Consider the following 72089-nt stretch of genomic DNA (forward strand, 5'->3'; position numbering starts at 1 on the left):
AGGAAAGGGAATATAAGTACGTGAGGTGGATTCTTCTTCATCTCCAGTTCTATGTGTTTCATATTCTTCAACCACTATAGTTTAATGGAATTGTAATTCAACACAAATGTAATGCACTAATCCATGTGACTGTTTGTTTCAAAGTAACCGTTCACAAATGTAAATAGTTTATTCTAGTTGCCTGCCAAATTTTTATTCAATCAATCATCTTCATTTTTACCATTGGCTACCTGTGAAATTTTATTAAAATAGCTAAATGTTTACATTGAAGATTGCTCCCACTGTAGGAAGCCTCTCGACTTAATTATAAAATAAACCACTATCATGCTTATGTTTATTTTTTAATAACATATCAAAATATCTTTATGAAAGCAAAAGAACTATGAAAAGGACATAGTTATTCTTCAAACAAAATGTATTTTTATTAAAAATTGAAAAATTGAAAATACAACAGATTTTGCTGAAATTTTTACTATTTATTTTTTATGATCTATATCTTCTATAATCAAGAACAATATTAATTTTAAGAAAAAATTACTGTGTTTTTGGAAATCTGAAGAATTTATTTTTTGACTTTTGGTACATTCTGTCAGGAGCATAGCCAACGCCCTATAAAAAGGCCTTAAAATTAAGCAATTATACTAAATTTTGTTTCCACAACTTAAAGAATTTATTTTTGATATTAATGATAGCTAAAACTAGGACAAACTTGCACGCTATTTATGGGATATTTTCATGTTAGGTGTTTTGTGAACCTATGATTGACTTCAGAGGAGGTTGACAAGAGTTGTACCAAAATCAAGACAAAGGAGCTACTAAAATAGGTTTCGAAAATTTAATCCTGTGAATTATCATATTTGTAGGAGGTTGGACATTAACACTTGTATGTTGAGAAATCTGTCTCAACCTCGTAAGCTTTTTCTAGAAAATTCCAAAATTTGTTTACGGTAGTTTTCCACATGTTTATGTATTGGGAATAGGTGTATGAGTTGTTAGAAATGTGCATTGTCCATAATAGAATATAGGAGAGACATTTTTAGAGCATTGGTGACTCATTAGATGACATTTATCACTAGTATATTTGGGGGTCATTTTCGACCAAAATTTTTGATGGCAGGCCAATTTGGCTTGTCAAATTCATTTTTAAAAAAAAATGATCTTGATAGCGTCAAAATTTTGATGACAGTTAAGTTTAGTGTCAATATTTTGACGCTTTTAGGCATATAAACAAAAAAAAGAAAATTGAAACTTCATTTATTCATGTGGAAAAGTGTGGGTGTTAGGGAGGCTTCATGAAGATTTTTATAGCGGCATTGAAGGTAAGGGTTTTCAAACCTAAATTTGGGTAGCTTATCTTCTTTTAAATTAAGTTCATTTTTTCTTCATCACATTATCTAGGAGGAGCATTTGTCATATTTTCTTAAGTGTATTCGTCACATTTTTTCTTTGTCTACTACTAAACAAAGCATCCCAAGCAATGAGAAGACATAGCAAACATCGAAAGGATAGTGTCATCGAAAAATTGTTTGCACGAATAAGGAGAAAATTTAGAAAAATGTTGGAGACCCTAAATCTTTCCATCCTGAACATTTAAGGTATTTTATTTCTTATGTTACTAGTTAGAATGATTTTGCATTGTTATATGTAAATATTTGTGTGTGTGGTTGATTTTAGAAAGACTTGTAATCTATCTTAAATTATAAAGAATGCACATTGGTTTACACAAACAAGCACTGCATTGCAATTTCCTCCAAATGTCAGTAGGACAAATTTGACAATTAGGGTATGGATACTTTGATTTTTTTCTGATATTAGTTGTATACTATTGAATTTTGATATTGGGCATATGATAAATGTATTGTTGCCTCTTAATATGAGGTGATCCATTAGACTATACCTATATAACCTTTATGATGTACTCACACCTGAACTAAACTTATGTTGTCAGAAACTCAAATGAGGTTTTTCACTTTTGAAATAATCATTTATTTACTACTATTAGTACATTAACCCGAAAAAAGTAGTCCCAGTAAGATGACCTTATACTATATTAGTGAGGTCTGGTGTCTATTGGAATATATCTTATATATTGGATCCCAATATAGTTTTTGAAGTATAAGATAGTAGCCAAAAGAAAGGGGGTTTGACCTTGAAGTACAAAAAGGCTCAAGAATAGTCAGATCTTAATATAGTTAGTGATATATCAATATAGTTGGATGCAATCCTATAAGTTAATATTTTATCATTAAAATATTTTCCAAGACATTTACAAGGAATCCAATAAGGAAATAGAATTCTTAAAGTTACTTATCTTTTCAAAAAAAATTTACATTTATAGACATAATTATCATAAGATAGTTGATTGTAAGATTTCAATAGACCCACTATGGTTCAAAGGATGACTTTTAAGGTTACCATCAAAGGAATGCATTTTAGACTCTCAATACAATTTTTAGGTTTTGATTAAGAATTTAAATAATTCATAGTTAAATTACATGTGTTATAGAATAGGAGGATGCAAATGAAAAAATTAAAAAAAAAAGTTACTTGGAACAACTCTTTGTTCAGCGGTTGGATAGCAATTATTTATTCAAAAAAGCATACTTTCATTAGTTAAAAACCATTTGAACTGGAGTATTCTATGTTTATTTGAATTCTTATAGTCTCAAAATATTCAGAAGTAATAGAAAATGTATACATTAGTGTAAAATGTATGTAGCCCACTATATGGGAACTAATGCCTCTATCAAGGCTTACTCAATAAAACTCAATTCCTTGGTATATATCCTCCTTGACTCCTTCAAATGAGTCTTCATATTCCTTGAAAGTAAAACTAATTGAACTAAGTCATCTATGTCTACAGATCAATCTACCCACAAATCATTAGCAAGCATAATAGTCTTCATTTTGTTTGCCCAAATATCATAGTTTTGTCTATTAATGGATAATGGTTGCTACTAGATCTTTCATTCATCTCCAATTATGCATCTTACATAAAATTCAATGCCAAGAAAAATATTCCCAAAATAAAAAAGATTGAGGATTAAATTACTATTATACCATTGAAAAAATTTAGCGGATGTGAGGTATCATTGCACTAGTGAATCCAATCATAGCTGCTATGGGGCTAAGGCTCTGAATTCTAGACAACAAGACATGAGCCATAATGGGTTCATGAACAAGAAGTGACATGTTGAGAAAAAATTACATTTTGGAAGGACGTCATTGAGTTGTCTCCTAGATAATAGTAAATGATATGGGATATCAATCTAAAAGTCACATCACATAAAGGATTGACCAATAATTCCCTATCTTTAGAGAAAGAAGAAAAAGATTGAGCAGTAATCATGGAATGATCAAGCCACTTGAAAATCCTACCAAAACTAGCTTCGAAATTGGACCAACTATTCAAAATCCCACCAGATTGGTGGCGATCAGCATTGGGTGCTAAGGAAGTTTTTTCCTTCTACACTATAGTAGTCCATTCATCTTTTTTCATGGTCTTAGCAAGTTTAATAGGTGCCTCCTAGGGAGGAGGCTTGGTGTGAGGCATAGCTAATGTGTTTTCCTTAATGTTATGCTTGACTAATTAAGACATGATATTAGGTGTTGGTCACATTCAAATAAAGCACCTTCTCGGTAAAGGTCTGAGTGCCAACTTGAATATCAATTGTTTCTTTGAGGTTGCATGAAAGGTCGGACTCAATACAAACTCTCTTTTGAGGATGACTATTCAAAATCTTGTCCTTCTCAAGGCACACAACATTACCAAGGGTTTGTGCAATGCCTTGAATAAAAAACTAACAAGGAAAGGAAAGACTTGGGAACTCAATCCAAAGAGGGACTTTGAGACTTTTCCATCTGAGACCGTAAAATCTTGAGACCATAGCTAGAAAACAAGAAATGAAGAACTAACTCTCCATTGTCCATGAGTGAAAACTATGTCAACCTAGGAAGGGTTACCAAATAGAAATAAATAAATAAGCCCTTAGTGCGGCTTCAGAGATCATCAAGTTAGGGTCCATGAGGAGTCCTGCCTTGGCAACCCATTCTTTTAGCATGCTTTCAGGTAGAGTCCTACCCAAAAAATAACCTATCAAGGTATGTTTCTCCAGCCAGTTACATGCATTATCAAAATCCCAAATATTAAAAAAAATATAAGGGGGCTTACTGCGTGAAACACTTTCAAAACAAACTTGTGAGGGCATTTGTTTAGAGGAGGTATTATGAGCATCTATTGCAAGAACTCCAACACCAGTAATAACTATGGTGTCAAAGTTTGCCAAAGCCATTATAAAACCCCTTATGATCCTATGATAAATGTGGTATGATTGGTGAAAAACATAGAGAGAGACTCTAAACGAGAGTCGTACAATATTCAAAACCCAAACAAAATAATTTACAATCTTCGTTTCTCAAGAACAACTTAAAATATACATGTCTTTATTTTTCTAATAATTGTTTCAATTTTTAGCTTTGAAACCAAATATAACTATAAAAAATAGATAACTCAATAAAATTAAATATATTAATAATTATTATAATATAATATATTTTATATTATAGAATGAAATATATATATATATATAAATTAATTTTGTATTAAATATATTATTGCATAATAATTAATAATATAAATAAAAATAATTTTCTAAAAACTAAACACATAATTTATTGTTAAAAATATTTCAATATATTATTTTTAAAATGATGATATGTTCTAAAACTTTATTATATTTTTTCAAATATTATACAACTATCTTATATATACTTATATATATATATATAAAATGCCGAGAGTCATCCTTCTCGAGGCACCTATTTTAATTTAAATCATAATGGTTTTTTTGTGTTGGATACGATTTGAATTAAAATAGGTGCCTCGAGAAGGATGACTCTCAGCATTATATATATATATATATATATATATATATAAGCTAGTAGCAGTCACCATGAATATGGAAGATATGATAATAATTTTAATATATATATATATATATATATATATATATATATATATATATATATATATATATATATATATATATATATATATATATATATATATATAAGTATATATATCTAAGTTTAACCCTAACCCTACCTCTAACTCTAACTCTATCTCTAACTTTAATTCTCCCCCTAACCTTAACCCTTTATAATCCTAAATCTAATGCTAATTCTAACCCTAACCCTAATTCTAGCCCTAACCCTAAGCCTTCCTATAACTCTAATCCTAACTCTAATTCTAACTCTAATGCTAATTCTAACCCTAAATCTAACCCTAATTTAAACCCATATTCTAACTCTAACCCTAACTCTAACTCCAACTCTATCTCTAACCCTAACCCTACCCCTACCCCTAATTCTAACCCTAACTCTAACTCTAACTCTAACCCTCACTATAATTATAACTCTAACTCTAATTGTAAACCTAACACTAACTCTAACTCTAACCCTAATCCTACTCATAATCCTAATCCTGACACTATATAAAATGCTAATACTAACCCTAACACTATATGTAACTCTAAATCTAATCGTAACCCTAATTCTAATCATAAACCCAATCCTAATTCTAACCCTAACTCTAACTCTAAACCTAAATCTAACCCTAAAGCTAATCCTAACTCCAACCCTCACCCTAAATCTAACCCTAACCCCAACTCTATCTCCACCTTTAACTCTAGCTTGATCCCTAACTCTAACTCTAATTCTAACCCTAACTGTAACCCTAACCCTAGCCTCAATTCTAGCCTGAATTATAACCCTAACACTAACACTAACAATAACAGTAAAACTAACACTAATTATAACCATAACCCTAATGCTAACCCTAACTCTAACCATAACCCTTATGCTAACCATAATCCTAGCCCTAATTCTAACCCTACCTCTACCTCCAACTCTTGTTCTAATTCTAATTCTATCTCTAAATCTAGCTCAAATCCTACCTCTAAATCTAACCCTAACCCTAACCCTAACTTTATTTTTAACCCTAATTCTTGTCCTAACCCTAATTATTACCCTTACCCTAACTCTAGCTCTAACTCAATATGTAACCCTGATTCTAACCCTAACCCTAATTCTAACTCTAACTCTAATTGTAACTCTAATTCTACCCCTAATCTTAACCCGAACCTATATAACCCTAACGCTAACCCTAATTCTAACCCTAACCCCAATTCTAGCTCTAACCCTAACCTAATTGTAACCCTAACTATAACTCTATTCCTAACTCTAATCATAACTATAACTCTAACTCTAATTCTTACCCTAACCCTAATCCTAATCCTAACACTAATTCTAACCCTAGCTCTAACTCTAATGCTAATTCTAATGCTAACCCTGATTCTTACCCTAAATCTAACTCTAACTCTAACTCTAACTCTAACCCTAACTCCAACTCTAACTTTATCCCCGATTCTAACCCTAACTCTAACTTTGACACTTTTTGTAACCCTAACCCCAATATTAACCCTCACCCTAACTTTGACTATAAACCTACCCCTAATCCTAACCCTAACACTATATATAACTCTAACTCTAACGCTAACCCTAATTCTAATCCTAATCCTGGCCCTAACTCTTATCCTAACGCTAAATCTAATAAGGTAACTTTAACCCTAACCCTAATCTAACCCTGATCACAATTTTATCTCTAACTTTAACTCTAACTCTAACTTGAACCCTAACTCTAACTCTAATTCTAACTCTAACTCTTATACTAATAGTAACACTAACACTACCTCTAATTTTAACTCTTACTCTAATTGTAACCCTAACCCTAATGGTAATCCTAACCATAACTCTAACACTAACCCTAACCCTAACTCTAATGCTAACCCTAAGCATAACCCTAACTCTAACACTAATTATAATCACAACCTTAATTATAACCCTAAATATAACCCTAACTCTTACTCTAATTCTAACTCCAACCCTTATTCTAACTCTACACACACACACACACACACACACACACACACACACACACACACACACACACACACATAAAATGCTGAGAGTCACCCTTCTCGAGGCACCTATTTTAATTTAAACCGTAATGGTTCTTTTGTGTTGGATATGATTTGAATTAAAATAGGTGCCTCGAGAAGGATGACTCTCGACATTATATATATATATATTTGTATAAGCTAGTAGCAGTCATCGCGAATATGGAAGATATATATATATATTCTAATTTTTTATTTTTGATAAAATTACTATTGATTTATTTGTTTATATATATATATATATATATATATATATATATATATATATATATATATATATATATATATATATATATATATATATATATATATATATATATATATATATATATATATATATATATATATATATATATATATATATATATATATATATATATATACATACATACATACATACACACACACACACACACACACACACACACACACACACACACACACACACATATATAAGTATATATAAGTATATATATCTAAGTCTAACCCTAACCCTAACTCTAACTCTAACTCTATCTCAAACTTTAATTCACCCCCTAACCCTAACCTTAACCCTCTATAATCCTAAATCGAATGCTAATTCTAACCCTAACCCTAACTCTATCCCTAACCATAAGCCTTACTATAACTCTAATCCTAACTCTAATTCTAACTCTAATGCTAATTCTAACCCTAAATCTAACCCTAATTTAAACCCATATTCTAACTCTAACCCTAACTCTAACTCCAACTTTTTCTCTAACCCTAACCCTACCCCTACCCCTAATTCTAACCCTAACTCTAACTCTAACTCTAAGCCTCACTATAATTATAACTCTAACTTTAATTGTAACCCTAACACTAACCCTAACTCTAACCGTAACTCTAACCCTAATCCTACTCATAATCCTAATCCTAACACTATATATAATGCTAATACTAATACTAACACTATATGTAACTCTAACTCTAATCGTAACCCTAATTCTAATTGTAAATCCAATCCCAATTCTAACCCTAACTCTAACTCTAAACCTAAATCTAACCCTAAAGCTAACCTTAACTCCAGCCCTAACCCTAAATCTAACCCTAACCCCAACTCTATCTCCAACTTTAACTCTAGCTTGATCCCTAACTCTAACTCTAATTCTAACCCTAACCCTAACCCTAACCCTAGCCTCAATTCTAGCCCCAATTATAACCCTAACACTAACGCTAAAACTAACACTAATTATAACCCTAACCCTAATGCTAACCCTAACTCTAACCATAAACCTTATGCTAACCATAATCCTAGCCCTACTTCTAACCCTACCTCTAACTCCAACTCTTGTTCTAATTCTAATTCTATCTCTAAATCTAGCTCAAATTCTAGCTCTAAATCTAACCCTAACCCTAACCCTAACTTTATTTGTAACCCTAATTCTAGCCCTAACCCTAATTATTACCCTTACCCTAACTCTAGCTCTAACTCAATCTGTAACCCTAATTATATTTGTAACCCTAATTCTAACCCTAACCCTAATGCTAACTCTAACTCTAATTGTAACTCTAATTCTACACCTAATCTTAACCCGAACCTATACAACCCTAACTCTAACCCTAATTATAACCCTAACCCCAATTCTAGCTCTAACCATAACCTAATTGTAACCCTAACTATAACTTTGTTCCTAACTCTAACCCTAACTATAACTCTGTTCCTAACTGTAACCCTAACAATAACTCTAACTCTAATTCTTACCCTAACCGTAACCCTAACCCTAACCCTAACCCTAATTCTAACCCTAGCTCTAACTCTAATGCTAATTCTAATCCTAACCTTGATTCTTACCCTAAATCTAACTCTAACTCTAACTCTAACCCTAACTCCAACTCTAACTTTATCCCTGATTCTAACCCTACCCCTAATTCTAACTTTGACTCTTTTTGTAACCGTAACCCCAATATTAACCCCTACTCTAACTTTGACTATAAACCTACCCCTAATCCTAACCCTAACACTATATATAACTCTAATTCTAACACTAACCCTAATTCTAATCCTAATCCTAGCCCTAACTCTTACCCTAACCATAAATCTAATAAGGTAACTTTAACCCTAACCCTAATCTAACCCTGATCACAATTCTATCTCTAACTTTAACTCTAACTCTAACTTGAACCCTAACTCTAACTCTAATTCTAACTCTAACTCTTATACTAACACTAACACTAACACTACCTCTAATTTTAACTCTTACTCTAATTGTAACCCCAATCCTAATGCTAATCCTAACCATAACCCTAAAACTAACCCTAACCCTAACCCTTATGCTAACCCTAACCATAACCCTAACACAAACAATAACCCTAACTCTAACACTTATTCTAATCCTAACCTTAATTCTAACCTTAAATAAAACCCTAACTCTAACTCTAACTCCAACCCTTATTCTAACTCTATCGCTATCCCTAAACCTAACTCTTATTCTAACCCTAACACTAACCCTAACTATATTTATAACCCTAATTCTAACCCTCGCCCTAATTCTTACCCTTACCCTAACGTTAACTCTATCTCTAATCCTAATTATATTTCTAACCCTAATTCTAACCCTAACCCTAACCCCAACTCTAACTCTAATTTTAAACCTAACTTTAACCCTAACTCTCTTTGTGCCTACTCTCTAGATACACCTCATAAGCTCTTTTTCTCTCTCTCTACATAAAACATGCCTCTATAAGAAACATAATATGAGCTCCTTCCTGTCTAATAGATGCTCTCTCTCTCTCTCTCTCTCTCTCTCTCTCTCTCTCTCTCTCTCTATTTGGGTGCGTGTATATAAATATTATCACTTATAAAATATATATATATATTTCTAGATACTTGTACATATAGGGTTAGGCTAAGGTATATAATTTACTAAATGATTAGTATAATCATATATAGAGTAAGACTTATAGTTAGGATCCAAGGTTTACAATTTCATTTATATGACACTTAGAGTTATGGTTAGGGTTGATAAGTGGTTAAATATTACACTAAAATAAGGGACAGGGTTAAGGGAAGTATGAGATTTAGGTGTAGTGTTGGAGTATTTGGAGTACAACTATGGTCAAATTTGGGATATATGTTATACAAATGACTCAAATAGTGGAAAAATTAATTCATGAAAGGGAAGTTATAAGTCCCAACCCAACAATTCAAATGATTTTAAAAGTATGAAAGAATATATAAGAGTCAATTTTATGAAAATTATTTCTCCATGATGATCCCTAACTCTAACCCTAACCCCAACTCCAACTCTATCTCCAACTTTAACTCTAACCCTAATTCTAACCCTAACCCTAACCCTAACCCTAGCCTCAATTCTAGCCCCAATTATAACCCTAACACTAACCCTAAAACTAACACTAATTATAATCCTAACCCTAATGCTAACCATAACTATAACCATAACCCTTATGCTAACCATAATCCTAGCTCTAATTCTAATCCTACCTCTAACTCCAACTCTTGTTCTAATTCTAATTCTATATCTAAATCTAGCTCAAATCCTACCTCTAAATCTAACCCTAACCCTAACCCTAACTTTATTTGTAACCCTAATTCTAGCCCTAACACTAATTATTACCCTTACCCTAACTCTAGCTCTAACTCAATCTGTAACCCTAATTATATTTGTAACCCTAATTCTAACCCTAACCCTAATTCTAACTCTAACTCTAATTGTAACTCTAATTCTACCCCTAATCTTAACCCGAACCTATATAACTGTAACTCTAACCCTAACCCAAATTCTAGCTCTAACCCAAACCTAATTGTAACCCTAACTATAACTCTGTTCCTAACTCTAACCCTAACTATAACTCTAACTCTAATTCTTACCCTAACCCTAACCCTAACCCTAATTCTAACCCTAGCTCTAACTCTAATGCTAATTCTAATCCTAACCCTGATTCTTACCCTAAATCTAACTCTAACTCTAACTCTAATCCTAACTCCAACTATTACTTTATCCATGATTCTAACCCTACCCCTAATTCTAACCCTAACTCTAACTTTGACACTTTTTGTAACCCTAACCCCAATATTAACCCTTACCCTAACTTTGACTATAAACCTACCCTTAATCCTAACCCTAACACTATATATAACTCTAACTCTAACACTTACCCTAATTCTAATCCTAATCCTAGCCCTAACTCTTACCCTAACCCTAAATCTAATAAGGTAACTTTAACCCTAACCCTAATCTAACCCTGATCACAATTGTATCTCCAACTTTAACTCTAACTCTAACTTGAATCCTAACTCTAACTCCAATTCTAACTTTAACTCTTATACTAACACTAACACTAACACTACCTCTAATTTTAACTCTTACTCTAATTGTAACCCTAACCCTAATGGTAATCCTAACCATAACTCTAACACTAACCCTAACCCTAACTCTAATGCTAACCCTAACCATAACCCTAACACTAACCATAACCCTAACTCTAACACTAATTCTAATCATAACCTTAATTATAACCCTAAATATAACCCTAACTCTAACTCCAATTCTAACTCCACCCCTTATTCTAACTCTAATTCTAACTCTATCTCTAACCCTAACCTTAACTCTTATTCTAACCGTAACACTAACCCTAACTATATTTGTAACCCTAATTCTAACCCTCACCTTAATTCTTACCCTTACCCTAACCCTAACTCTATCTCTAATCCTAACTATATTTCTAACCCTAATTCTAACCCTAACCCTAATCCCAACTCTAACTCTAATTTTAAACCTAACCCTAACCCTAACTCTCTTTGTGCCTACTGTCTAGATACACCTCTCTCTCTCTCTCTCTCTCTCTCTCTCTCCATAAAACATGCCTCTATAAGAAATATAATATGAGCTCCTTCTTGTCTACATATATGCTCTCTCTCTCTCTCTCTCTCTCTCTCTCTCTCTCTCTTTGGGTGTGTGTATATACATATTATCACTTATAAAAAAAAAAAATTATTTCTAGATACTTGTACATATAGGGTTAGGCTAAGGTATATAATTTACTAAATGATTAGTACAATCATATATAGAGTAAGAGTTATAGTTAGGATCCAAGGTTTACAATTTCATTTATATGACACTCAGTGTTATGGTTAGGGTTAATAAATGGTTAAATGTTACACTAAAATAAGGTACAAGGTTAAGGGAAGTATGACATTTAGGTGTAGTGCTGGAGTATTTGGAGTACAACTATGGTCAAATTTGGGATATATGTTATACAAATGACTTAAATAGTGGAAAAATTAATTCATGAAAGGGAAGTTATAAGTCCCAACACAACAATTCAGATGATGTTAAAAGTGTGAAAGAATATACGAGTCAATTTTATGAAAATTATTTCTCCATGATGATGTGAGAATATTATATATTGTTGAATTTTTAATAATGCTAATGCAATTTTTATTGCAATGATTAAGAATTGTAATCAATAAATCTCCCTATCCTTAAGGAATCTATTTAGAATTATGATTTTCTTTCTTAATTAATATATTTAGTAGCCACATCTATAATCTAATTAAATAATGACAATATAAACTAAATATATGATTCATTTATTTTAAATTAATCACTAACTTTAATAAAATACAAATTTTATTGATAAGGTGACCTTCTTGTCCGCATCAATGATTAAATTTAATTATGAAACATTAAAAATATAAATATTTTGAAACATGCAAATATAAAACTATTATGAAACATACAAATCTAAACATGGAAACCAAAAGTATTTTGAAATATGCAAATCTAAAACTAATGTAAAACATGCAAATGTAAAACTAAATTGAAACATCCACATTAAAAATATGCAAAAGAAATGTATTATCAAATATCTAAATCAAAAAGTTTTTGAATCCTAAATCTAAATCAAACATACAAGGCTAAACTATATGAAACTTTAATCTAATCCTATTAAAAAACTCTAATTGCTCCAATAATCTCCATCTCTTCCTCCCTGCAAAAACACAAAATGAAAATGAAATGAGGAGCTTTTGTTTTATAATTTATGAGAGAACCCTCATATCTCCCAATAGATGTCTTTTGACATTCCATGAATTTGTTTCAAATTCTCCCACTCCTCACAAAAAAAAAGCATGAATGTGCATGCAAAAATATATTTAACAAAAAGAAAATGTTTTATATTTAAAATTTTAATTAAGTTATTTCAGCCCTATTTTCTTGCGTTCTATTTTTTTGGCCTTATTTTTTCAAGTTCTATTATTTCAACATCCATTTGGCTTAATATTATTTTGGCTAGCTATTATTTTGAATATTTTATTTTATTTTATAATTCAATAATGTTAAAATATATACTAAATATATGATTTATCTACTTTCAATAAATCATTAACTTTAATAAACTATAAATTGTATTGATACGGTGGCATTCTCATCCAAATTAATGATAAAATTATGCTTTGAAACATGAAAATATAAATACTTAGAAACATGCAAATGTAAAACTATTGGGAAACATTGAAATCTAAAATATGCAAACCAAAACTATTTTGAAATATGAAAATCTAAAACTAATATGAGACATGCAAATATAAAAGTAATTTGAAACATGCACTTTTAAAATATGTAAATGAAAAGTATTATAAAATATATAAATCAAATAGATTTTCAATACAAATCTAAATCTAAATCAAACATGCAAGACTAAACTATTAAATGCAAGCCTAAATAGTTATGAACAGAATTCTAAATCTAAATCAAATTAATTAAAATTGACATCTAAATCAAAGTTGAATATTATAACTAATTTTGAATTTCAATTTAAATCTACATCTAAATCTAAATGAAAATGTAAATAAAAAATAGAAATTTCACCTTCAAAAATGTTACTCCAAAACTTCAATCTACTCCTATTCAAAAACTCCAATCTAATCCTCCAATAACCTCCACCTCTTCCTTCCTGCAAAAGCATAAAATAAAAATGAAATGGTGAGCCTTTGGTTTATAACTTCTGAGAGGCTCCTCATATCCCCCAACAAACGTCTCTTCACATTCCACAAATTTGTTTCAAATTCCCCCACTCCCCACAAAAAACAAGTATGAATGTGCATGCATAATTATATTTAACAAAAACAAAATCATATTGAAATTATTTCGTCCCTATTTTTTCAAGCCCTACTTTTTCGGGCCCTATTTTTTCAGGTCCTACTTTCTCGGGCCCTATTATTTCGGGCCTATTATTTGGTTTGTAACTCTCACCAAATCTTTTTGATTGCCAAATGACATTCCATATTTTAATTTCGTTTGTAACTCTCACCAAATCTTTTTGATTACCAAATGGCATTCCATATTTTAATTTCATTTGTAACTCTCACCAAATATTTTTTCCTTACACAGATTATTCCTTAGAATATTCTTTGTGCTGGGAAGTGTTTCTCCCATTGTATATGCAATATAATATACTCTCTCTCTGTCTCTCTGTCTCTCTGTCTCTCTCTCTCTCTCTCTCTCTCTCTCTCTCTATATATATATATATATATATATATATATATATAGTTTTACATTTACATGTTTCTAAGTATTTATATATTTTGATTTAATCCCAAAGTTATTTTAATCAAAGTTGGGATTTATGAACATAAAAATAGGTGCCTCAAGAACAATTACTCTTGGCGTAATATATATAGAAGTATATATAAGCTAGTGGTAGTCGTGGCACAATAGGAAAAATATTTACTTTTTATTTTTTATTTTGATAAGGTTACTATAAAATTGTTAATTAATTTTTAATTAGAGTTGTATGAAGTTACTACAAAATTATGCTTCAAATTTTTTTTTAAAATTAATATAAGGAGTTTAATTTAGATTAAAAATATATATTTTATTTTTGGGATATTGTAATGTAAAATGTTATAGTCATACGTGGATATATGATTAAGGACAAAGTTACCATTATAGTTAATGATAACCTTAGGGATAGAATTAGGGTTAGGGTTAGCATTAGGGTTAGGGTTGGAGTTAGGGTTAGGGTTTGAGCTATGGTTAAGGTTATGGATAGAGTTATGGTTATGGTTATTGTTAGAGTTATGGTTAAAGTTCAGATTAGAGTTATGTTTATGGTTAAGGTTAGGGTTAGAGTTATGGTCATGGTTAAGGTTAGCATTAGAGTTATGGTTATGGTTATGATTAGTGTTAGTGTTAGGGTTATAGTAAGGCTAAGGTTAGGGTTAGGGTTAAGGTTTGAGTCAAGGTTAAGGTTAGAGTTAGGTTTACGGTTAGAGTCAGCATTAAAATTAAGGTTAGGGTTAGGGTTGTAAGGAAACTTGGCAACAAAGAATATAACCATTTCCACATAACCCATAATAAATCTGAAATAAACACGGAATTAAAATCCACATGCAAGAGAATAGATAACATACCCACAAAATTGTGACACAAGATATACCCTGGGAAACCCTCATTGAGGGAAAAAACTCAGCCTCCAAAAGCATCCATCATCATGTATTATTCAGCAAAAAATACCATTGCCATACAACCATGGAAGCCTTCATGGCCATAGCCACAACCGAGCAAACTACGTGAACAAGCATGAATCCACACATCCCATGCCATGCTTCCAACTTTCACAAATGCTCCCTTGGCTAACCTATCAAGCCTTGTCCTGCTCAACTCTTGCCTTTTGTCTTCTCCTTGTCACTCTTTCTTTTCTCAACAACAACTACCCTTGTGGCTGCTTATATAGTAGCAAGTCCCACAAAACCACTAAGTGGTATTACATAAACCATGTGCTAAAACCATGTGCTACCTAACCCAATGACCCCACATTTAATATTGGGCATTTAATTCTTTTTCCCCAATATTAAATAATTACATGAAATATTATCACAATGTTACAATACAACTCATCAAAAATATTCCATTGGAATCTTTACATGTTGCACGTCCATCTAGGCACAACATTACATAATAAAATAAAATAATAAAATAGAAATATTATGCAATGTGTGCAACACCAATTATCTCAACAAGGGTTAGAGTCTGATAATGGTAGAGTCAAATCTAGGGTTAGAGTTATGCTCATGGTTAAGTTTAGTGTTAGAGTTATGCTTATAGTTAAGGTTAGGGTTAGGGTTAGGGTTAGAGTTAGAATTAGGGTTAGAGTTAGGGGTAGAGTTATGTTTATGGTTAAGGTTAGGGTTAGAGTAATGCTCATGGTTAAGGTTAGGGTTAGAGTTATCATTATGGTTATGGTTAGGGTTATAGTGGGGATAGGGTTAGGGTTAGGGCTTGAGTCATATTTTTTAGAATTTAATATAAGGAGTTTAATTTAGATTAAAAAATTATTTTTTTGTGATATTGTAATGTAAAATGTTATAGTCATACGTAGATATATGGTTAGGAACAAAGTTACCACTACAGTTAATGTTAACCTTAGGGATAGAATTAGGGTTAGGTTTAGCATTAGGGTTAGGGTTGGATTTAGGGTTAGGGTTTGAGCTATGGTTAAGGTCAAGGATAGAGTTATGATTATGGCTATTGTTAGAGTTATGGTTAAGGTTCCGATTAGAGTTATGTTTATGGTTAAGGTTAGGGTTAGAGTTATGGTCATGGTTAAGGTTAGGGTTAGAGTTATGGTTATGGTTATGATTAGGGTTAGGGTTATAGTAAGGATAGGGTTAGGGTTAGGGTTATGGTTTGAATCAAGGTTAAGGTTAGAGTTAGGGTTAGGTTTTGAGTTAGGATCAAAATTAAGGTTAGGGTTAGGGTTAGAGTTCAATTATGGTAGAGTCAAATCTAGAGTTAGAGTTATGCTTATGGTTAAGGCTAGGGTTAGAGTTATGCTTATAGTTAGGGTTAGGGATATGCTTAGAGTCCAATTATGGTAGAGGTAGAATTAGGGTTAGAGTTAGGGGTAGAGTTATGTTTATGGTTAAGGTTAGGGTTAGAGTAATGCTCATGGTTAAGGTTGGGGTTAGAGTTATCATTATGGTTATGGTTAGGGTTATAGTGGGGATAGGGTTTGAGTCAAGGTTAACGTTAGAGTTATGGTTAAGGTTAAGGTTTGAGATAGGATTAAAGTTAGAGTTAGGGTTATGGTTAGAGTCCAATTATGGTAGAGTTAGATTTAGGGTTAGAGTTAGGGGTAGAGTTGTGTTTATGGTTAAGGTTAGTGTTAGTGTTAGGGTTAGGGTTAGAGTTAGAGTTAAGGTCAGGGTTAAGGTTAGAATTAGGGTTAGGGATAGTGTAAAGGTTAGGGTTGGGGTTAGAGTTAGAGTTAGGATTAAAATTAGGGTGAGGGATAGGGTTTGAATTAGAGTTAGGATTAGATTTAGGGTTATTGTTAGGGTTAAGTTTACAATTAGAGCTATTGTTGGGGTGAGGGCTAGACTTAGGGTTAGGGTTAGAGTTAGGTTTAGAATTAGAGTTAGAATTAGGATTAGGGTTAGGGTTAGAATTAGGGTTATAGATATAGTTAGGATTAGAGTTAGACTTAGGGTTAGGGTAAGGGTAAGAATTAGGGCGAGGATTAGAATTAGGGTTGCAAATACAGTTAGGGTTAGGGATATAAAAACACTTAGGGTTAGAGTTAGAGATAGAGTTAGGGTTAGGGTTATATTTAGGGTTAGAAATAATGTTAGGGTTAGAATTAGGGTTAGAGTTAAGGTTAGGGTTAGTGTTAGGGTTATGGTTATCATTAGGGCAAGCATTAGGGTTAGGGTTACAATTAGAGTTAGAGTTAAAATTAGAGGTAGTGATAGTGTTAGTGTTAGTATAAGAGTTAGAGTTAGAGTTAGATCTAGGGTTAGAATTGGGGAAAAGATTAGGGTTAGGGTTAGAATTAGAGTTCTACTCCTAGTTCAAGTTAGAGTTAAAGTTAGAGATAGAGTTGCAGTTAGGGTTAGGGTTAGAGTTACCTAGTTAGATTTAGGGTTAGGGTTATAGTTAGGGTTGGGATTAGGATTTAATTAGGGTTAGGGTTGGAGCTAGAGTTATATATATTGTTAAGGTTAGGATTAGGGGTGGGTTTGGAGTTAGAGTCAGGGTTAGGGTTAATGTTAGGGTTAGGGATACAATTAGAGTTAGAGTTAGAGGTATAGTTAGGGCTAGAATTAGGGATAGGGTTAGCATTAGAGATAAAGTTACAATTAGAGTCAGGGTAAGAGATAGAGATAGATTTAGGGTTAGAATTAGAGTTAGGATTAGAATGAGCATTAGAGTTACAGTTAGGGTTAGAATTAGTGTTAGGGTTAGGGTTAGGGTTAGGGTTAGGGTTAGGGTGAGAATTAGAGTTATTTGTAGAGTTAGAGTTAGGATTAGAGTTATAGTTAGGGTTAAAATTATGTTAGGGTTAGGGCTAGAATTGGGATTAGGGTTAGAATTAGGATTAGAGTTAGGGATATATAGGTTAGGGTTAGGGGTAGAATTAGAGCTACAATTATAGTTAGAGTTAAGATTAGGGTTAGGGTTAGAATTCGGGTTACAAATATAATTAGGGTTAGAGATTGAGTTAGATTTAGGGCGAGGGTAAGGGTAAGAATTAGTGTTAGGGCTAGAATTAAAGTTACAAATAAAGCTAGGGTTAGAATTAGGGTTAGGGTTTGGGTTAGATTTAGAGTCAGGGTTTGACCTAGAGTTAGAGTTAGAATTAGAGTTAGAAGAAGGGTTAGAGATAGAGTTAGGGTCAAAATTAGGGTTAGGGTTAGCACAAGGGTTATAGTTAGAGTTAAGGTTAGCATTAGGGTTAGGGTTATAATTAATGTTAGTGTTAGCATTAGTGTTAGTGTTAGAATTAGGGCTAGAATTGAGGCTAGGGTTAGGGTTAGGGTTAGGGTTAGGGGTAGAATTAGAGTTAGAGTTAGGGATCAAGTTAGAGTTACAATTAAAATTGGAGATAGAGTTGGAGTTAGGGTTAGATTTAGGGTTAGAGTTAGGGTTAGATTTAGGGTTAGAATTAGCGTTGGGGTTAGGATTAGAAGTAGTGTTAGGGTTAGAGTTAAATATAGTGTTAGGGTTAGGATTAGCATTATATATAGTGTTAGGGTTAGGATGAGGGGTAGGGTTAGGGTTGGGGTTAGGGTTAGTATTAGGGTTAGGGTTACAATTAGAGTTAGAGTTATAATTATAGTTAGGGTTAGAGTTAGAGTTAGTGTTAGGGTTAGAATTAGGGGTAGGGTTAGGGTTAGAGATAGAGTTGGAGTTAGAGTTAGGGTTAGAGTTTGAATATGGGTTAAAATTAGGGTTAGCTTTAGGGTTAGAATTAGCATTAGAGTTAGAGTAATAGTTAGGATTAGGGTTATAGTAAGGCTTAGGGTTAGGGTTAGAATTAGGTATAGAGTTAGGGTTATAAAGAGTTAAGGTTAGGGTCAAGGGTAGAATTAGAGTTAGAGTTAGGGTTAGGGTTAGGGTTAAGGTTAGGGTTAGGGTTAGGGTTAGGGTTAGATTTAGAGTCAGAGTTAGAGTTAGAGTTAGGATTTGTGTTATTATTACAGTTAAGGTTATTTCTAGGTTATTAATCATATTATAGTTGATGTTAGTGCTATTATTATAGTTTATTTTAGTGTTAGGGTAATTGTCAGGTTAAATTATTATGTGGGTTAGTTCTATTATAGTGCCCATGATTAGTGCTATTGTGAAACAAGTTATTAATCTTTTTAATAATGTAATCCCTCACTCTCCCATCCTCTCTCTCTCTCTCTATCTCTCTCCCTCCCTCTCTCTCTCTCTCTCTCTCTCTCTCTCTCTCTCTCTCTCTCTCTCTCTAGATACTTAAACATATAGGGTTAGGCTAAGGTATATAATTTACTAAATGATTAGTACAATCATATATAGAGTAAGCTTTATAGTTAGGATCCAAAGTTTACAATTTTATTTATATGACAGTCAGTGTTATGGTTAGGGTTAAAGTAGTTAAATGTTATGCTAAAATAAGGGATAGGGTTAAGGGAAGTATGAGATTTAGGTGTAGTTTTGGAGTATTTGGAGTAAAACTATGGTCAAATTTGGGATATATGTTATACAAATGACTCAAATAGGGGAAAAATTAATTCATGAAAGGGAAGTTATAAGTCCCAACACAACAATTTAGATGATGTTAAAAGTGTGAAAGAATATATAAGAGTCAATTTGATTAAAATTATTTCTCCATGACGATCCCTAACTCTAACCCTAACCCCAACCCCAACTCTATCTCCAACTTTAACTCTAACTTGATCCCTAACTCTAACTCTAATTCTAACCCTAACCCTAACCCTAACCCTAGACTGAATTCTAGTCCCAATTATAACCCTATCACTAACACTAACACTAACACTAAAACTTACACTAATTATAACCCTAACCCTAATGCTAACCCTAACTCCAACCAGAACCCTTATGCTAACAATAATCCTAGCCCTAGTTCTAACCCTACCTCTAACTCCAACTCTTGTTCTAATTCTAATTCTATCTCTAAATCTAGCTCAAATCCTACCTCTAAATCTAACCCTAACTTTATTTGTATCCATAATTCTAGCCCTAACCCTAATTATTACCCTTACCCTAACTCTAGCTCTAACTTAATCTGTAACCCTAATTATATTTGTAGCCCTAATTCTAACCCTAACCCTAATTCTAACTCTAAAGCTAATTGTAACTCTAATTCTACCCCTAATCTTAACCCGAACCTATATAACCCTAACTCTAACCCTAATTCTAACCCTAACCCCAATTCTAGCTCTAACCCTAACTATAACCCTAACACTAACCATAACCCTAACTGTAACACTAATTCTAATCCTAACATTAATTCTAACCCTAACTCTAACTTGAACCCTTATTCTAAGTCTAATTCTAACTCTATCTCTAACCCTAACCCTAACTCTTATTCTCACCCTAACCCTAACCCTAACTATACTTGTAACCCTAATTCTAACCCTTGCCCTAATTCTTACCCTTACCCTAACCCTAACTCTATCTCTAATCCTAACTATATTTCTAACCCTAATTCTAACCCTAACCCTAATCCCAACTCTAACTCTAATTTTAAACCTAACCCTAACCCTAACTCTCTTTGTGCCTACTCTCTAGATAGACCTCATAATTTCTTTTTCTCTCTCTCTCTCTACATCAAACATGCCTCTATAAGAAACATAATATGAGCTCCTTCTTGTCTACACGTATGCTCTCTCTCTCTCTCTCTCTCTCTCTCTCTCTCTCTCTCTCTCTTTGTGGGTGTGTGTATATACATATTATCACTTATAAAAAAAAAAATATTTCTAGATACTTATACATATAGGGTTAGGCTAAGGTATATAATTTACTAAATGATTAGTACAATCATATATATAGTAAGAGTTATAGTTAGGATCCAAGGTTTACAATTTTATTTATATGACACTCAGTGTTATGGTTAGGGTTAATAAGTGGTTAAATGTTATGCTAAAATAAGGGATATGGTTAAGGGAAGTATGAGATTTAGGTGTAGTGTTGGAGTATTTGGAGTACAACTATTGTAAAATTTGGGATATATGTTATACAAATGACTCAAATAGGGGAAAAATTCATTCATGAAAGGGAAGTTATAAGTCCCAACACAACAATTTAGATGATGTTTAAAGTGTGAAAGAATATATAAGAGTCAATTTTATGAAAATTATTTCTCCATGATGATGTGAGAACATTATATATTGTTGAATTTTTAATAATGCTAATGCAATTTTTATTGCACTGATTAAGAATTGTAATCAATAAATCTCCCTATCATTAAGGAATCTATTTAGAATTATGATTTTCTTTCTTAATTAATATATTTAGTAGCCACATATATAATCTAATTAAATAATGACAATATAAACTAAATATATGATTTGTTTATTTTAAATTAATCACTAACTTTAACAAAATACAAGTTTTATTGATAAGGTGACCTTCTTGTCCGCATCAACGATCAAATTTAATTATGAAATATTAAAAATATAAATATTTTGAAACATGCAAATATAAAACTATTATGAAACATACAAATCTAAACATGGAAACCAAAAGTATTTTGAAATATGCAAATCTAAAACTAATGTAAAACATGCAAATGTAAAACTAAATTGAAACATGCACATTAAAAATCTAAAAAAGAAGTATTATCAAATATCTAAATCAAAAAGTTTTTGAATCCTAAATCTAAATCAAACATACAAGGCTAAACTATATGAAACTTTAATCTACTCCTATTAAAAAACTCTAATTGCTCCAATAATCTCCATCTCTTCCTCCCTGCAAAAACACAAAATGAAAATGAAATGAGCAGCATTTGTTTTATAATTTATGAGAGAACCCTCATATCCCCCAATAGATGTCTTTTGACATTCCTTGAATTTGTTTCAAATTCCCCCACTCCTCACAAAAAATAAGCATGAATGTGCATGCAAAAATATATTTAACAAAAAAAAAATGTTTTATATTTAAAATTTTAATTAAGTTATTTCAGCCCTATTTTCTTGTGTTCTATTTTTTTGGCCTTATTTTTTTAGGTTCTATTATTTCGGCATCCATTTGGCTTAAATATTATTTTGGCTAGCTATTATTTTGAAAATTTTATTTTATTTTATAATTCAATAATGTTAAAATATATATTAAATATATGATTTATCTACTTTAAATAAATTATTAACTTTAATAAACTATAAATTGTATTGATATGGTGGCATTCTCATCCAGATTAATGATAAAATTATGCTTTGAAACATGAAAATATAAATACTTAGAAACATGCAAATGTAAAACTATTGTGAAACATTCAAATCTAAAACTAATATGAAACATGCAAATATAAAAGTAATTTGAAACATGCACTTTTAAAATATGTAAATGAAAAGTAATATAAAACATATAAATCAAATAGATTTTGAATATAAATCTAAATCTAAATCAAACATGCAAAACTAAACTATTAAATGCAAGCCTAAATAGTTATGAACAGAATTCTAAATCTAAATGAAATTAATTAAAATTGAAATCTAAATCAAAGTAGAATATTATAACTAATTTTGAATTTCAATTTACATCTACATCTAAATCTAAATTAAAATGTAAATAAAAAATAGAAATCTCACGTGCAAAAATGTTACTCCAATCTAATCCTCCAATAACCTCCACTTCTTCCTTCCTGCAAAAACATAAAATGAAAATGAAATGATGAGCCTTGGTTTTATAACTTCTGAGAGGCTCCTCATATCCCCCAACAGATGTCTCTTCACATTCCACGAATTTGTTTCAAATTCCCCCACTCCCCACAAAAAAAAAAAATGAATGTGCATGCAAAATTATATTTAACAAAAAAGAAATCATATTGAAATTATTTTGCCCCTATTTTTTCGGGCCCTACTTTTTCGAGCCCTATTTTTTTGGGTCCTACTTTTTTGGGCCATACTTTTTTGGGCCCTACTATTTCGGGCCTATTATTTTAGCCTATTATTTCGGCCTCCATTTGGCTTCCTATTATTTCAGCCAGCTATTATTTCATTTGTAACTCTCACCAAATCTTTTTTCCTTACATGGATTATTCCTTGGAATATTTTTTGTGCTGGGAATTGTTTCTCCCATTGTATATGCCTCTCTGCATAATTAAGACATTTATTTTTAAAATAACATTTCTTTCATTCTAACTATACACATCACTTTCATTCCTCATTTACATCACTACTGCACCTACATTAAATTACCAATAGTCTCGTGCTTCACAAGACTGGTGGCTAATCTCCCTAACAAAATGTACTAAAGAAAACAATTGTCAAATTTATTTTTTTTGTCTGATTTACAAAAAAATAATGATTTTTTTTTTTTGGTCACAAAAGGTGTTAATTATGAAGATCAAATGCTGAAAATTTCAAAAAAATGTAGTTTTTTTTTCAATTTGATCATCTAGTCATTGGACCCCTGGTTTACTGATGAAGTTGAATGACTCACAAAGGGCCCACAGAGATCAACTCTTGCTAAGTGTAAGGCTCGAAGACATCATAAGGGATGAAGTCATAATCATGCCAGGTTGTCCAATTTGGTAGCATGGATGCTCCTTAGTCCTTGACTCTTAGCCAAAGGAGTTCCAAACTTGCATGGGTCCATATAAGATATCTAAAACTTGTTCGAAGATGACCTCCCAAAAAAAATATTCTTCTACATTTTGTAGGGAGGATTCAAAAGCACTATTTCAGAGTATTAATGACATGGTTTTTGCTAATCCTCCTTCACTGCGGTGTCCACGATGTGATGCATCGAACAACTGCAACCAAACTAATGATGTATTGTCCTTCATGAAGTTGGTGAGGATTCTCTACTTTGTAATGTGCTGATTTCTTCTAGGCTCGCTCTTCAATTAAATCCACCAAGGAGGAGTTATGTTTGGGACGGTTGGTCTCATTTCTCTCCTTTAAATCCGTTAGGGAGGACTTATTTGTGAAACGGCTGGTCCAAACAAACGGTGATTACACAATATAAAACAGATTAGGATTTCTAAACAAGATAGAAGATGATGATAACCCTTATGTCCACGGATGATAATAAACAAAAGTAAAGGTTAATAAAATTAATGATTTTTGAACCTTTGTGATGTTAATGAGGATTCCCTTTACGATGTGCTGATTTCCTCTAGACTTCCTCTTCAATACAATCCGCCAAGGAGGAGTTATGTTTGGTATGGTTGGTCCGAATTTGATGAGAATGGCAAAGGAAAAGATAATAGTAGTAGTAATAACATTGGCAATGTTAGTGGCAATGGCAGGTGTGGCAGAAGCTGACGCAGCTCCTGTTCGTTGTTCAATTCCCACTAATCCCGAATAGCCATGTGATGATTCCTACGATGATGATGAGGATTGCGTCGAAGTTAAAGGGAGATGCGACAAATTTGGATCTTGTAATGGCGTAGACGAATATTGCTGTAATTAAAACTCTTTATTTGCTACGCTCTGACTTCGCTCCAAACGAAAACCACTTGAACTTCTCAAAATAAGTAATCTGTTATAATTAGTTTTCTATATGGTAGGAATTATGAGATTGTGAAAAATATATGTTTTGTTAAATTATAAAATCTTTGTGTGTTATGAGTTATTTGAACTGGTCTATTAGTTCTTAAATTATTGAAGTTAGAAAGCAATAGAGTTTTGATAGTAGATTGTATGGCATCTTATGTCTATATCTTTTTTAGGAGCATGTATGGCTATATAAATTTAGACACTATTGAATTACAAGAGGAGGTGGGCAGTTTATTATATGTAGTGTATTGATAAGTAGGATATATATGTCACAATAAGTCAAATTGTGATATTGCTAGTAGGATTCAATTGTGTAGTTTTTTTTAACTCAAATTCATTGACCCATATTTCTTGAGTAGTTATTCACATAATCAATCTTTCATTAAAACTAATGCTAAGCAGTGCTTCACATAACTCATCTATCATTGGAACTAATGGCGAGCTCATCAATTGATAAGTAGGAGATATTCTTGAAGCAAGTCAAATTGTGATATTTCTATAAGATTTTTTATTACAATGAGCTTAGACAATAGAAAGATAGTTTTATTTTACTTTATCCATTTTCTTAAATTGATCATATATAAGAGAGATGATCACTTTATTATTTAGGGCATATATCATTCTCTTAGCTTTTATTATGTAGTATCTTATTTTCTTACATAATTAAATATATAAAAGGAAGATGGTTATCTTCTATATTGTAGCATCTAACTTTTACAGACTCAACAAAAGTTATTCTAATAAAACTAACGAGACCATTATTCAAATAAAGGATAAAATTTAGATTCTCATAAAGATAAATATGTTAACATGAGAGGTGGATTAGAGAAATTAACTAGTATTAAGTAAATTAATTGTACTCATATTTGTTGTCTAATAGAACTCACTAAGGATCTCACATGTTTTCATTTTTCGTAGATTGTTCATGCTCGCAGCATTTCTTCAACCTCTCCATCTGCAACATTTAAGGTAAGTCATCCATTGCCATAGCCTTGAAATTTTCTAAAAATGACATATCTATGCGTGCTTTGTACATGCATGTTGTTCATAGTTAAGTTCATTTGTAAATACAATTGACAACATAAGTATTATAACATCTTTTGTAATTGTGAACACTTTCTCTACAACAACCTTCTATTTGCTTAAACCTGATATTTCTAAGACTTCCTTAGGCTTAATAGTCAATATGTCACCAAAGAGATCATGCCAAATAAAATAGAACCCATAAAATCCTATCATAATAGAGACATATAAGTCATCTAAATTAGCTTCCCAACCACATATATTATCAATTGATCAAGCTCTAGAAAATCATGATTGCTTCCGCATTAATTCATTCAACTACATTGTTGGTGACTACTTGTTTGACACAATACACATCTTGCTTCATGGCCAATACACAACTGACGAGCTTCGCAATGGACTCATAAGCTATTTCTTGGAATCCCTACACAATGGTTGTGCTATTCCTCTAAGATGCTTACAACATGAACTACACCCATCAATACTATATGACTTGCACATCGTACATGATCCAACACCTACTTACATAGGATTCAAATTTCAACAGCAAGAACAAATGTAGCTAGTGAAACAGGACTTTGGGGTGACACATTTTGCATTCATTGGCTAGGACGATGGTTGAAACTCTGTATATGCCTTTGGTCATCAACACATAGGAAACCATATCTACATTTTAATACAGATGCATCTCATCCTCTACTATTGATACTTTTCCATGACACTAATCCAATAGCAGGGCATTATGAGCCTATTTTTTCAAGAAAAGTATACATAATGCCCAACAAAACCCCCTACTAGACATCCCCATTATACATTGCACTCTAGAGAACACTTGGAACATTATTAGTCAAGATTTTACCAACATTAACCTTTCCCTACTTAGCACATTCAATGCTCCATGTGGTGAGAACATGTTTGCTACTATAGCCTTCCTAGCCAACAATCAGTTCGACGCGATAGCTTTATAGTTATTCACAACTCAATCATTGGCTAATGCTATGAAAATTCAAGATATTGTTTCCATGTCATGCTTCTGATCATTGCAACACCCTCATACAACAAATTTTCCTCTTGAACAAATATAAGTATTGATATATAAGATTGGGATTCCATATTCTGCAAGTGGCCTTGAAGAATTTGAATGTTGTTTACTGTGGTTATCCCACATATTTGAGCTAACCATATATGTATGGTCAACATCTCAACAACCACAACCTCATATATGCTGCAATTGCCAAGAACCGAAGAGATATATTAACTTAATCTGTTTCCTCAATAATTTAGGCCATTGTCATTACAAGCCATTAAGCAAGGTAGTTACTAATGCTTTTGCATGACAAGGTAATTGAAACAATGTTGTATCAAGCATGCCCAAAGTACAAATTCCAAAAGTGCGTACAATAGAGTCTACTACTTCTCATTCATTATGTTTGCTAAAAACAACAATCCACAACAAGGACACCAATAAAACACAAGTGGCACAAGACAAAGCTATTACACCCAACAAATTTGTAAATTAGGAACACTCCCCTATACAAGAGAAAAGGAAAATTGCCTTTCGTAGGTGAGGCAGCTTCACGACCTTGCTAGAGTTGCACATGCAAGTACCAAAGATAATGTAGTTGAAAAATCCACTAAACTATACTTGCATAGCCTTTATGATGTACCCACACAATCATGCACTCTCTGTGAAATGTTGTGCTTCCATGAGGACCTATACAAGGTCGACGATGCATTAGTACATGAATTATCATTCATATCTATTTCAACTAACATGAAAAAAATTTCATTAGGCCAAGCTATCTGCAACTGATGTATAGATTCTATGACACTCGGTAAAGTCCCTATCTTTGCAGCGCCATAAAACATGCAACACAATACATGAATCAATTATGTTCATGGCTTGACCACATTAGAAGAAAGACTAGTCTCACTCCAAATTGCTTTTGCACAAATTTGACAACTAGGATACAAAAGGGCACAATATGGATTAAATGGTACAATCATCAATGTGCCAGTGGATTTTGATAAAGTCCAAAAAGCATTGCCTAGACAAATATACAAAGCTAGAACAATAGTAGTTTGGCTAAAGTGCAAGTTAGAATACGAAAGTGCTTATGCACAAGGCAATGTTCGGCTAGCATGTGTTATACATGCCTTAGCAGAGCTATAAAAAAATCACTATATGTGAAAGAGAAAATTACAATCAACAGTGACTGGGAAAGCCTCTTTAACAACAATAAAAAATACAGGAAACAAGACATAGAAGAAGACACAGATGTAGATGAAATATTGGCTGAATATGACAAAGAACCCATAACTGAATCTCTCATTCACTAGTTTAATATTGCACACTCCATTAAAGATCTTGACACAACCATAATTGAGATTGCTTCACTAGAAGGATGTAGACCTCTAAGTATATTTCAGGATAACTATTCAGAGGAAATGAATTTCCCAACACTCTTATGGCTCTGCTCGACCAAACCATATGACAAACAAGTTCTCGTACCAAAAAATAGAAAAATAAGAACTCATGCATAAGGAAAATGATTTTTCCACACATATAACAAATATCTTTTTCAAAGTGATCAAAATCATTATCCACCAAATATCGTCACTAGCATGGGTTTGTATACGAAAAGGCGAGTTACACGGGAAAAAGTTAACTGCAAAAGATGTACATAACCCCACCAACCTAGAAAGACTCATAAGATCACCATTGGGGTTTCACTCCCTAAGGAGCATTCATACTTCTCTTGATTATATAGAACACGCTAAGAAAAATATATTTGCAATGATAAGACAATTAGGCCCCCCGACTTTCTTTGTCACCTTGACAAGTGCAGAACATTTCTGGACCCCACTGTGTAATGCATTGTGCTTAATGCCCTCTATTATTGGGGATAGTTAGAAGACAAAGACCTAGACTTTGAAATTAGAAGAAACCTAGTCCTCTGTAGTTGCTATTTCAACCACAGAATCAAGGCATTTCGAAAGATGATGCTAAAGAATCATAAAATATTTGGCAAAGTTTTAGATTACTTCTTTGTAACTGAATTCCAAAACTGAGGAAATGAACATGTCCATTTCATGCTCTGGATAAAGGATGTGCCCATATATGGACATTTCCCAAACACTGCCATCGAAAACTTCATTGACAAATACATTTCAACTGACACAACACTACTAGATGCAAATCTGTCAAAAATGCAAACACATCATCATACTAGAACATGCAAAAAATAAAAAATATCATCTTGTCGATTCAACTTCCCATTGCCCCCAATGGAAAGGATGACAATATTAGAGCCCCCAACAGTCACTACTAGCACCCTTAAAGAAAAAGCAAAAAATATTTTCAAACAATTAGTAAAAAAACAATACACAAAGGAAACTACGTTCCAAAACTTCTTAAATGATTTGCAAATAAATTAAATAGAATACATCTTAATATTACAATCAACACTGACATGAAAAGTTGTCCTCGTGCAATGATGCCTAGCTGATATTTGGATCAATCCATTTGCCAAAGAGGTACCCCAACTATGGTATGCAAATATAGATACACAATTTATCTTAGATAGATACGCTACAACATCTTATTGTAGCTCATACATGACCAAGCAAGATTGAACACTGTCAGCTGCATTTTGATAGTTACAAGAGCAATGCACGTATGCTTACAATGACAAGATGCAATTTATACAAAAATTAGGCAATACATTGCTAAAATATCAATAGATGTTTAGTCGACAAGCTATCCACCTTTTCCTTTCATTGCCATTGCATAAGAGCTCATGGAAAACTATCTTTGTCAATACTACACCACAAGAGAATAGAGTCCTAATGTTAACAAGTCCAAAGCTACTTGCAACTTTGAAAACATAATGTATGCCTTTGCAGTAGACAAGTATATGCATCGCCCAAAACACTTAGATAACTTATCATCAGTTGAGTACACAACATTTTACTTTGGCTATACAACACATAGAAAAAAAAGAAAAAGGCCACTTATCATATGCTATGTAAGGTACAACCCGTATATCAATTATGAAAACTATTGTCTAGAAAAGCTTATGCTATATATGCCTTCTAGAAACACTTAACAAGCACTATTACTTGGGCACCAAACATGGAGTGCAGCATTCCATGCAAACCGAAACCAGATTGCAAATACTGAACAAATGTTTACAGCATAGGTAGGAACCAAATGGGGAGGCATTGAACAAGCTGCAATACAAACTAGCAATGACAACTGCCCAACCATAGACTTAGATAATGAGATGCACAAACAAAACCATCACGACATCACAGATACATATGATATCATGGCTAACCTTAAACATTATAAAACCTCAAAGTTTACACATGACACCCGCAACTCTTCATATGCTAAAATTGCACATCCATTCCTCCTTAGTAATGATGAATACTTCAAGTTATGAAGACAGTTGAATAGACAACAACAAACCATTTTGAAAGATGTATTAATGTCAAAGAAACTAGAACCTCATAAGCCACTGTATTTTTTCTTAATAGGTGGTGCTAGCACAGGGAAAACATTTATAGCTAAAGTTCTCTTTGAAGCACTTATATGTATCTATGATAAGAAATTAGATAGCAACCCACTCAATCTGAAGGGCATTATTGGAGCCTCTATAGGTAAAGCAACATTCAACACAGGTGGCATAACTACACACTCCATCTTTCACCTACCATGCAATTCTACAAAGATGCTACCCCTAGATTTGAACACACTAGGCAGCTTAGGCAAAAGACTTGAACAACTACAAATCTTGCTCATTGATGAAACTTCACTCATTGGCTCCCAAATGTTGTACAATATTGACAGAAGACTACGCCAAATAAAGCACACACCAACAAAGCCCTTTGGAAATATTGATATAATATTTTGCAATGCTTGGATATTTGAACAACCAATAATAAACAATGAAAAGCTACCATACACATTCTAGCTTGACAATGTCCTCAACTTTGAACTAAATGATGTTATCAATCAAATAGACAAGTAATTCATCTCCATATTAAACCATGCTAGAACTTCCCAAGAAACAAATCAAGACCTCACCTACATGAATAGAACATGTCATAGGTTACCTTCGAATGATCCAAGATTTCCTTATTTGTTTCAAAGAAAATTAGTTGTTGACAAACACAATAGGAAAATGCTAAACTATTTACCCACACAACTTTACATATTCAAAGCAATTGATAGAAAAGACACGACAATTGACCCTAACCATTTACAAGTAGAGAGATCATCACTACCTAGCATAATATATGTTAAACCAAGAATTTTGATCAAACTAACAGTAGGAAATTTAGATGTGCGTGATGGACTAGTTAACAGAGCTGATGGCATCTTCCAACTACATTTACCTGAGAACCCACGCATTGCATGGATACAATTCAACAGCCCCACCATTGGGAAATTACAACACTAGAAGATGCAATCCTTGTACGAAAATTCTATTTTTCCATATTGGACACCAATACAAAAAATAGCTAAGAAAATCAGGACAAGTACAATTTTTTTTGCACGAACACAATTCCCTTTCCAGCTAGCATTTGTACGAACTATTCATAGAGCACAAGGACTAACATGGACACCTTGGAATTTAATCCATATAAAGTCTTCCAACATGGCCTTGCCTACACTGCTCTATCTTGCATCTGAAATATTGACTCACTCTAACTTATGCATGAGCTAGAACATAAAAACGTCAAACTATGTCCAAAAGTAGACAAGGGAATGGACTAGCTTTGAAACTCTTCCACATGGACTCCTCAATAAAACCTTTCCTCCATACCATCAAACCACTTCATTATATGTTCCTTGAATACATGAAGCTTCGTAATGTATGGTCAAGAAATAACCCATGACCATGACCTAATAAATACAACTGTACTTTGCCTTCAGGAAACTAGAGATACGACACAAGATCACCTAAAATTTCTTAGCATGCATTTCAACTACTATTTTTCAATTCCTATACATGGGCTACTGACATGTCATGCAAAAATAATTACATTGCTACAAATGACAACGTTTGCAACAAAACATTTGGAATCAATAACCACTAATCTCTTGCATCTTGGAAACCAACTACACATCACAAATGTCTACATCACACCAAGAGCACCTATTCAAGATCTTTTCAACCTTATAGAAAATTTCATTTCCACATTTCCATAGAATGCAAAGGTCATCATTAACATTGACATGCTAAAACCCACCAACTCACAACAAGCATTACTTGAGATCATGCATTCTCATAGATTGTATTTGACCACTGACAAGCCAACAATGAATACTAGAAGCTCATTAGATCACATTTGGATTCTCAATATTGACATGTCCCATGCAAAATTCACCATACTAGATGAATATTGGACAAACTATAATGTTGTATCCTTACAATTTCATCTATAACCCACATGAATTAGCAGATTCCATCTAACACAAAAACTCCTTCCTTTCATAACTTTTTCATCACCATTTCATTTCTTGCCAACTTATGCATATGCCTCCAACCAAACAATGATTATAGAATATAAGTTACCACATAGTACAGGTGCACATTGCAACAGATTGTATACTTAACATATTGATATATTTCTTCATAGCACCAACAAAATGACAAATAAGATGCAACCCAATGAGGCAAGTAGAAAATGACCCCATCCAAACACTAGGTAATGCAAAATTTCTACTCATTACCCCACCTTATGTGTATCGCTATTTCTTACCATCATATATTATCGTTGCTGCAAACATCACAATACTTACCTGCACAACGAATCTAGTTCAAGTCACTATGTTTTTGTTCAACTAGCTACCTCAATAGAGAATCTAGTTCAAGCCACTCTATTTTTGTATTTTTTATCCGGTGTATATTTGTTTTCAGTATACTACATAGATGCACACTTTGAACTAAATTTCTCCAATGGTAATAATGATTATGTATTCTACGTAACTACACTTAACTACACTTGACCCAAGTAACATCTAAGTTTCCTCTTTTTTGAAGCTTTTGTAAATACACAATATTTCCTATGAAAGTATTTCTTATAATTTTCCTCCATGCATTTCACTTTCCTACTATTATCAATTCATTTTTCAGAGTAATTTGTAAAATTTATACTTATCATTTAAATTATTAAATTAAAAATTATTTAACATTATTACTTTTTATTTCTTTGTGGAACAATGCATTAGGATATATCTTTTACTCAAAAAATGATCAATCCGGTTAATATTCTAGGTATTTAATGGATATAGTCATCATATATTTTGTTAACATGTTCTTCAGTTTTTTAATATACATTATTTGTTTAAACTACTCAAAGGAATTTTTGCTGGATTGCTCTCTTCAAAATAAACTATTTATTATTTGCTGCTATATGAGTTCTACAATAACATATTTAATACTTTTGATTATCAACTTTTAAAATAGCCCTAGTTAATCAAATTGAAGAATCTTGAATGAATGTCCAAAGAAATCTTTTGATAATTTCTTTCCTTTTTCTGATTTGCTGTCGCCTTTAGCTAGAGGAGCAAACAATCTGCTTGATTTTTAGCTAAGTCATCAAATTTTGTATGCGAGTTTTTCACAATTTTTTCTTCTTTCCTAACATTGGCTGCTCAGAGCTTGTCTTCCTTATATAGGTTTCTCTAACTCTCTTGGCTTAAAGTTAGTCTTTATGATGAATGAAGCACTTCCTCTTATTAAATTCGGGCATATCTATTTGATTAGCCATTCCTTTTCTTACTAGAGTTTGGGGAAGTTTTGCGGGATGGATATGGTGTCTGGTTTGTTTCAATTGAATTGGATGTGGCTCATAGTTTGGCTTAGCTATCAATTTCTAACTCTGTTTGCAAATAACAAATTATAAATATATAGATAGGCAGCTATAGACATGTAATTCGCAACTGTATAATGTTCCTATAGCTTCGACAAGCTCATAGTTTGCTAGAACAATTCAATCCATATTCTGATATTAATTGACCAATAGGCTTCCATTCTTTCGCAGACCATTTCAATCACCTCCACTGTAAGTGCTGAAAGAGTTTATGTGTGTCTTTAACTCCTCTTTCTTGTAATTATGTGTTACTATTTCAGTTTTTCCTTCTATTTGTTCTACTCTGTAAATTCTTGCAGCTTGGATCGAAATCATAAGTTTCAAAACTAGTCATCTACTTCAATTCTGATCAAAACAAGTATACAATTCCTGGCTTTTGTTTTTGTTTCTCATTCTTCTGCAATGACTCTCATCTATTTCCTTGCATATGAATTGTTCATTTTCATATGAAGTGTTCATTCTCTGGCATGGTATTCCACCTCTGATAGTTGGCAATCTTGTTCAACTTTGTTCAGAACTTAATGTATTTATTATTTTCATCTATTCATGTTTTCTGAAGCCCTACTTTTTCTACTTTTCCACATAGTGTACATTTGGAATACCTTTTAAAACTCTCAATTCTCAGCCTTTTTAACCCTCTACACGAAAAACATTAGAAACATCAAGAAGTGCTAGGAAAAGGCTTCACCTAGGGTTACTTGAGCACCTGGCACCTAGGCAAGGCCCACAAGTCACTTGACATTTTCAACAAGTCCGTGGCCATAGCTTAGGAAAGGCAAGTGTTTTCATGGATGACTCCTCTCCAATAGTACTCATCAAATTTTAATTTTGACTTAAGGGTTTATTCTTTGTGCATGTCATCAAATTTCTAGATTTACAAGGAAATCAATTTTGCTAACATTTGATTAACACTTAAGAAATTTTACATCATCAATAAAAAATTATTAGATTTGTGTTGGACATTTTTGTCTAGAACTAATTAGTTTTGTACATTGCATCCCTATGCATAATGACTGAGTGTAGTTTTTATACTAAACTTTTAAATGGAGATGTCATCTACTTTGTTCTTTTTCTTAATGGATTTAAAATAATTGTATATCTAAGATTAATTTGAAACTCAATATTTATGAGCATTAGATGTAATTCCTCCCTCTTTCCCTCCAAGATTCTACCCTTGTTCACCTTTGCTTTCTCTATTTAACTTGTTCTTTGTACTAGACATTAGCGCTTTACGAATTTACATGAGCTAGGTAGAATAGAATGAGTCCAAAAGTTCTATTACAATTCATTTTTTACTCTTTTGTTCACATTATTTTTATGAGCTAAATATGACATTAGTTATAGAACTTGAATAAGTTTAAGAGCTCATTATTTTGGATAGCTTAGTATGATATTGTTAAGCAGCTCTTAAGTCCATATACCAAGGCTATTGGGGAAAGAGAGCTTACCGATATATACTTCTTCTCATGCAAAAAGTTGTTGAGCAATACTGTAGTTCATCTCTACCATCTAATGCTAATAAGAATTTATATGAAATATAGTAGCTGATCAATGCTCCTGAATATTGTAAGTTCTTCAAGAGTTTAGTCTATGCATTAAAAGAGAAATATTACAGATTTATAGTAGGTCAGATTTACATGCTAGGACTTGTGTGGCAAGGGCTCTCAATAGATAAGTTTTACGATTATTATCAAAATTATCAACCTTAAACAAACTTAACCATATGAGTGATATAATTTGAAACCACAAGATATTGACGCACAATAACACTAGATATGTTAACTAGGGAAAACTTTGATCAGAGGGAAAACCCTGGTGGAGATTATGCCCATAAGATGATGTACTAATATAAATATTCCTTGTTAGGAGTCCATAACAACATTTAGTACATATTAGTCCTTATCAGGAGACCTTGAATCCCTATTAGGAGATTCCAACCATGTTAGGAGTTGTGGTAAACAAATGGACCCACTATCCAAACAACTTTAGTGGCAAGACCAATGAACCCATGATCTAAATCATCTTTATATTATTCCTTGCAGAATAATAGAATTGAATTGTACTTCCTTCCTCTTTCTTTGTGCTATTAACTAGGCTTAAATTCCTTTTGATCTTATATTAGATCACAAATGTCACACTAATAATCCCTTGGATTGCTTTCTTACATTTACCACAATACTCTTCTCTAATTCACACTTCTTTGACTACATTCACATACTTCATTCACATTCCATATATCACAGACAAGGAAAACATCTTTCCTTTATACCCTATCTTCAAAATAATTTCTTGAGTCAGCCTTGAGGCTTTCATAAATAATTCTAATAAGATAATTAATTAATTTTCAATTAAAATAGCACTATTAGCTCACATTGTATACAAAAATTTAGACGTGCGACTTCACAACTTGCACACTCACTGTCATCACCATTACACTATCATCGATCACTATCTAATTGCACATCACCAGATTATATCTTTGTTAGAAGATATAATAGGATCATCAGAAACTACTTTTTATGCACTCTTTCTCTGCACTCTTCTCTCTAAATCACATATAGCTTTCATATATCTTCGACTTAGACTCTATGAATTTAACCTAGTCATTAGGATACAAAGCAAAACATGGGCTTGACCGTACATCACCAAAAAATCAAAATATTGTCCGTACAACTATGATCTTTGTCTTCTACTCTACCAATCTTCATAGACTTACTACTATATTGACATCAATGATAAACATAGTCATGAATACAACATGTCAATGCTCTCCAATGCTTAGGATACTTTGCCAAAGTAATTCCTGTAGAACAAGGATTAGTATGCAAAGAACATTAACAAATAAAGTAAACATTCACAAACCAAAAACTAAATTCACATATATGCTTAGACAAAGAAAGAGAACAAGAAGTGCAAACCTCACAAGAGAAAACACTCCATGCTTTCTTGATTCTGTAGATGTGTCCTTTTGTTGTGGATGTATGCTCAAGATGCTCAAAAGATGCTTCAATGGAGATGGGTAATGGCAAATTTGTAGCTTTGTGAGCTCTCAATTTGGCATTATAAGGGTATGGTTGATGGCTTTGGTTCTCAAAATAGCATGGTAACTTTAGCTCAAAGATTTTTGATGAAATGGCTTGGGATGGGATTCAATTTATAGGCTAAGGGGTAGAGGGATGGAGGGCTTAGATGCAAGGATGGATGAAGGCTTAAGGAGGGCTAGGATGCACTCAAAGGAGAGCACATGGATTGTGCTTGTTTAGCACCAATGGGAAGGTGACACTTGTCACAAGGAGGATGAGTGTGAGAGGGTAGGGTAAAGGGTTGGTTAAAGGCATGATGAGTGGGGTTGAGTATGTAAGAGGGATGTAAGAGGAATGAGTGTGGAAGAGGGAAGAGTGTGGAAGATGGGTGTAAGAGTCATGAGTGGGCTTGTAAGAGTCTTTTATGTTTTGTAAGAGCACTCATGACTTAGTGGTTGGGTTTATTGAGGGGAGACTTTGGTTTGGATTAGGAAAATCTTAAACTTGTTTAAGGAATGTGACAACATTAGGGGGTGGATTAGGCTTGGGTTTAGGATTAGATTAGGGATGTTAGAGATGTGCAAGTGGATGGCATTAATGAAGGTGGGTGAGTTAGTGGCTAAGCTTGGTTAGTATGGGTGGATGGGGTGGATTAGGCTAAATGGAAGTTTAGAGATAGGTTAGGGGTTTTTGAATTTGAGGATTTCATTTATCAAATAGATTTATTTAATAAATGGGGATTTTTGGAATTAGATAGGAGAAAAGGATTTAATTGATAAATAATAGATTATTTGATTTATCAATTAGGACTATAGATGATTAATTAAATTAATCAACTAGGGATGGCAAAGGATTAATTAAATAAGATTTTAATTAATGATGCCTTTAGAGATGGCTAAATTAGATTACCAAAGCAATGTAATCAAATTTAGGTGTCTACAATTCCATCATCATTCATGCTAACAATCTCCCCCTTTGGCATTGATGGCCACATAGATGAAAACCATCTATGTTCCAAGAATACCAAATAGTACTCTACTATGTTGTTGTTGTTGTTGTTCTCATCTTTTCAAATCATCTTCATCAATCAAATCTGAAAATCCTTTGGAACACTACTTTGTTCTTGTATCTCCATCTTGTATATCTCCCCCATAGAGATATTAATGAATCTTTATAAATTTTCCTAATAAAGTAGACATTTTAATGCACTCTTCTCCCCATACAACCATAGGAGATGTTTTTCATGCACTCTTCTCCCCCATTTACATCAATAGAAAAGACCACATTAAGTTAATTTCTACTCAAATACTTTAATCAACTCAAGTGTCCAAAAACTTGTTCAATACCAAATACCAAGAGTCCTTAATGACTTTTCTCCTCACATATACTCCCCCATACATGAAGTGTTAGCATTAAGTCTAGTAAAACAATAGTGTTATGTACCACTGGACTGATGCAATCTCTGCATTATCTACTCTGAAGTAGGTAGGGGCATACTTCTCAAGTACTCAAATGTATCTTTAGGTAAGGGCTTTGTAAAGATATTTGCAATTTGATCTTTAGTACTCACATATTCTAATCTAATCTCCTTTTCTATTAATTTCTCTCTCAAAACATGATACTTAATATATATATGCTTAATCTTAAAATGCAGTACAAGATTCTTAGACATACTCACTATACTTGTGTTATCGTAGTATATGATGATTGCTTTTGAAAATTCTATCCTAACATCTTTCAACATCTGCTTTATCCACATCACTTGATTATAATTATTTGAACTGCTTCTACATATTCTTCCTCAACTGTACTTTGCGAGATTCAATCTTGTTTTCTTGCTCAGTCAAGAAATCAATTTTCCTCCAAGAAAGAATGCTCCACCACTGGTTCTCTTTTTGTCACCCATACTGCCTACTTGATCTGCATCAATATAAGAACAAAGAGTGAAATCACTCGATCTGTCATACCATATTCCATAATCATATGTTTCCTTCAAATATATGAATGTATTTTTTACTATAGCATAATGATACTCAGAATCAACTTGAAATCTAGCTACAATCTTAACTACATTTTCTATATTTGGTCTAGTGTGAGTTAGATATTGCAAACCTCCAATCATGGATCTATACTTCTTCTACTCAACTGTAGGTTTCTCATATTTTCTAGATAACTTTTGACTAGTTATCATTGGTGTACCAACATGCTTACAACTTTCCAAGCCAAATCTTTTCAAAAATTCTTTCAAATACTTATCTTGTAAAATAAAAATACCATCACTGTTCTATACAATTTGTAAACCCAAGAAAACCTTCATTTCTCCTATAATACTCATTTCAAACTCATTCTTTATTTCTTCAACAAACTTATCACTTGCTTCATCATTACCTCCAAATATTATGTCATCAATAAATATTACTATTATCAACAATCCATTTTTTATTTCTTTCAAACACAAGTTACTACCTACCATACCTTTAGCAAATCCAAGCTTTCCCAAATAATTGTCCAACCTTTCATACCAGATTCTAGGTGTTTGCTTCAAACCATATAGAGCTCTCTTTAGTCTACATGCCATGTCTTTTTCTTCTGTTAGAGGAAAGCCTTTAGGCTACTCAATGTATACTTCTTCTTCAAGTTCTCCATTCAAGAAGGTTGAATTGACATCCATCTAATATACTTCTTCCTTCATTGCTTGAATCCATTGATCATCTTTACAAGCTTCATCTACACTCTTAGGTTCAACTTGAGAAATCAAACATATTTCCTCATTAACTCTGATCCTTTTTATCAGTCCTTTGTCTTTGCTACTAATTATTTTATCTGGGGAGTGATTATTTGATATACTTCTACTAGGAGTTGCCAACTCAACTCTTTTGTCTGCTCTAGGATCAGGTCTCTACTCTTCAATCTAGTTTCCATTTTGCAAATCATTGTTAGTCTCAATGATAACTTCCACATTCTCATGGTTAGCCTTTGGATCAAGAATAGTTACCAAAGATATTTGTCATGCCCAAACTACGAGGCAAAAACACACAATTTTTTTTATAATTAATAATTAGAAAGCTATAAGTTTGATAAGTTTGCGATCATAGTTTAAATAAGGTTCTCTACACTATTAAATTAATACTCTTGTTATTTAGTTGATATCGACAAAAGTTATGATATTACATTAACTTATAATGATATGCGAAAATTACATAAATAACAATGTACATGAATTTTGGGCTTAGATTAATTGAAAATATTTAATCAAATAAAATCTATATTTAACTCATTTTAAAAGGCTAATTAACCTTTATTATTTAAAACTACTAAATTTATTAACAATAACAAAAATAAGTCACTAACAAAATATAACGTACACTAAATCTTAATTCTAACATTAACACATAACTAGCATGACTTTAAAACTTAACTAAAAATAAAACTAATTAACTAAAACATGCTAGCAACTAAATTAATAACTAGCTTATAACTTTGATAAATTAAACTAATTACTAGAATAAACTAACCTTCTTAACTAACAATACTATTAACAAAATCAAAACACAATGAACTAACATAGACTAAACCTAACACTAATACTAACAAACTAATATTATTAAAACAAACTAAACTACAATTAAATAAACTTAATATTAAACATTTAATATGACACAAGCTAAAATTAAATAAACCAACAAACTAAATACTAAATAAAACAAAATAGAAACTAACCAACATAACATAATAAAATATATGCTAACTAACCTACTTACTTACTAACACCTAAATTAACCTAAACTGACCCCTACAACACCTACACCAACTCCCCATGTAAAATCGACCCCTATCCCACCCATACCATGTGCTTCCCCAAGGGCTTACTCAACACACTGCCCGAGTACACTGACACTGCGTCAGTGATGTTTCCCCACCCCACTTGCCTTGGGTGGAAACCAAGGTGGTCGCCCGTGGAGAAAGCCATTTGTTTTATTTTAAATTTTAACAAATTCAAAACACAATCTTCCAAGCGCTGAGGTCAGCGTGAGTTAAGAAAGGGCAGGGGTGAGTGACGTCATCCTAATGATGACAAACCTGACTTTGTTAAATTAAAACCTTTTTTTTAAAAGCAAAACTCAAATTGACGCCCAAGGGAGATGCTTAAGCATTAAACCCATAAAGTTTTGTTGTTGGGTGACTTTTTTAAAGGACTATGTTTATTGTTTAAAATAAATGTTTAGTCATAGAAATTACTTTGTCTCTTTTAAAAAAAAAATTATTAAGAAGCTATAAAAAGAATTGTTTCATGAAATATATATATATATATATATATATATATATATATATATTTGGAGAATCTTTTTGAGGATATACTCTATTGTCTATTGCAAATTAAATTGGTCTCCCATACAAATTCCAGTGAGCAATTTGCTCCTGGGAGTGCATTTTTTTTTTTAATCATATTTTTCTAAGTATAAATTTTAAAGTTGATGTATTACCAAGAGGGGATTAAATTTTTCTTTTCAAAGAAAATCTATAAGGACTTGTTACAAACTTAATATACGAAGAATTTGAATTATCTGTTTTAATCAATAATGTAAGAATTGTTTGATTCTAATAATCATGCAAACTGAATCTACATCTATAATATGATTTTCGTTTCCAACATATAAGAAAACTTGAAATTTTCCTAATTAAATCAACATCATTTCCATCCTAGTTTTGATGTGCATCCATCTAATTTAAAATTATGATTAAATCACATGATAAACAATTATACTCAATCACTAATTTTATTGGCAAACCTGATTCAAACGCTCAGCCAGGAAAGAACCAGGAAGAAAACCTGGCTTCATTACCATTACAACAAATTTTGAAATACAAATTACGAATTGCAACAATTTAATTGAATTTTCTTCATGACCCTCATCAGGGGTTCCATGACAATTTCTGCAACACATTTCTAAGAACCGTGGAGAGAATAGAATCTGATTAGGTGACAACAAGCATGACCAAGAAACAATTCAAACATGCATATTCATACAAGGTTATCACAATATGATTCACAATGAATCAAAACTAGGGAAAGGTGGATTCTTCCAACAGGAGAAGTCAAGCACAACACCAAAATAGATGCCCAATCGGGGCTATAAACCAAGAACTTCTGTTCTTCCATTTTAACATACCAAACTCATACGAGGTTTGTGCTGACAAGTAGGGGCCCATAACACCCTACCCTCTCTCCCTCTTCTCATCCTGAGAAGAGACTTTACACTGGTTGGAGTCCAACTAAAAAGACCTTTCCCAAAATTGGTCACTTCTTCCCTATCCAAGGGTGAGTAATACCAAAACACCCCTGCAAGAAAATCTCAAAATTCAAACATAAACAAGAAAAGAAAACATTCAAGAACATGGTTTTCAATCCTTCCCAACATACCCACATACATACAAGCATCCAAACAACAACAAGGTAGCATAAGCATGAAGCAAGCCTAAAAATCTGAATAAGGGAGATGAGAATTCCTACCTTCACAAGAGGTAATGGCAAATGAACAAGTTTGAGTAGAGCTTTTCCCTTCCTTACTTCAATCTTCCAAGACTCCTCTCTAAATGTAGAGATTGGGTAACAACCTAAATTACTCCAAGAAGGGCCTCTAAATAAGCCTCCAACTCAACCACCACAAAGGCAATAACTTCTCCCACCCACCTACAAATCTAGAAGCTCCTAACTCAACCCACACTATGGTTAATCACTAAGTGGAGGTGAGGTGATGCAACTCATGGTAGGCATAGTCAATTTTCGCACAAAGGCAAAAAGAGACTTTTTGAGTGATCTCAAAAGTCAACAAAAGGGGCTTAGGGGTTGGAAAAGACCCCTAACCCATACCCATACCCCTTGGGTATAAATATTTTATGTTTTAAAGCCTTAGGAATAGGTTTAGAGCTAAACAAAAGCTAGGAAATAATTTAGGACCATCTAACAACTCTAACAATGTAGATTAAGCACTAATCTAGATTAAGGGTGACTAAACTCAATTAAGAACCAAATTAGCAAAAGATACTAACTTAATCTAACTTAGGTCCAAGGGTTACACAGCTAACCCTAACTAGCACGCTGAAGAGCATAAACAATTGACGAGTGTCAAGCAACACTAAAAGAACACAGTTACGAACAACAAGGTTTCCAAAATTAGCACATAAAGATTAGTTCTGTTCCTCCATCAATTTTCTTGGCTAAAATATCTGCACACTCATTGCACACATCAGTAGTCCCGTAAAATCACATGTATATATATGTATGTATGTATGTATGTATGTATATACGTATATATATATATATATATGTATATATATATGTATGTATATACATATATATGTATATATGTATATAGATATATACATATATACATAGATATATACATATATATATATATATAGATATATAGATATATAGATACATACATACATACATACATACATACATACATACATACATACATACATACATACATACATACATACATATATATATATATATATATATATATATATATATATATATATATATATATATATATATACGTATCAAAAATTCACATAAATTGAAACATACATCAATCAGGGTTTCTTTCATCCTACTTAATTCTTAACCATTTAAAATATCTTAAACCAAAGTATCAATCCTACATTTACTAATTTCATCAACATACATATACATAAAACATTAAATGAAAAACATCAAATATCTAAAAATAACATCACACAACATAAAATAATATAATATGTTCAAGTATCTGATAATGTCTCGACATCTCGAGTTGTGAGTATCAAAATGATAAAGTAACAACTAAGGCTACGAAGGGTCGGGGCGAGGCCTCACACTATCTCTTCTACCACTTCTTCTTTTTTAACCAATTTAGGCTCATTATCTTTATTATCACAGTCATTCAAGAATATCTCCATACTTGCTTTAAGTCATTCATCTTCATTAGAAAGTGAACTCTTTCAAGATATTCTTACTCTCTTAGGAAATCTAGATGAAAAAGACCAAACTCTTTACATGTCCAACAAACAAAAATCTCCATATGTTCTAGCTCTCTTTTCATAAGCTGACCAATACCTTCTTTGATCTTCTTGTCCTCATTGAGTCTGGATCTATCTTTACTTCTGCTTCTATTCCTTTGAATGTAATAAAAGGATTTTGGATCAGAAAATGCAATGCTCAATTTTGTACATAATTTTGATATCTCACCAAGAAGCTCTATCTTTTGGGTGTTGAAATTTTCTCCATCTGATTAAGGACTTTCTTTGCTGAAGTAACTCACCACTAATTTTCTATAACTATTAAGCTTTCTCTTCAAGGACCTCATACTCTGATACCTAGAGTAAACTCTATCCATAATATGATGGTTTCTAAGGTCCTTGATGTTTCATATGACAAATCATCCTCTTGCTTGATTAGGCTAGAATGAATCCCTATGAATTCCCCTTCCAATGTGCAATTTTTTGCCATAGCCCTTTCTTGGCCATGCTTGCCTCACCTTTTCAAACAACTATTTCTTCTATTAAGAATCTCCATTTACATACAATTATGGATAAATTTAGTGACTTATTAGTGACCTAAGAAAATGATTGATTGAATTCTCACCAAAAACCATATAGGCTTGAGGCTTTGGTAGAGGTATATGTAATTGCAAGAGAGTTTGAGAAATGACTAATCACCTTGCCAATAGGTTAAATATTTGGGATAGTATTTAGATCCAATTTAAGGAGCTTAGATTTTTAGTGATCATAAAGGATGAAAAGAAAGTTATGTTGTGGGTCATTATATTTATCAAAAGCAAATAAGATAAATTGAGAATAAATATAAGGGAGTTGATTAATTGTAGTAAATTTATGCTTTACAAGATAAGTGAATCTCTTGAAATGCTACAAGAGTAATTTGAACATTAGTTGACCAGGAGAATAAATAAAAAGTTTTCATATGGTTTAGCTCTAGAGTATTTTCAAAAAAAATCCTTTGTCCAAAGAGAAGAAAAAAATGTTCACTTTTGCATATTTTAAAAGAGTTAAATACATATTGAAAGATTGTTAAGACTTCCAACCTCTACTCATTCCTTTAGGCATAATTTTTCTCTGTTTTTATTTTTGTTTTTCAATTCAAATGGTAGAGAGGATGCTTTGAACTCCAAAACGTAGAATCTTTTTACAACACAATAGAAAATATCAAACTTTGGGTCACTGCAATTGGAAGCCACAAAAAATAATCAATGAGAAAAAAATAAAAATAAAAAATTGTTTGAAACCATAGGTAGTGTCCCAATCCTTTAAGAGACACTATTGGTCCTTAAGCATATCCTCGTTGCCAATTTAGATACTTATGATAGTTTTGTTGCTTTCATCTTCATTTATTATGATATCTCACTCCTAGTGAAACCCATTTATTTTGCCCTGAGGCTACTTTGTAAAATTTTGATCCCTCTCTAACTTTATCCAAGAAAATATTTATATATAACTAAATATAAATTATCTTTATTTAGCATTTTCTTTTGGCCATTAGGGGGCTAGCTTGATTGGAAAAATAGCTTCCTATCATGGAACTAGGTCAAGTTTCCCTTAGCCCTCTATTGATCTTTACATTCTTTTAAGATAATATACTAATTATTTTATTTATCAAGTTATTTCTTCCATTCCTTATGCATAATCACATTGTATAGATATTATAGTAAACTTGTGTAAAATATTTGATAAAATTAAGCAATATTCATCATATGGAAAAATTAATATTCAAAATAAAAATAATAATGCATTTTTTCATTAAACATTTTGTTGCTGTCCAACTTGATTCAAATCTTTATTCACAGTTTACTAAATAACAGAACACTTCAAATTTTTTAAGTGAAAAATTAATTTTTTTACAATAATTATTATTAAATACATAAACAGATTATACAGTGCCAGACACATTGAATAGTTGTTCACATAATCTCAGTATATCAAAAGAAAACAGAATAAAATTTGTAGAAATAAAATTGATATTATTAAATCAGAGAACAATTTCTTTTAAGCAGACTAATTAGGGCAGTGCGCACGGAAAAGTTTTCCACGTTATGTCTAGCTATTAGAAAGAAACAGAATAGAGAAGTACTTAGGCCCCGTTTGGTTGCTAGAATATGAGTGGAATAGGAAAACGAAATTAGAATATGTTTTATATTCGCTGTTTGCTAAGCTCAATCGGAATTGAAAATAGGAAGACATATTCCAATTTTGCCCCTAAAATGAGCATATGTCTATGCCAAAAAATATCTGTTATTGGAATAGGCCATTTCCATTCCCATTCCGATTTTCCATTAAAAAATATTTTTTATTAATTTTTTTATAAATTTTTTTTTTTTTTTTTTGTAAATTTAAATTTTTTTTTAAATTTTTTTTTTCGATTTTTTTTTTTTTTTTGTACTTTTGTACTTTTACTTTTTGAATTTTTTTTGTTAAATTTTTTTTTTAATAACATTTTTTAAAATTATATCTATTTGTTTAAAAAAATGAAAATGAAAATGAATTAACTAAAAAACTAATAAATTAAAAAAAACTTAGGAAAAATGTTTTTAAAAATACAAAACTTAACCTTATTCCTATTCTATTTTTGTACAACCAAACAATAGATTAACATATTCCAGTCGAATTCCAAGTGCACCAAACATGATTGAAATTGTCTATTTCTATTCCCATTCCTCATTTCCATTCCCATTCCATTTTTCTATTCTAATTTTCTATTCCTATGCATTGGAAAATGTGAGAGAGCATTTCTCTTTGTTTACTTGCTAAACAAAACAGAGTACAGGTAGAGAAAATAAAAACGGTAAAGAAATTCTGAGAACAAAGTGAGAGGGATTTCGCTTTTAAGAGCTGCCTAGAAAACGTGTCATAAGTCTTCAAAATTAAAAGTCGCATATCCATTTTAAATGTGCTCATAAGTGATTTTCTCCATCACAAATTTCTGTTATGTAGGGCTGCGAGGTTGTATGAAAGTCAAGTTTAAAGGGAAAAAAAGTAAGCATGAATCACGAGTTCTCTATAGCTTCACAGGGCGGGTTCCATGATACTTGATATTTTTCGCTGCTTTTTGCATTCAATTCAAGGGACTCGTTAGGGACATGATTAAAGAGAATCTATATTAAATTAATCATTGTTGAAAGGCAAATAGTCTATGATACAATGGAAAATTTGAGTGTCTCTTTTGTTTGGAGATCAGGGGTTCATGTCTCTTTTAAATATCAATTTTAATTCTTAATCAAAAACATAACTTTTTTTATTGTCATTAAATGGTTATGAATAATGAACTTTTTTCTCTATAAATATTCACCTTTGTCAAGGCTATCTAGTGTTGATAAGTAGGAGATAATTTCCACAAGTCAAATTATGATATTACTATTAGGATTTAAGTGTGTGATTTTGAGTCAAACTCACTGATCCATGTTTCATGAGTAGTGATTCAACATGATTAATCCATCTCTTATTAGAATAAATGGAATACTTAGCACTAATTGGATCTAGGTGATGCTTAGAGGGGTGAAGCATAGGGACTTCCCTGGAGGTCACCCATCCCAGTACTACTCCAGCTTCAGCATGCTTAACTATGGAGTTTCCTCCATGGTTAAATCCAAAGCTTGCAACCCCATTTGCAAAACCTTCACCAAGTGTTGTGCCTTATGAACCATTCATTAGTGTTATTTATTTCTCCCAGAGTGACTCTAATGCTATACAATATTCTTCCTCTTATGACAAACATCTAATGGTATATAAGAATAATTATATATATATATATATATGATTTGATATTTTCTCCAATAAATGCATTAAGTGTCAACTTAATTGATTAATAATATTACAGTTCGAGGCTTTATTTTTGGACTCTAATCATGATTTAAGAGGATGTCGCTAAAACTCAACCAATTTCACAGCCTGAATTACCTTAATACAATAAGGTTAATATGCGATTTACGGTAACATCAATAAGAATAAATTTAGTTATTGTAGATAGAATGATTTATGATACCAGAACTATACTCTGTTTATAACAGTTTTTATATTACTTTTTAATGAAATCAAATGAAGGCTTAGAGAAAACATATCGTCCACTGTTCTTTCAAACTTTAGTACACCCATAACCAATAATAATCCCCAATACAATAGCAAACGGTGGGATTATATGGACGAGGGCTTCTTTAAGTTGCATACTAAGTCGGGTTCGAATTTCGGCTGTTGCTTTGAAATAATACTCGATTGCCCACAAAATTGAGAGGAAAATGAGCGAAAGAGCCGGTGCAGAAAACGCTGTGAACACCTCACCCCATAACAACAATCTATATTTGCCCTGATGCTCTGTATTTGCAGAGTTTTGGGCAGAGGGTATCGTGATGAGGATGGTTGCGCTCAAGAATGCAAGTCCAGTGGAAACTACGGAGGTTCCCAAGCTCAAAACTGATAAATTGGCTATCAATGATCGATCTGCAATAAGCTTTGTTTGTAAACGTTCTCGATATAACCAGGCAATAACAACTGTGAGGGAAGCAAACATGGCAAGGCTATCAGAGAACAAGAACACTTGAAATAGAGTGTTCAATGTGAGTCGAGCAACTCCACTATTAGTATTCATAGAAACATCTCCACCATGACCATGTGCAGGGGAAACTCTTACACTCTTACTATTAATTCCACTATTACTATCATTATCATCAATTCCACCTGGTACAGTAAACATGGCTGCAAATGTGATGGTTGCAATGAGTGATGCCACAAGAGTGTCCACGTCCATTATTCTCTCAATTCCTTTGCTTTCTTCTTCGAAATGCAGTGGATTTGATTTTGAAGCTCTGGAACTTCCTATATAACTTCGAGATCCTCCGATCTCTTCCAGGATCCAGGTGATCTTGGTTGAATTGGACTCATTTTCAAAAGCTACAGGATCAACTTTGTCAATTGCTCGAAGTCCTTCACTGTTGATAGCGTTCACATCTACAAATGGTAAGAGATATTCTACAAGCTGCAAAGTAAGGAAGGGATACAATCTTATTATTAGTATCTTAATAGTGTTTGACATGTAATTTTATGATGTAATTATGTATAGCTTCTGATGTCAATTGTGCAAAGATAATTTTGCACAACAGATTCTACTAGCTATATATAACATTATCTTAATAATTTCACTACAGTGGAAAGCAAAGGAAAAAGGTAGAATGATTTCAATATCATAATGTTTGTAAAAGAGAAAAAATTAAAGCTGCATATATAAAACCCCAAACCTCTGGATCCACTCCATTGATGATGGCCAAGTGTAGCAGAGTATTTCCAGAAATGTCTCGGTCGTATTTCACCACTTCTGCCATTTCTTCTATCTTGTCTTGAGGGAGAAGCATCTTCAGTATCTCAAATTGATTGTGTTCTACGGCAAAGTGTAGAGCAGTCTTAAGGTCCTTACTATAAATTTCAGTGCAATAAGGTATTTTAGATAGGAATTCATTCATCATCTCCTTATCACCCATGATTGTTGCCAAATGTACTGCACACCTTCCAAACTTATCCTTCTTTGTCATTAAGCTTTTGTTAAATATATTCTTGAAAAACCCCCAAGTGAATTCTGTGTTTAAAATTTCACTCACAATTTTTACGTTCCTCCCATGAACAGCCAAATGCAATGGAGTAGCACCGTGGATGTCACGCATAATCATAATGAGCTTCGTCATGTTGCAGAAACAACGCCTCTGAAGTATCAGCCTTACTATCTCTGCAACACATCCACGTTTAAATCAATAGATAGAAAATGATCAGTCTTAGGCAATACAACAAAGCTAGGGTAATTATAATTGAGGTTAGCAATGACGCTTTACATCTAGCAAATAAATCATCCAAGCATATGGGAAACTTTATTTATGCCCATCCCAAGGCCCATAGACAATGGTATAGTAACAGTTCTGAGAACCCCCCGCATAATATAGTTTGTAGAAATGCAATAATGGTAGATTGATATTAGCATATTATAACATTACAAAGAGAGACATAATATGAAGAGAGACATAATATGATCTAAATGTAACATTACAAACTGATATTGTTTTAATTGATATGTAGGAAATATTTTCTATGGAGTGTTCAATTGTAATATTGTTATTAGAATCAAGAATGTAGTTTTTTAGTTGAGTTTATTCAAGAATGTAGTTTTTTAGTTAAATTTATTGGTTGAATAGTCGGTCACAGGAACCAGTTTCTAATGAGAGTCAATCATAGTTACCAGAAACGTGACGGGAGACCTTCATTTCCGGTTGCGACGGCCAAAACGGATTTCCCGTCACGAAACCGCCGTTTCAAGAGATAATTTCAGTTGTTAATAATCTCAATCAAATCAAAAAAATATTAAATCTTCCTCAGTTTTGACTACTGCAGAAACATAAATAATACATCGACCCTAGGAAGTAATAGTTTTAAATTCTTATAGTTTATGATCAGTTAAGTATAGTTTCATTTATAATTATTTAGCTTTTAATTTTAATTTGTTACATTTAGAATCAGTTAATAACAGTTTCATTTATTAATTTTTTTTTGAATGTTTGAAATATGAGTTAACTATCTCTTAATTTAATTTATACATTTTATTAAAAATAGTTAATTATAGAATTAAAATTAAATAATTTATTTTCAATTTCAATATTTAGTAAATTTATTAGACTTCTTACACATCACATTTTATATAGATACTAATAATTTATAATTAATATAAATATAGATAAAGTATATATATATATATACACACACGTTTCTTATGCGCAACTTTTCATATATTGCGTTTTTCGTCACGTTGCCGTTGTCGTTGCGTTTAGCGTTTCTCTTTTCTGGTAACATAAGAGTCAATGGAACACTTTGCTCTCATTACTTCTGCATCATGTTCACAGCAGCGAAGCATCAAGATTTTCTATAAGATCGTCCATCCAACTATTACTTTAGCTAAAAGCTATCTAATATAAATAGATATCAACTACTACTCATACAACATAGATAGAAAAACTACTTCAAAGTTAAAATTCTTGATAACGTTATCATAAATTGAGATTTGATGGTAAGGAATACCTAAATGTTGTCCGTAAGCAGCCACGTGAAGGCAGGTTTGGTGGTCTTCCCTTGGCCAGAGGATGATATATAGCGGCGTAGCATCCAACAAAATCCCAACTGCTTCAACATGGCCATGCTCTGAAGCAATTATCAGAGCCGACTCTCCAAACTGATTGCGTTTATTGGCTGCGCACTTCTTGTACTGCAGAAGAGTAGTTATAATCTCAGCGTTTCCCCGCTTAGCAGCTTCGTGCAGCGGTGTATTGAAATCAGCATTGCGAGCTCCAGAATTACAGCACCCATTTTGTAGAATCCATTGAACCAACATCAAATGGCCTTCCCTCGCAGCGATTTGAAGGACACTATTGCCTTTAAACGTAACTTCCCTCACTTCTCGAGGGTTTTGCTTATACAGTTTCTTGATATAATCAGTATTGCCATCCTTGGCAGCATTGAAAACTTCAGAATTCATCTTTCTCAAGTGTTTTCTTCCAAATCTTGCTTCCCTGTTCTCTCTCAAACTGGTGAGTCTCTTATTGGAAATCTCCTCGCACTTTAATTAATCTTCATACTTTATCACTTCAAAATTTATTATCCACCTTGTCTTTGAAACCTCCTTAAATTATTAAGCGATACATGTTTTCCATGCAGTGCGTAAAAGCGAAATCCCCGTCATTTTGTTCTCGTTTGGAAGAATTTCGTCCGCTTTAATGTTTTCTGTGCCCGTGCTTTCTTTACCAAAAGAAGAATAAATAAAGAGTGATGGTCTCCTAAATTTCCGAAGTCTCGTCTTTGCAACGAATCGAATAATCTTATTTTTTATAGTTTTGAAGTACTCCCAAATCACCTCTTTAAATATTCTCAAATTAGTACTTCTATTTTAAATATTTCAAATATTCTCTAATCATATGGAAAACTTTAAATATGTCTTTATGTTGCAAGACATTTGGTTTTAATTGAAGTAATTACATTATCTAGATATTAATTCATCTTTGTCTAAAGGCACCTTCTAAGGTTTGAGCCTTGGTAACTAGCTTTTCATATATCATGTCATTATTTTTACAGTGTTATTCAATTGACTGAGCTAAATCATTTGACAATATAGTTATATGTTTATTTAATTATTAGAAAGTTTAAATTAATAATTATATTTATTTTTATACAAGTTATTTAGATAGGGAATCGAGTTAAACGCAAAAAGGGTAATGTTGATCTAATTATAGTTTTAGTAAAAATTTATTCGCAGAGATGATGTAATGAAGAAACATACTATTATCCTCATGATTAAACTAAATTAACTAAATTACAACCATTCAATGTTGTCCATATTCTTAAAATTTTATCAAATAAATTTAATTAGTTTCATGAAAATAAGAGAAAATGAAGTAATTGTGTATGTGTCTTAATTCAATATGACTCTTAGTATTACAATTGTCAAGGTGCATTTAGGTCAATTTGGCTCCTTGCTATCTTTGACATATTAGACTCATCCATTGTGGTAGCTAAAGTATGACATCTAATTTTGGTGTGCGTTGCCTCAAAATGTTTTAATACATTCTATTGAGGTAGAAATACTAATACATATGTATTGTTTGAAAATTATTAAAATAAAATATAGAATACTACTCTCTATATTATTAAGCTCAATATATTAATCAACTAGTTATTCTCTTAGATAAATCTTGAGTTCCAACCCAATAGGAAACTAAAACATCTATAAAAGGATGTAAATGAAGAACATGGGTGTTGAACTTTATTGAGACAATCTATTATTGTTCTTATGTTAAACAAATGGTCATTGCAATAGACTCAGTTAAAAATACGTAATGACTACTAATAAAGGAGATAATCCATTTAAATGGGGATTCATTTTAAATATCGAAAGAAAACTATTTCTAAGATTATTAAGGATATAATATTTACTTTACAGGTTATTTAACATTTCTGAATATTCATTAAAGAAAGCACAAGAACTATGTTCTCAAAATCAATTGATAATATAACTAAACCATATATATTACTATAGGAAACTATCATAAACTTGTTAGCATAAATTCTAATAGTATTCCTATGGGGTGGAATCCTAGTATTATTGGAGACATGATTTAGAGGTTATGTGTTGCATTCATTACAAAGTTTTTCATTCATGTCAACATACAAGTTATTCTGTGAAGACTAGCAAAGAAACGTATAGAGTTTGGGTTTGTGTAGTTTGAGGAATAAAGATCAACTTATGCACACTTGGGAATATATTCTAGAGTATATCTAGATGTTATAGTTAAGAACACATATGGAAATATGAAAAATAGATAGGGGTATGATGGATTTAGTGATGACAACTTTTAGATAGTGTTTTTGGAATGAAGGTACTATTGTTTGGATTGTATCTCCTAATAGAGATAGAATCTAGTTTAGTAAACTTGAACATATGTTGAAGTAATTTTGAAGATGTTGTGGATGATCAATGGGAGGAAATTTATGAAGATAATGAGCTAACAGGTTGCTGGAAATTGTAAAAAAGGATGTAATATTGAAATATAATCTATAAATGTAATATCTTTAGTTGGTCCTATATTATTATTGTAAATTAGGAAAGCCTCGAGCATGACTCAATAATTTTATTTAGGACTTGGTATAAAGGAAATGTGTTCTCCTTGGTTGTAAACAATTAGTGAGATCATTTCATGAGATTTGAACTTAAGAGTGAGATCCAATGCAGATTATATGATGTTATGTATTGTCAAAGCTTACATATCTTTTTGGTTTGAAAAGAAGTGATTGGTGCAGTTGAGGCCTGGTGAGGTTACAAGGAATTGTATTTGGCAAAGAGATTGTTGTTGGATACTAGTTGATATACAGTTGTATTATTTAGTGAGGATAGTCCTAAAGAGGTTAAGATAGTGGTCCCATCTGTCTTCCTTTCAACTTCTAATGTAGCCCAAACCCTTCAAAGTAATAACTCAGAAAAATATTAACACAAATTTTCAAAATGCTAGATTCTTCATTAAACTGGTGCCAACTCTAATCTACCCCTACAATGAAAGAAAACAACTACTTATTACAATTTTAAAAATTACCATATTTGGCAGATTTTTGAGAAAACCAAAATTTTCCATTTTTTGGTAATTTTCAAACCCATCCTAAAAATCTCAATTTTTCCCAAGAGAAAACCCCAACTAAGGCAAGATGAATTGCCAACTAATTTATGAAATCAAGAATATGATTTCAGATTTATTACAAGAAACAACTTTCAAGAAAACTAGAAAAAAAACACAAAAATCTAGTTTCAGCCAAAACCCAGATTCAAGTAAAAAGTCACGACTCTCAAAAGTTGATACATCAACTCCTAATAGGGCTAGCATAACTCTTAATAGGGTTGGAATTTCCTAACAAGGATTCAAACTATCATAATAGAGACTCATATGCACTGATTGTATTTCATTGACCCCTAATAGGGTTTATCCTTTCATAAAGAGAATTTATATTAATACATCATCTTGTGAGTACCATTCCCACTAGAGTTCTCCGTCTAATCAATAATTTCCCTAGTTAACTAATCTAGTGTTATTGTGTATGCTTATCTTTATATGGTTGTTGAATCTTCTATTTACATGTTTCAAAATTAATAAGAATATTGAGATTTTTTAAAATTGTATAACCGATTCACCCCCTATCCCATGTGATCTTGGTGAACTTTACTTTCTAAAAATTGGTATCAGAGCATCGGGTCCTTGAAGGAAAATGTTAACAATTTAATGAGATCTATGATATAGTTTAGAAAAAAAATTAGATGTTTGATGGAGTTAACTATTATAGTTGGAAGGAAAAGATGGAGAAAAAATTACTATGCATGGGCTCAAGTTATTGGTTCATTAATAAATATAAAAAGGATGTGATCGAGGAAGACAAGCTTGAAGGTTGTGAGAAAATAAAAAAAGACACATTCATGTTCAATAGACTTCTTAGAGAAAAACTATTGTTAGCTCTTGTTGAAACTAAATTTTCTCAGGTAAAATCTTTAAGACTTTCTCATGAAGTTTCAAAATCTTTGAAAAGTACATTTGAAAGTGATAATCATTCTTGACAGGGAAGATTAGAGAATTGAATATGCTTATTTCAAGATACTAAAATGTGGAAGATGGATCTTTACAAAGTTACTTTGGTAGAATAGTATAGATTTTTATTGATGTTGATACTTGTGGAGGAGAGAAATCTGAAGATGAAGTTTCATGGAAGATTTTGAAGAGTTTGACACATGCATACAGACATAAAAACATAAAGGATTGAACAAGTTATTCCCTTAAAAAAAACTTTACAAGTCAGTCTCTTCTTGGGAAATTACAGTTAGCAAAAATGAGGATGAGATAGAGTGGACAATTTCTTAGAGTTGAAACTTCTTTTAACATATAAAATGTTCAACTTGTGTTGATAAGGAGTAAAATTACAAGTGGAGATTATGCTAGTAGAAAGTGAGGAAAAGTGGACGAAGACAAAAATATTGAGGAAGGGCTTTTCCTGCTTATGAAGACATAAACTAAAGGTAGGAAAAGCTAAAGTCTTGGGCTTCTAATGAATATGGTAATTATTCTTCTAAATTTCCTAAGAGAATAAATAATTTTAAGAATCCCTAAAAATAAATAATGACTAAGGATTTCCTTTTTTTCTAATGAAGAGAAATTAAATGCTAGACTAGAAGAATTCTTGAGTTAAAGCGATGATGAGAATGATGAAACAAGCTTTGTTTTTTTCCAGGAAGAAAGCCCTAAAAACAGAAATTAGAGAAGAAAAATCATTAGTATTTAAAGTGTCAGTATCCATCACATATAAACATCATAACTCCTTAAAAATAATAAGTGTCCAATGTCCATAAGTCCTAGGTCAATGCATAATCAAACATAATATACAATGTCCAATAGCCGATGATATATCATAATAATAGTAATATTTCTCAAATTAAAAAATCCATTAGAGTACAAAATGCCTATCTATGGTGTATACACAATACATAACTAGCACTGTCAGCTGACTTCACACATCTCTTTCATTGCCTCAATATAGATAATCTAGTCCCATGAGTCTCTTTACCTGCCTTGGTGGTCTCAAGGATACACCCTCACTATCCCCTCTCTAGCATGCTAGATGGTCTCCTATAATATGAGCTCTCTCTAAAGCTCCTCATCCACTAATCCTTGGGAATGGATCTCTCGTATGCCTCCCTCCAACATGTATTCTCTTGTCCTAGTCTCAACATGAGCCTCATGCAACTCTCTACATTCGGACCTAAGTCACGAGTACTCTCTATCTTCTCTAGTAGGGTATCCTCCCTCTCTAGTATCTTTAGTACTTTATCCTGGTCCCTTAGAGCCTCCTCCATCTATCCAGATCATAGTGCACAATTGTATTCCTCAATTCATGATGAAGATACGCCAACCGATTGGCAACTCCAATGGCTATATTCAATCTTTGCTTCCAATCCAATCTGCAATCTAGTGGGTCGTGCAAAAGAATATCCAGGCTAAAATTAACCATGAATTTTGACACAATGATCATTTCTTGGCCATTGAAGAAGAAGCCTAAAATTCTCATAACATTTCTGGGAAGAATTTTCCCCAATTTCTCAAGCTTAGATAAAAAGTGTTCTTCGCAACACTCTCTATTCTCTTTGGCCATCCGCAAGGATTCCCTTGTAGACTGTTCCAAATCGGCCCATGGATAACTTGAATTTTGAGTGTCACTTTCCTCTTATGCACTTTTCCAGTATTATTTTGACACTCATACAATCACTCTTATCAGAAGCATAGCTATTGCCTCTATCCACTTTTAATTTTTATACATAGTAACATTGCCTTGATTACAATTATATTTTATCTAAAATAGTATATTGTGTATAAGCCTTAAGTCATGCCAAAGAGCCACCTATAGGAGCATAATAGGCTAATCTAATGACAAATGACAAGCGACATTCTTCCCTAGAGTATATCTAGTGTTTCTCAAGATTTTAGAAAACATCATTTCAGGTCCAGGTACAAGTTTGATATTCACATTCTAAGAAGCCATGATAACATAAAAGTATGTAATTCTTGATCAAAATAACACGAAGTTATTATTGTTTGAACTCTAACTAAACCCTAATTGAAATTTTGAAACCTAACCCAAATCAAACTCTAAGCGTTGTCATGAAACATATTTGGTATAGAGTTGAAGTAGGTTTGGGGTTTGGCAATGGGTAGGTTTTAGGATCAATTTAATTTACTATTACGATTAGGGTGACTTTATTCAATTAAGTTTATGATTATTAGTTCACTTAGGTTTTAGGTTAGGGTCCAATATACTTAATGTTTATGTTTAGTTAATCTTTAAATACTAAACTTGGCTAAAGTTTTATTGTAGAAATTATATATAGAATTAATGTTAATCCTTATTGAACTATTACATTAATGTGAACCTAGCATTAATTGAACTATTACACTTAAAGCTAGGAATTATGCTAAAACAAAGTTTATTTTTCATGTAATACTCAATTACATCAATTAAAATAAAAATATTATGTAACATTGAAAATTAAAAAAACTTCATGTTTTTTTCTTAAATATATTTACAACATAATATTTTTAAAATAAAGAAAAGTTTAACAAAAATAAATAAATCTATAAGACTATAATCAAATAAATTGTGTTCATGCTCATACAATCACTCTTATCAGAGGCATAGCTATTGCCTTTGTCTACTTTAATTTTCATAGATAGTAACCTTGCCTTGATTACAATTATGTTTCATCTAAAATACTAATTTTGTGATTATTTGCACAAATTCATTCTGGAATCTGATGCAAGTTTGTTTGCCATAATTTCAATAATGTTACACTCAACTAAATTAACAATATCATTGGAAAGAGGGTATCTATCAACCATAGGTAAAAAAGATGGATTGTCATCAAATAATTGCCCCCTCTATCTTTACAAAGTCCAAAGGGAAGATTGTTGTGCAGTTTTTATTCAACTATATTATAAGTTTTTTAACACTATCCAATTTTATTAAAGTTGCATAATTACTATTTTAGGGCATAGTATTTTATGTTTATGAAAAGAACGACGCTTCATATTCTTCTCAGCGCCCATGAGTTTCAAAGGTTTGATTTTAATTTTTGACGCCTCTTTTATGCAAAGTATGCAGGGATCCGCGGGCGACCTCCGGCACAAATCTTCTCAATATTGTGCACACACATCATGTTTGAGAAACGCCACAGTGTGCTTCAGTAAAATTGCATCTCGGTTTATCCTTATAACCTGTCCCTTTTAACATAGTCGGAAGGTCTCGAATTTATTTAAATCACCATAGTTTCGAAATAATATTTCACCCGCACATTCACGGCATCAGTTCTTCCTTACGCAGAATCTACGATATGGGGACTGGTAGATGAAATATTCTAAATCAATTGCTTCCGTATTGAATGCCATCTCTCCCAATTTCTTTGCCATTATTCCAGGTGATGCTCTGCTTAAACCCTTTCAAAACCTTCACAAGTCGAATGTTCCCCTATACTTTTAACATACTATCCTCCAGCTTCACAGGTTTTATAATGGGATCTCAACATACTTGAATATAATTGTCAATCTTCAAACCTTAAGTACTCATGCACTTCCATTTAAATAGATTTTGCTACATGGCTTGTATGCTTGCGTAAATAAATGACATTGTCTTGTATAATCATTTTTTCCAAATCGAAGTTGTGTGACCTTCCACAACTAATTAAGGCTTGTTTTTATCCCAAGCAATCAATAAAGCAAGACCAGGAAGTAGCTAGTGGAGCCAATTTGCATTGCCATTGTAATCTGTGCTTGCAATTGGTTTTTAAACTGTAATTCAAACCGTACAATGGTGCATTTTGTGGAGGTTCCGAGAGAGCCTAAGCAAGCATACTAGATTGTTGCTCCACGAGGGTTTTCTTTGGGAAAATTTTGTAATTTGTGGCCTCTATCATCAAATTGTTTCTGTACAAGATTTTCTGTATTAACCTTCACTGTACCTTAAACTAATACTTTAATTTCATACACTCCTTAATAGCAATCCAAAATACCTCTGAGGTTATACACAATACTGAACCTGATATGATGCTTGAATCTACCCAATACTCCTATTTTGCAAAAGGGGTCATTTTTTCCTTCAATGGCTCCCATTCATATGACTGAGATTTTATATTCATCATATGCATACCTCAACAGAGAAGCTCCTTTAATTGTAAGGAGAGAAGAATGAAATATTTTCTATGCAATAAGTTTTTGTATACCAAGATATGCTTTGATAATTCCTCATTAAATTTCAAACATGCTTCATTTAATGCTTCCTAAATGGAGACTCTAAAATTGGAGCTCCATCAGTGGCTCTTATTGGGGCATGTGCCCCTTGTGAGCATAGTGAGCATCTCAGCTATCTCTGGAGGAGCAGACCAATTTCTTTAGGGTTTTGCTTCACCATCGGTTATACAGCTCCAGGTATGATCGTTGAATTTTCTTATCAAAATTTTATTTGGTATAATCTTTTATGCTTTTTTCAATGATATATTATATCTAATTACTAAGGTCTTTTTTCCTGTAGAAAGAGCGTATCAAGATGATAGTTTTGGAATTGTGCTATTAGAATTGATAAGTGCTTACAGATTTTTGGTGATGAAGAACAGATTGATTGAGGTCTCCTAATTGTCAATAATCTTTGTTATGCTATCACTATGCGGTAGCATATATGTCCTGCGAAGCTGAGCAGTAGAGAGATCTAAAAAATTCAGGAACAAAAAAGAGGGATCTGACAAAGCACCATTACCACTTGAGCAGAAGGTGATATCTCTATTAGGGGTTTTCCATCTTCGACCTTAATTGATATTGAAAAAGAGTGCCCCTTCACATAAAGGGTGTAGGAGGAGGGCCAAGCTTTCGCTCACTAGAGTATAGGATTTCTAGACCTTTGAGAATAGGCGACTTAGAAGATTTTTCAGCCTCGAGTGGAAAATTTCTCCTACAGGGTATTGAAATTCTCTCCTTGTGATGTGGCCCAAATCCTGCATTACTGCCACTGAGAATAATAATTCTTCCTCCCGCTTTTGGTTGAAACTGCAGTAACTACATTTTTTTTAGGGGTCTTGAAATCTGTAACATGCACCGAATGCAGCAAAATTGAAGACATCTGCTTCCTGCAAACATAATATGTGGAATGCCTAAGATGCATCGGAGAGTTAATTGCCATCTGGCGTGCCTTTTTAGTTTCCAATCAGAGATCTAGCAAAGAAGACACTACCCACTCATATTTTCTACCCAAACATTGTGATTATGTACTTTGTATCCTTGTGACAAAGTGTAGACTGTCGAAAAATTTAAAAATCACAGAGCTTGGCATGCGATTAGAAGAGACGATGGTAGGTTGGGTTAATGGGAGGGATAGTCTTCTCATTCTGGTAAGAGCTCTGGGTAGTAGAAGAAGCATCATTGTCCATTGGTAGCATGCGAACATCAATAGTTTTAGGCATGATACCCTAGTGAAGAGCCATCACTCTCATCTCCAACCCAGCAATATAGGAAATAGATATAATAAAAAACTAAGTCCTAATATATGAAGTCAAGAAAATTACCGCATGAATGAATGGAAACTACAAAATTGTAATAGAATATCTTTGAAAATGTGCAGCAAAGGAAAAGAACACAAGAGGAACTCATGAATAGAAGAACTCTGAAAAGCACAGCCAAAAGCTAAGGGATTGTCGAGAATGGTAAAATGGTAAAGATGGTGATAATAAGAAAACCCCATCATGAACACATATTTTGAGAAATGAAGCAAGAGCCATGACAAGGAAAAGCCCAGGAATGCCAGTCGAACATGCAAAGGGCACGTGCTGTGCAATGTAGAAAGAACAGGTGGAGTGGAAAACAATTAGATTTTTATTGCAATATAATCAAAAGACTATCGGGAAAGTCATCTGGAACCAATAGAAATACGAAAAATCAAACTGGAAAATAATGGTAAATGGAAATGCAAGGCGGAGGAAGATTTTAGTGGGATTGTTTTAACATTCGGTAAAGTCTCGAGGCAACGTCTAATTGAAAAGTGCAATGAAAACATTAGTCCCCTAAACGTCGACATTCCACCTGTTATAAGTGTTATAATTTTTTAATAACTAATTTTAATAAAATTTTCAATATCCCATTTATTCATATTTAAAATATAATTGTTTATTTCAAAACAAATATTTAAAATTTTTTAAAATTTAGACAGTTTTATAATTTAATTTAAATGATTGTAACACTATACTTTTATATTTTTCTAAATTCTAATATTTTCTTCAAATAAAATAAATTATTTCTTACTATTTTAATAACAATTTGACATGACAAACAAGTGAAACTAAAAGTAACATCTAATCTAACATGATATTTGATGTAATAAAAATGTATCTATTTTTAGAAATCAAATTAAACTTTTATTTTGACATATTATTTTATAAAATAAACTAAAGTTGACTCCACCCCAACATAATGATTTATATCATATAAAGACATCTATTTTTAGAAAAACCATTGCTTACCAGCTTTAGTGTAGTGACAAATAAAATTTCTTATATATAGTGCATCGGATCACTCTCCAAGCAATTAGAGTGGCTTGGAATCTTACAAGATTTTATTGAAGGAATAGGAGTGAGAATAATGGTGATATGGAGCACTTCAGACACAAACATTACTTCACATGAAGGCATCTAGCACAAAATAAGCGATGAACGCTTGCCCTTCTTTGTATTGTTTGTAATACTCACCATCTCCATGTTGTCCATAGTTTGCTTCTCTACTGCCCTTTGGAGATTATGTAAACATATGAGAAATTTATCATGGATTGATGTAGTTCCAATTGTATTTGAAACAGATGAGGATTACCATTCCCAAATAGATGAAGAGTACCAACACCAAACAAACACTGGCTTGAACAAACAAGTTAGAGATGCCCTGCCTGTGTTTGTGTATAAAGAAGAAAAGTTTCATGAGGATGATAATGAGCCACTCACATGTGTAATTTGCTGCTCCAAATTTGAGCAAAATGAGGAAGGGAGAGAGTTGCCCAAGTGCAACCACAGGTTTCATGTGAGTTGCATTGACATGTGGTTTCGGTTGCACTCTACTTTCCCACTATGTAGAATCAAGGTAGAGGCTACCATTTATGATGGAAAAAGAAAACTGGAAGAGGAAATTAATTTATGTTCTGATTGATAAGAGGAGTCTAGAAAAGGGCAATAGTTCTCCAAATGTTGGAGATATATGAAGAAATAGAGGAGGAAGATAAAGATATATGTATAAAATAGAGGAAGATAATAGAAAATTTAGATATGTGTAAGGAAAGATGAATTCTATTATATACGGAAAAAATAGATGAAGATAATAAGAAATTTATATTTGTGTTAGGAAAGATGAATTATGTGGAGTTCAATTGATATATAGATATAAGCAAGGCTTGTTTTAGTAGTTGACATAGTGTTCTTCCACACCATAATTTTTGGTTATCAACTTCTTTAGCTACTTTAAATACATTATTGTACTTCTTTTTAGTTCTTTGTTGTATGGGAGTTGTAATTATATTGTTCATTTATAGCTTTCCTTTTGACAAAAAGGAAAGGATGGTCTATGGAATGAAAGTAAATGATATTCACAAGGTACTTTTGCAATCTTTATTAAAGAATCTTATTTTTAATGTATTATTCTTTTTTATTAGATAAATTTGTAGTTTTCTATATTCTACAGAATGAAAGTAAATGATATTGACAAGGTACTTTTGTAATTTGTATTAAAGAAAAGCTTAATCTTAATGTACTACTTTTAATTATTAGATAAATTTGTAGTTTTATTTTTTGGGAAAAGGAAAAGATAGTCTATGGAATGAAACTAAATGTTTTCAAAAAGAGGGGTAAAAATTTATTAAGACAGAAAGGAATATAATAAGGAGAGCTCAACAAGGAGCTCGATCCTAAGCAACAAGATCATCAAATTCTTGCACCATCTCAAAGGACAGTTGCCTCCTATCCCTAATATTCCAAGCCAGATCATGACTAGAAGCCTATTTGGCTAAACAATCAGCAGTTCTATTCCATTCGCGAGGAATATACGTGAACCTAATGAACTAAAAAGAGGAAGAGAAGAAAAGAATCTGCGTAACAACAGTGGCTAGCTGCCAACTAACATCCTCAAGCTCTTGTGAAGAAAGCATGTTCACCACCACTTGGGAATCAGACTCATAGATAATCTTACTCCATCCCCGCAAGAAACACTATTCCACAGCATATAAAATAGCCTGAGCTTCCATGAGATTGTTAGTATAATCACCCTTATGAACTAAGAAGAAAAATTTAACATCCCCAGAACTACAACGAGCCACTCCGCCAATACTAGCCGGACCAGGATTCCCACAGGAAGAACCATCAGTGTTAATTTTTAAAACTCCATAGGGAGGAGGAGTCCAATGCCCATCCCGGTTAACCTGAACCTTCATTTGATGGTGAAGCTGCATGGACATAGAAGGAAACCTATGAGCTGCAGCCCCATCCTGAAGATGAAAATTGAGGCGATTACAGATAGCAAGATCAGTCGGATCCATATCCCCATCAAGCTCACACTTCACAAGAATAGTTTCTTGAAGAGAATGTGATATTTTCCACCAAAGATGCAAAACACCAGGCTGAACATCTTGGAATATGCGACGATTCCTCTCCAACCAGATATGCCAAAGCATGAAAAATGGGCCAACAATCCAAGCAGCATGGAGAGAAGAAGACTTGGAGGGAGCACTACCCAAGTGAGCCTAGAACTCCGGCAAAGAGGAAGCATGCTGACAAGAGCAACCCCAAGCGCTCCACCAAAGGTGCCATATCTGAGTAGAATAGGAGCAATGGAAGAATAGATGGGAGACAGACTCCTCTCCATTACCACACAAAACACAATAAGAGGGGCCCTGAAATCCACGTTTACAAAGATTATCCCAGGTAAGACAATGGTTGTGAGCCACTAGCCACATGAAAAAATTGCACTTGGACCAAGAAACTTTATTCTAAACTTGCTTCCACCAAGGGACCTCAGCATCCCCAAATAATTGTCTAGTTATCTCCTGATACCCAGCAGAGACATGATATTTACTAGACAAGGTACCACCCCAAGCCAAAACATTTAGACCAAGCAAAGAAGCACACTCTCTAGAGGCCAGAATTTGAGAAAGCTTCTGACGATCCATGTATGTACCTCCAGGAGGCCAATCAGAAGAATGCTTCCATTTGTAACCAACAACAGGTCCCAATTGATAAGGAGTCTTCTAATGAGCCACTTTATCCCATCCAGGGGCAAGAAAAGAGTCACCAAGAGGCTTAAGATGAGGGTATATGGATAAAATGGAAGGGAATCCATCCCAAGCATTAGAGCAAAATAAATCCTGAGAACCTCCTTTACATATCCAGAGCAGACCCCTCTTCACCAACATCGCACCTATCTTCAAAGTATGCCAAACCATTGAGCCACGACCTTCAAGAGGAATTGCAGAAACAGAGCAAGGGTCAGCACCATGAAAATATTTATGAGTGATAATACGAACCCAAAGTTGACGTTGTCCAGAGCACCATCGCCAATAAATTTTAGCAGCCAAAGCTTGACTACTCAAGAGAGCAGATCGAACACCAAGACCACCCTCCTTTTTAGGCCTACAAACAGTTGTCCAATTAACCAAACTCCATTTAGTACTATGCAAATTACGAATCCAAAGGAATTATCGAGAAAGAGCATCAAACTCCTTGAGAAAGTAAATATGTGCAGCGTGAACCATGCTTCTATAAGTAGGAAGAGCTTGGATAACAGCTTGAAGAAGAGTAACCCGGGCAGCAGTAGAAATCCATCTATGAGTCCAATGATTTACCTTATCCTAAAGCTTGGTAATCAATTTTTTCCAAAAGAGATGTGGCTGCCTGGAAACAGCAATAGGAATGCCAACATAAGTGAAAGGAAGTGATCCTATCTGAAACCGTAGGATACCAACAATCCTGTGCTGAATAGAATCAGGAGTGTTAAAAAAGTAAATGGAAGATTTGTGCTCATTAACTTTCTGGCCTGAAGCTGCCAAATAAACGTCCAAAGCATGTCAAAAGGCTTCAGCTTCCTTGATCCTAGCAAGATCGGCAAGAGCAGAATCATCAACAAATTGAAGATTGGAAAGAGAAGGTAAGCCATTACCCCACCGCCAGCCTTGAATAGAATTCTGGGACACCTGATGCTTAATGAATCTGCCCAAGCCTTCAGCCATGATGATGAATAGATATGGGGAGAGAGGGCCACCCTGGCGGAGGCCTCTAGAAGCACCAAATAGTTGAGAAGGTTGACCATTAATAAGAACAAAAAAAGAGGCAGAAGTAACACAACTCATAATCCAACTCACCCAGTCAGAGCTAAATCCAAAAGAAAGAAGAATACTCCTTAGGAAGCTCCATTTAACTCTATCATAGGCCTTAGCCATATCCAGCTTAACAAACATGGCTCTCTCCCTTGAAGTAGCCATAGAGAGAATAGCCTTAGTAGCAATAACCACCCCATCCAAAATTTGTCTGCCAGCAACAAAACCACCTTGTTCTTTTGAGATAATAATGGGAAGCCACCTTTTCAGTCTCTCAGCAATCAACTTAGTAATAACTTTGTAAACCACATTACATAAGGCAATTGGTCTAAAAAACTCCAATTGATTAGCACCCTCTCTCTTAGGAATAAGAATCAAGAATGTAGAGTTCAAAGCTCGAAGCATCTGCTTGCTAGCTTAGGATTCTTTAACCACCTCCAACAAATCATGATTAATGATGTCCCAAAATTCCTGAAAGAATTCAACTAGAAAGCCATCAGGACCAGGAGCCTTCCCCTTAGGCATGCCAAAGACCACCTCTTCCAGCTCTTCCAAAGAGATAGGACGCATGAGATAATCATTCATTTCCTGAGTGATAAGGGAAGGAATACAGGAAAAAATAATATTTTCTTCATTATCAGCAGGAGGAGAGTCCTCAGAGAAGAGGGTAGAGAAGTACCAAATAGCCTCCTGGAACAAAGCTAGCAAGGAATTCAGTTGGATACCTTGAGAATTAACCAAAGAAGAGATAGTGCTCTGATTCCAGCGAGATTGCACTGTTTTATGGAAAAAGGAAGTGTTTCGATCACCTTCCTGGAGCCAATCAACTCTAGCCTTTTGCTTCCAAAAAATTTCCTCTCGAAGTTCCCATTCTTCTAGAGCTCTAGAAGCAAGGGATTCAACCTTGCCAAGATCCTCTGAGAAACCTCGATCTGTAATCTCCCTTGTGATGGCATCAAGATCTTCTTGAGCAAGCCTCTTCATAAAGTGAAGGTTCCCAAAGCATTCCCTATTCCATATCTTGAGCTGCCTTTTAACATATTGAAGCCTTTTAGAAAATGAGAACATTGCAGTACCATATGCAGGAGCACCATCTTTCCACCAACAAAAAACAAAATCATGAAGAAAGGAGTCACGAAGCCACATCAACTGGAACTTAAAAGGAGGATGCTTCGGAACATAAGCCCCTATAGCAAAAAATTTTATTGGCCAATGATCTAAACCCCTCCAATCAAGGATTTCTGAAGAGATAGTAAGGGTGCCACTAACCCAGAAGCAAGAAAAAAGAAATCTATCCAGACATTCTGAGATAGTAGCAACACCAGTCCTGCAATTATTCCAGGTATAGAGACCATTAGAAGGCTTAACATCAGAGAGATCCGAAAGAGATATGTGTTGCCGAAGAAGAGCAGAAGAAGGCCCCAATCTAGCTAAACCACCATGCTTCTCCTCTAGACTTAAAACTGAATTGAAGTCCCTTGCTAACACCCAAGGATGATAAGGATGACAATTTATAACATATTGAATAGGTTCCCAAAGTTCCTCCTTTCCCACAAGATCAACAGGTGCATACACATTAGTAACCATGATTACCTCTCCTGAGTCTAGAGTAGAAGCTACCATAGAGAGAGCTGAGCGAGAAGACATCCGGCCAAGAGGAGAAATTTTTTGAGGATCCCAAAATATAGCTAAACCACCAGCACTGCCTGTTGCCCCAACACAGTGGCATTGGCCATGAGACCAAATACTAGAGGCATGTTGGACCATAGACTCCACAGAGAGCTTAGTCTCTTCGATACAAAAAACATCAGGACTATGATCAACCACCAAGTTATGAATAGCCTTTTGTCTAGGGATGCTATTCAACCCCCTTACATTCCATGATAGAATAATCATCATTGGGTAGAATTGGGAAAATGAGAATCCAAAGGTTTCACTGAACTAGACTCAATCAATATATCTCCTATGAGTTTAATCTTCTCTTGGTCTGTTTTCCACCCACTCCTTAGAGGGGGAGTAGAAAAAGCCCGCTTAAAGGGTCGAGGCATCAACCCCAAGGTGGAGAGGAGATCCCTTGCCCTTACCTGATGGTAGCACATCCTTAACCAAGTCAGCCAAAACAACATCATTATCCTCCAACATTGCAAGAGTCACCAGAGCCTCTATCACAAGAGCTACAGGGACCTCACAGTTCTGATATACTACAACTTGGGATGCCCCACAAGCATCATTAGGAACAGATCTCTCATCTGGAAAAAACTGGATCAGAAGAGATAGGAGGAGGAATACCCTCCTCTAGAACCATACTATCCAGCACCTCAAAGCGGTTAAAACCTGAATCAGATAATCTTTCTTTCAAAGGCCTCTTTTGACCATGTCCCTTAGCTTGAGGGCGAATAGGGTTAAATCCATACTTATCCTTCATTTGAGCCTTACCCTTACCTGTAGCATCTTGCAGATTCATCCTCTTGGTAGTATTAGCCATTTGAGATTGTCCTTTCCCTGTAGTATCTGCCAAACCACCAGCATTGCCAGCTGTAGAACCATCCACTCCTTTGAAACTCGAGTTACGAGGGCACTGACACTGTAAATGACCATACTCATGACAAATCCGGCAACGGAAAGGGAGGGATTCATAATCTAACTGCTGCACCCAAGAAGAATCCCCCAGACAAATTTCCAAAGAATCTGGTAATGGGTTATTCAAATTAATTTCAACACAAATTCTAGCATAAGAAATAACCTTTTTATCGAGGGATTGATGTGCGATCGCAGCCGACTTCCTCGACAAAGCAGCAATTTGTCGAAGGATGTCTTCATGCCAAAATTCCAAGGGAAGACGAGGCAAGCAAACCCAAACTGGCACTGTTGAAGGGAGATCCTCAGCAGAGTTTAAACCTGAATGCCAAGGTTTGACAAATAACCCCACATGGTTGTAGAAATAAGGGCCTCCTTCAAAAACACGATCACGATCAGACATGCAAGAGAATACAACAAAAAAATAACTATTCCCTGCCAACATAATCTCCATATCGCCTTCCACCTGCCATGAGTGGTGAATCCATGGCTCAAGAGCAGATAGGGAAATTTAGATTCCAAGAAATTTGCATATCAAAGCATGCTTGGTCCAATAATCAATGTCCTCCATTATAGCCGTTGGAGGAATAACCAAAACAGGGTGATCATGGCTACGCGAAAAACAACCATTAACTTTTTTCAGCTTGGAGCTCTCCCCTGAATAAAATGATTCAGATCACATTGCATGCATAGTTGGAGAAGAACCATCTGTTCTCACCAACGGAGAAGAAATCCCAGGCCCTATCATGCAAAAAATAAAACCCCAATCCAAAATTGATTGCAAAAGATTTCCAAAAACACCGACGCAAATTATGTCCAATAGCTAGCAATCCAAACAGAACATAAAAAATAGTAAAGATCAAACACCAAGAACAAGCTAGGGGAAAAACCCTAGCCCAGCCGGCAGCCAATGCTTCTCCACATTCTCCAAATTATTTCAAATGTTTGTAAAATGTTACCAACAAAGCTACAATGCAATTTTGCAATCTTTATCAAAGAAAAGCTTAATTTTAATGTACTATTCTTCTTTATTAGATAAATTAAAAAATTTCTTTATTAAAGAAAAACTTATTTTTAAAATAGTATTCTTCTATATTAGATAAATTTAAACATGATAATTTTTTTCTTACTACTTGTGAGAAGTGCTTGCTAAATAGATTTATTAGTGTTTATAAGGAAGATCGATAAAGTAATGAAATATATCCAAATAATAAAATAATTCTTAAATTGATTTATATATAGAATTTTTTTTAAAAATATATATATTAATAACATATCAAAAATATCGTTCCAAGATAACCCAAACTAATAGTTAACAAGTGTCAATTCCCCCCTACAATTTATAAATAAACTTTATAAAAAAAAATCCCATTCAAAAAATTTCATAAATTCCTCAAATTTATAAAATATTTTAATTTAAAACAAGTTATTACTAAAATTTTAATCTATAAAGATAAACTTACTTTATATAATAATATTATTTTATGTAAGTTAATAATTTATTGATTCCAAACTTCAATTTTAGATAATTTTAATCAAATTATGTTTATATATAATACAAAAATTTGTTCATTAACAATTAGTTTAAATCAAACTACATTTAGAACACAATATGTTATTTTTATTTTAAAAAATTATAATAAACTGCCACTAGTTAGTTAGAAGTATAAATTATAATTATATAATAATAGTATTTGATATAATTTTAATTAATAATAATAACATATTTTAAAGCTCAGTGTAATAGTATATTATAACTATAATGAATATCTAATTTTAGTGTGTAAATTATTGGTATAGTATAGAATTGATTTCATGACTATGATTGGTATAGTTGAAAATCACACTTAATAATTAAAAATAAAATAAATTCTTCTAATAAAAAATTATTTAATATTTAAATATAACTATCTCTTGTAAGAAAAATATTTTTGATCATTTTATAATTTAAAAATTATTTATATACACATTATAAGAGAAAATAAATACTAAAAACAATCATTTTATCATATTTCAATATTCATATTAAAATAATAGTCACTCTAATGAAGAGCCTAAAGCTAAACTTAAGCTTCTAGGTATTTAATATATTTCTTACATCTATAACCAATTATTAGATCTCAACTATTGAGTACATGTAGGTTAGCTTAAACAACTTTATAATCTAAATATAATGTTTGTAACACTATATTTAAATATCTGGGCCTTCTCATCCACATGAAGTTTCCCTTGTATGTGTTTTAAACCCTATAAGGGTACTCTTAGACTCTGAAACAGTCGATAATATATTAGGTACGATAGATGAGCTCTCTTTTTTTGCTGCTATCTTTAGATTTCAGGATTTTTAGCCCTCTCTTTCTAAGCTTCATGCTTAGATTTCTAAGCATTGGGAGCCTATTTTAGATAGTGAGGTCCACATCTTTTTGATGGCTAAAGGTTTTTTCATAGTAAAGTTTAATTCTATTAAAGACAGGAAGACTATTTTGTGCAATAACTACTTTTCATGGGAGGATAGATATCCTCTTATGGCCAAACTATGGCATATGGATTTTGATCTGCTAATTGAATCCTTTAACAGGGTTCCTATCTGGGTCCAGATACCGAACCTCTCGATGCATCTCTAGCTAGATTCAGTTTATGAAGCTATTGGGGCTGCCATTGGTGATTTTTTATATGTGGACTCAGACACTTTGGATATCCATCATTTGAAATACGCTCTATTTCTTATAGAGATGGATATTTCTAAGGGCCTTTCTAAGAAGGTTTGTTTGGATTCTTCGAGGGGCTCTTGGACCCTAATTTTGGATTATGAAGGTATCCCTTTTCACTATAGGAAATGCCAAAAGACTGGTCACATTGCTGCTCGCTATGCTACTATGAAGACTAAATCTAGGCGACCACCTTCCTGGTGTTTAGGGGCCTCTTCTAAACACTATAAGGTGGTTAAGTCCGGTGATGCGCCTCTGGATTCAGCAGTTGTATCTACGGATGTCTCCTCCGCTATTGATCTTTCGATGTTGATGTTAGAGGAGGTTCCAGTTCCTTATCCTGTCCTAGTACTGGATGTTCCTCCTGGTCCTATTGGGGGCTAGGACCCTTTACCCTCTCCTGCCCCAACCCCTATCCTTCCTCCTGGTTTTGTGGGGGGCCAGTTGGCAATGAGTTCTTCTAAGAAGATTGTTGGTGTTTCAGATTCCCCTGGGCTTCATTATTCAATTTCTTTTGAGGATTGGATTGCTGAGGCAGCTAAGGTGGAGGATGGTTGGACTACGGTAAAAAGAAAGAACACTAGACCATCTGCTCCTCCTTTAGAAATGAACCTTTGATCATGCAAGCGAGGCTCTAAATCAAAGGGCAAATTGTGATATATCTGGCTCTACCCCATTGCTAGATCTTTACTTTTGGTTTGTGATAGGCTTTTTGTCACCTTGATTACCCTATGTTCGGGGGGTGACCAATTCTACCTTTGTTTAATGTATCTTTGTATCTGAACTTATTGAAAATCTTTAGACTTGTATAGGGTTTCAGGCACCCTTCAAAATTTGTTTATCTTAATCAAAAACACTATACTTAAATATTTTATTTTATTGTAACTTCAAATTAAAAATTTAAAAATTTAAAAAAAAAAAATTATTAATAAAACGTTATATCTTACTGTGCAAAAGATGATTTTTGCATGAAAATAGGTAAAATCAATTGAATTCCCATTTTAATCTAATATTTTCTCATTCTAACATCAGATTTTGTAAAATAAAATAAAATTTGATAATTTTCCTAACATGCATTATTTAGTTGGTGTTGTAAGCATAGAACTAAACTTAACTCACTATTATTACAAAACTATTTAATTTCACCTAATAAATCTTTATCATTTGTTTAATAATAATATATCAAAATGTTTCATTTTTCTAATTTTCAAAATATAATTATCATTCCTCTTATTTAATTTTTAAAATTTAACTCATAATTTTATATTATTTTTTAACATTAGACATTAAATATATTGTCTTATCAATTTTTTAATTTACATAAAAGAAAATTATATTAGAATTAGATTAATACTTTTAATTCTATTTTAATATAAGCATATTTTTTTACAAAGAT

The 72089-nt window shown here is 32.9% G+C and overlaps 1 protein-coding gene across 1 annotated transcript; it reads right to left on the reverse strand.

The window, feature by feature from the left end:
• Window positions 1–48031: 48031 nt before the first annotated feature.
• LOC149549800 (protein ACCELERATED CELL DEATH 6-like) lies at window positions 48032–51595 on the reverse strand. Its single transcript, XM_089794970.1, has 3 exons — window positions 51033–51595; window positions 49214–49695; window positions 48032–48954 (listed from the first exon to the last, which is right to left on the reverse strand). Exons 1-3 carry the CDS (start codon window positions 51484–51486, stop codon window positions 48058–48060), a joined length of 1833 nt encoding a protein of 610 aa, XP_089651096.1. The 5' UTR covers window positions 51487–51595; the 3' UTR covers window positions 48032–48057.
• Between the last annotated feature and the right edge of the window lie 20494 nt (window positions 51596–72089).

Source organism: Cupressus sempervirens, chromosome 7 (genome assembly GCF_028749045.1).
Source record: "Cupressus sempervirens isolate cs-2001-9-10 chromosome 7, ASM2874904v1, whole genome shotgun sequence".
Taxonomy (NCBI): domain Eukaryota; kingdom Viridiplantae; phylum Streptophyta; class Pinopsida; order Cupressales; family Cupressaceae; genus Cupressus; species Cupressus sempervirens.

Bases quoted from the DNA above. Each gene is read 5' to 3' on its own strand.
- LOC149549800 (XM_089794970.1), bottom strand. From the start codon at position 51,486: ATGAATTCTGAAGTTTTCAATGCTGCCAAGGATGGCAATACTGATTAT. The intron at 49,696-51,032 runs GTATTCCTTACC...GATGTGTTGCAG, and splicing joins TGCTTACGGACAACATTTAG to AGATAGTAAGGCTGATACTT. The intron at 48,955-49,213 runs GTTTGGGGTTTT...CTTACTTTGCAG, and splicing joins TCAATGGAGTGGATCCAGAG to CTTGTAGAATATCTCTTACC.